The following is a 72,089-nucleotide window of genomic DNA, read 5'->3' on the forward strand; positions in this document are numbered from 1 at the left end:
TAATGTAAACACAAAGCTACTGTTAAAAATACATATGTAGCAAGTCTAACATGATAAGGATATGAATTAGAAACTATATTTACTAGGATAGGAATACCAAGTCAAGATTTCCATATCCTAGGTAATTACATCGATAACTATCCTTACCTTGAATCGGAGAAGAGAATGGTCCAAGATCACAAGCAGTGGCCCAAATAGTCTTAAAGTCCTAAACAAGCATATATGAAAAGTTAGAGAAGAAATCAGAACAATCGGAGATCAAACGAATCAGAACCGGCAAAAGTTGTTGGACAAGAACTCTATTGGTCGATACATTTGGTGGCGATCATATGGTCGTGTATCGACCAATAGTATCGACCAATTCAATTCCGGGACAGCAAGTCTGGCTTTTCGGATTCTTGCCCGATTTGGTCTTCCTGGTCTTGGATTGACATGAAACTTGGAGGATAGTCTAGGCACAACATGGGGACACTAATTATCAAGAAACTTTCATAATCCAATGGTCCATTCGGAAATCCCCAAATTGACATATTAAGGTTAAGAGTTGTAGATCATAGCATTGGCTACAACTCAATGCAAATTAGGGGAAAACATGGGGGATTAGGTAGGGAATCGTTTAGAAGCAACATGGAGCACATATGCAAGGTATAGATTAAGTAAAACACGAGCTCCATCTCAGTTTTGGTAAATAAAGCAAGTTGGTAAGCAATAAATCATGGAAATGTGTAGTCAATGATCATGAGGTGAATCAATCATAGTCACATCGGTGAAAACATCATTGTGTGGGGTTTAGAAGGTTCATGGCAAGGTGTATGCAAGGTTGCAGCACCTTGACCATGGTCCCAACAGTAAAATAGAGAAAAGATGAGTGAGAAAGTGATTAGGAGAGAGAGTCATACCTTTAAAGTGGAACAAGAAGGTAGGAATAAGTGGTTGGCAATGATTGATGAAGAAGATGCTTCATCACTACCAAGGAGGAGTTCTTGGGAGGCTCTCTCACGTTCCCAGATGTTAAAGACGCGAGGATAGGGCTCCAGTCTCGAGGAATAAATAAATAGAAAAGAATATTCTAAGAATCTTTAAATCTGGGCTCAGCAGACTTGTTGGTCGATACCTTTGGTCGATGGTATCGACCAATAGTATCGACCAAAACAAACTCTGCAGAATTTTACAGAATAGTACAGCAACTTTAGGTGCGGACTTGGAGGGCTATACAAGGTCAAATTGCATGGGGTTTTCTCCTACAGTTCACTCAAGAGGTCTAGTTTCAGGGAGTACCTTCGGATTATGCACCGGAGTCCGTTTGCTATTTCAACTGTCTCGCTCTTCATCAGTGCGCAGATTCTAACTTAACACTGGTAATGTGCTCAAGGAAGGAGCAGCATCATCAATGTCCATAAAATGGAATCCCGACATTACGTCATCAACCAGTAGGGCCCATAAGTCCCTCCTACCACCACTTCAGGTCTTTGGACCTACAAACATAACAATGACCGGGTCGGGTCAGGGTTAGGTAAAAGCTGGATTTTACATTCTTCCCCCCTTAAAAGAATTTCGTCCTCGAAATTGAAAGCGTACTTGTGCTACCAAAAAGATGAGGAAATTTCTCCTTCATTTCTTCTTCCTTTTCCCATGAAGCCTCTTCCGGGGTATGGTTCTTCCACCGAATCTTCACCAAAGGAATGGTGCGATTCCGCATTGCTTGTCCTTTTTATCTAGGATTTCAGCCGGTCCTTCATCGTAAGAAAGATCAGCACTAAGTCCTTCGGGTGCTTGCTGTAGTACGTGTTCCGGGTTCTCTATGTACTTCCGAAGCATCGAAACATGGAACACATTGTGAACTCCAGCAAGAGATGGAGGCAAGGCCAAGCGATAAGCAACAGGTCCAACCCTTTCTAAGATTTCAAAAGGTCCGATGAAGCGGGGGCTAAGCTTCCCTCTCACATTGAATCTCATCACACCTTTCATAGGTGATACCTTAAGGAAAACTTTCTCTCCAATAGGAAACTCCAGATCGGTCCTTCTCTTGTCGGCATAGGATTTCTGTCTTGACTGAGCAGACTTAATCCTCTCTCTAATCATGTCGACCATAGCACTTGTAGCTTCAATCATTTCCGGGCCTAAGACTTTTCTTTCACCTGTCTCAGTCCAATACAGAGGCGTTCTACAAGTGTTACCGTACAAAGCTTTAAAAGGAGCCATGCCTATTGTTGATTGATAACTGTTGTTATAGGCAAACTCCACTAAAGCTAAGTGATCATCCCAATTTCCACCCATGTCTACCACACAAGATCTAAGCATATCTTCTAAAATTTGAATCGTCCGCTCAGATTGTCCATCAGACTGGGGATGATGAGCTGTACTCAAGTTTAATTGGGTTCCCAGGGCTTTCTGCAATCCATTCCAAAACCTTGAGGTGAACCTAGGATCACGGTCAGACACAATACTCATCGGCACACCGTGTAGACGAACCACGTTGTCCACATAGAGTCTAGCTAGCTTGTCCAAAGTGTAGGTGATCTTCATAGGTATGAAATGGGCTGATTTAGTCAACCTATCTACAACCACCCATACAGTGTCATTTCCTTTACTTGTCCGCAGCAAGCTAGTCACGAAGTCCATGGATATATCTTCCCACTTCCAACTAGGAACGGGAAGGGGCTGAAGTAGTCCGGACGGAGGCTGGCGAACGGCTTTAACACGCTGACAAGTCTCGCACTTGGCAACAAAGTCTTCCACATCCGCCTTCAAGCTATTCCACCAAAAATGTTCCCTTAAGTCTTTATACATTTTGGTACCCCCAGGGTGTATTGTAAAGATCGACTGGTGTGCTTCTTTCAATATTTCCTTCTTGATTTCATCAACAGCAGGCACACAAAGTCTACCTCTAAACAATAAGGCACCATCTAAAGATGTACTACAAGCAGGGTCCATCTCTGAATTCGTGGCAACCTTCCCAACCTTCTCTCTCAGTTCAGGATCAGAACTTTGCAAAGCGACGATCCGGTCCCTAAGGGTGGATCTTGTTGTCATGGCAAAAAGAATACAATCCGAACCCTCAGGCACCACTTCTAAGCCAAATCTTTCCATTGACAGCAATAAAGGTCGACTCAAAGCACACAAATTCAAATCCTTCTTCTGACTCTTCCTACTAAGAGCATCTGCAACTACATTCGCTTTACCTGGGTGATATTGGATGTCACAATCATAGTCAGAAACCAACTCCAGCCATCTTCTTTGTCTCATATTCAGCTCTTTCTGGGTGAAGAAGTATTTCAAACTCTTATGATCTGTGAAGATAGCGATTTTCTCACCGTATAGGTAATGCCTCCAAATCTTTAAAGCAAAAACAACGGCGGCAAGCTCTAAGTCGTGAGTGGGATAATTCCGCTCATAGTCTTTCAATTGCCGAGAAGCATAAGCCACAACTTTTTCGTGTTGCATCAACACACAACCCAATCCGATCATGGAAGCATCGGTGTAGACTGTCAACCCACCGGAACTATTAGGTATAGTCAAAACCGGGGCACTTGTCAATCTAACCTTCAGCTCTTCAAAATTCCTCTCGCAAGACTCGGTCCAAACGAACTTCTCTTCCTTTCTAGTTAGCTTAGTCATAGGGGCAGCCAACCTAGAAAAATTCTCGATAAATCTCCGATAGTATCCTGCCAATCCAAGGAAACTTCTTATCTCAGTTACGGTCTTCGGTCTTTCCCAATCGGTAACGGTTTGCACTTTTTCCGGGTCGACACGAATACCTTCGGCTGAAACAACATGGCCAAGAAACACTACCCTTGAGAGCCAAAAGTCACACTTGCTAAACTTAGCATAAAGTTTCTTTTCTCTCAACCTTTGCAAAGTGAAGTTCAGATGTTCCGCATGCTCTTCTTCATTCTTCGAGTAAATCAAGATGTCATCAATGAATACGATCACAAACTTATCGAGCACATCCTGAAATACCCGGTTCATGAGGTCCATGAACACGGCAGGGGCATTTGTTAAGCCAAAAGGCATAACTTTGAATTCGTAGTGCCCATACCTTGTTCGGAACGCCGTCTTGAAGATATCACTTGACTTCACTTTCAACTGGTGATACCCTGATCTTAAGTCAATCTTCGAGAAAACAGACGCACCCTTCAACCTGGTCAAACAGTCGTCAATCCGAGGCAACGGGTATCTGTTCTTGATCGTTAACTTGTTCAACTCTCTCGTAGTCAATGCATAGGCGCATACTACCATCTTTCTTTTTAACGAACAAGACCGGAGCTCCCCAGGGTGACACACTTGGCTGCACAAAACCTCTATCCAGGAGTTCATTCAACTGAGCTTGCAACTCCTCTAGCTCGGTAGGCGCCATCCTGTAAGGAGCTTTAGACACCGGAGACGCTCCAGGAGTTAAGTCTATGGAAAACTCAACCTCTCTATCAGGGGGCAGTCCTGATAATTCGTCTGGAAACACATCCGCGAAGTTACAAACTACACTGATATCTTCAGGTCTCTTCTTTTCCTTAACCTTGCTTCCGGATGAAACATACTCCACTAGGGAGTGGACTTGCATTAAGGCGGTCAAGGTCTTCTTGCTCACTCTTCCCTTCCTTCCTTGGAACTCCAAAACTGAATTCCCTTCCAATCGGAATTGGATCTTCTTTGAAGAGCACAAGATCACAGCGTCGTAGGATGTCAACCAATCAATTCCCAAGATCACGTCGAAATCTCTCATATCGAACAACACTAACCTTGCCTTCAAGTTCAAACCACAAACACAAACAGGACATTCCTCTAACACTTTATCTAGTTTAACAACGAGACCCAACGGGGTACAAATTGATAAATAACTAGACAAACATTTGGGTGTTAGGTTAGTCTTCGCAGCAAAAGTAGATGAAATGAATGAATGAGATGCACCCGTATCAAATAATACAAATGCTGGTAAAGAAGCGACTAACAATGTACCTGTAACAACATCATGACAAGCTTCTTGGTCGGTGCCGATATATCGAAGACTCTGCGGCGGGAGGAGCGGGGACACTCTTACGAACAGGAGCACCGGGCTGAACAGACTTCTTGGGGCGAGGCGGGCAAAATGGCCGGGCTGCTTGCAAAAGAAGCAAACATTATCCTTCGGTCCAACAGAGGTAGCTGCCACTTGGAGGTCTCTCGAAATGCGGGCACAGGGGTGTACCATTCCGGGTAGAGAAGGCTGAACAATTCCTGCAGGTCGGGTCCCACTAGTCCGGCCATCTTGGCCTACATGAGCGGCACCTTGGGACTCGGGCCCAACACTCCGGGGCTGATAGGTGGGAGTGGGGGTACGGTGCGAGCTTCACAAAACGACGGTCGAGACGATCAACAAATCCGGAAGATCCGGATTGCCAAGGTTTCCGTGCTCGCACATTCTCCTTCTCGATTTCCTCAATTTTCTTCGCATTCTCCACGGCCCGAGCATAGTCTCCAAGAGGTAAGGCAGTGAGGTGGACTTTGATCGAAGGTCGCAGCCCTTTGAAAAATTTCTTCGCCTTGGCAACATCGGAACTCAAGGAATCAGGGGCGAAGAAAAAGAGTTCTTCAAACTTCTGCTGGTATTCCAGCACAGAAAGGGTACCTTGAACCAATGCCATAAATTCTGCCTCTTTGGCATCCTTCACCGACTCGGGAAATAGTTCCTACAAAACGCTTCCTTGAACAACTCCCAAGTAACCACACCAGCATGAAGGTTCTCGAGAATAGGCCTGGTGGAGGTCCACCATGCATCAGCTTCATGTTGGAGCTTCTGTTCTGCAAACAACACCTTCTGATTATCTGAACACTGCAGTGTCTAAATGCCTTTTCCAATTCTCTCAACCATCTATTAGGAAAGAGGGTGTCCTTGGTCATTCCGGTAAAAGATGGCACTTGGAGTTTAAGAAAACTTTCCATCAGCTTGGTATGCGGGATCTCGGTGGACCTCTCCACATACGGAGCTGCACGGCCGGGGTTTCTTGAACCACTTGCTCGGTTCTCTTCTCGCATAGCCAAAAATCCGGTCATCATTTGATTGAACTGCGCCGCTTGTTGCTGCATCATGTTGGTCATAATGCTAGCAATGTCTCTGAAGCTTCCGATTTCAGGAGCATCGGGAACTCCATTAGGGGCGGGGTGCTCTCCTTGTCTTTGCTGGTCCGGGGTCCCAGCAGGCACATCTTCAACTCCGGAATTATCGAAGCCAATTAAACGATTCCTCAGAAGCACCATTCTGCAAACATCGGAAATCCACAACATCGAAAATCAACTTGTCAAAATCACTTGATCAAAAGAAAGGAATGCCCAAATCATGCTTAAAATCATCCACATAGCAAGATTATAGTCCAACATTGACAAGAAACAAATCACAAATCAGATTTCCACAAAAGCCCAAAAGCAGAAATTTTTCCCTATTGGTCGATACATTTGGTCGATGGCATCGACCAATAGTATCGACCAAAAAGCATTCTGCGCGAAAAACAGAATAAATGGCCCACTCGTTTCATTTCCAAAACATTTCCATTTCAAACTTGCCTCTGGGGAAAACTTCTCCTTAAGGTCTCTAAGGGTTTTAGGGGTGATTTGAGACTTCCAACGCTCTTGCAAGCTTGCATTGATCAACAACACAAGTAAGTCTCAATCTCTTCTTCTCTCTTCTTGCGTTTTCATTTACCAAGATATGATTTTTCTTCAAAACTGCAAAATGGTTGCTGCTAATGGTTAGGATCATGTCTAGGGACGTTTAGAAACATGCTTCCACCATTTTACAAGCCAAACTAAGCATGAAACACCAGATTTCACATCTTAGGATTCAAAAATCACTATTCATCTCAATGTTTCCAACTTTACAAATACTTGCCTCATTTTTAAACCAAAATGAATTTTGACATGAAACCAAGTCCCACATGACTAAATTACCATGGGGAAGGTGTTCCCACATTCGGTTTGCCAAAATTTCAACTTTTGAAAAATCTCAAACATAGCCCAAAGAGGGATTTCTTCCTTTACCTTCTTGCTGAATTTTCACTTCTACACGGCCAAGATGTTAGATTTTCACCAAACGAAACATCCCAGCACGTTTATCCAAGTCTTATACATATGCTAGTACGTTCGAATCGCATTTTCGCAACAATTTCAAATTTTCGAAAAAATTTACTAAAATGCCCTTCATCCAATAAATGAACAAGGGAATTAATCAAAATCAAATTTCTTTCTTGTCTCCGCAGGTTCATCATGCCCAGAGGAGGACGGAGGGCTGACAGAGGTATAGGACATGCTCCACGGCGGGAGGTGACCGATGAGGACCTCTTCATATCACCTCGAGCAGAGTTCTGTTCGAGCACTACTTCTATGACATACCGATCGAGTACGGGCGGTTGGTAGTCTTAGATGAGCTAGAGACCTTTCGCATACGGGAGAGGTTAGAGGCGATGGGATGGTCATCTTTGTACACCACGCCATATTCAGTCTACCCGAGCTTGTCGGTACTTTTATAGTAACTCGACCTACCGATTCGAGGATGACCCGCGAGATGGTCCTCGGATTGTCATCCGCTCCGTGGTCGAGGCGTTGAGATCACATTCACTACCAGCGAGTTGGCTGGGATCTTGGGAGTGCCGTCTCTGTACAGGACTTTCGCTTGTGGATTCCTCCTCGCACCGACATTCTGGAGGGTCTCATTCCATACGAGACACACGAGATATGCAAGACTCTGTGGGACGACGAGAACTGCTTCATGCCCAGGAGTGGCACTTCTATGATACCATCTGCCCGAGTCATCGCTCGCTTTGTCGGGCGAAACATTATTCCGAAGGCAGGGCATCACAGTAGGGTGACGATTATGGAGGCACTAGTCATCTATTGCATTTACACCGGCGTGCGAGATAGACTTGGCTCACATCATGCAAGCATATCATGATAGACCGAGTTGAGTCTCCCGGGGTCGGGAACTTAGCTTTCGGCCGGGTCTTGACACGCATTTTCCAGTACTTCCAGGTGGATTTAGAGGACACACTGACGATTCCTGATATAGAGATAGGTGAGGACCTTTGTGCATGGTCGGTCAAGAAAATGGGGCTTGGTAACGTGGTTGGATTAGACAATGAGGCCGGCATCGATGGGGATGCCGAGGATGACGATGTAGATGAACATGGAGACAATGATGATCAGGGTGATGCTCCGGTTCGGGATGATGATCGGGGTGATGCTCCGGTTCAGGATGATGATCGTGGGTGATGCTCCGATTCAGGATGATGATCGGGGGGCATCGGGAGATTCCCGCTCCACGATTATCCGAGGATGGAGGTCCATCTCACCGGACTTCGAGGCTCCAGTGTGACTTCTCATCGCTCTCCGATTTATTCCATACTCGAGAGGATCGAGGCTCGACAGATGAGGATGGAAACATATATGCACGCTTTAGGTGAGAGGTTTACACGGTTCGAGGATGAGTTCAGATCGAGGAGGGATCAGACAGATCGTCGGAGTAGATCACCTAGATAGATAGCATTAGGGGTTTTCCTTTTTATGTTTCCCAGATGTACTTTCTTCCAGACTTGTAAAAATTTTCCTATGTGATTAATGAAATCAAGTTGTTTTGCTTATATTATTGTATCTTATTCCATAATCAGTTAAGTTTCATCTATTCAGTTACTAATCTCGGTTATCTATTATTCAGCTCTAAGAATAGTTGAGTTACCCTTTTTGATCGGTAACTCGGAATGTTCCATCATCGCTTCCGTGGCTAGGGTCTTACTGAACCTGGGGCTCTGATACCACTCTGTCACATCCACCCAGCCGGTACCCTATCTGGCATACCCGGGATGTGATCCACAGCCCCGCAGATCCATAGTTCAGGGACCACATAATCCACATCAACGATAATACAATCATGAACAGATAATAATCATAGACTAACAATGAATGATCATGGAATCCAAAAATAAGATGTCAGACATAATCAAAGTGCGGAAATAAATATCAAATCAGATAACTTAAGAAGGCAAGGCGGGAATCCACTCCTTCACCAAACGGAAGTGAGGTCAAAATTAAGTTAAGTACAAGTCTCAAGTTATGAAGATAAATTAAAGTTATTACATTTCTTCTAAGTTTAACTGTCACAAAAAGAAGTAGTAACTACTCATAAGTCTCCTCCACAATGGATATGTCCTCCTCAAAAGTGAGGACCATGGAGATCCAACATGACTGCTCCCATACAACTCCAGGGCTAACCCTGGTACGCCGGGTGATCTTCTTCGGTATGGTCACCGAAGTCTTCAGTGTAGCCAGCCTCCGGATAGTAGTATGAGGTATCCGGGTCCGTCTCAGGGAGGGCACTATCGGAGTAATCACCTGTAGAGTAGCCTAACAAAATATTGCAACAGAAAAGGAATGAGTTCAAAAGAACTCAACAAAGGAAGTTATCCCTCCACATATAAACCACAAGATAATCATAAAATGATGCAGATGATATGAGGCATATAATGCAATATGACTTTATTCTAAGTATGCTGGTCATCTATGGTAGACATGCTTTAAGTCATAGCACCATACTTCTTTAGGTAGTCTCAGTCACTCATCACCGGGGTGAATTGGGTCCTGCATCCCTCTCGGACAAAATCCATGGTTGGGGGTTTCGGTCACCGCTCCCTCACATCACCGTTTGGTCTAAGTATTGGCGCATGTCAGGGTATAGCCTAGCCCAATGCAAGTCATCTACTTAATCATATCATGCCAGTTCCAGATACTTCCATTCCTCCCCTCTCGGGATCCTTTCCGGTATCCTTCACACTAGAGTCACGGATATTACTCACCGGACTCATCAACCCTATTGGTCATCCACAAATGGTAAACGGGAAGCTCTCACGTCCCTCTCACGGATCATTTCACCGGTCTTGAGTGCCCGTGAGCCCAAGTCTAGCCATTTGTAACCCTACCAATAAATGGCCCCTTTCGGGTAACCGTAATGCAATTTATGTCCTCTCACGGAGTGGATACCGGTCTTGAGCGCCCACAAATCCACACTACTACCACGGGTTGTTCGGTCTCAATGCCCTTCCGAATCGGGTCTGATATGATAGGGACATCCTAGCCATACATCTAGACAAATCCTATGCATGTCATTCAATAACCCGGGAAAGCGTCAATGGACACCTTCGGAGAATATCCCATACTATTCCCTCCGATGTCCAAGGACAGAAGCACCAGTAGGGTACCCCTCAATCCCAAGTTATACTTAAGCAATCACATGCCCAAGTTCATCATATCAGTTCACAAGATACAACGTCATAATAAACATTCGATTCATGACATTGACATAAGCCATCATATATTGAAATTGATAAACATGATACAACATTGAAGTAATATAATGTAAACACAAAGCTACTGTTAAAATACATATGTAGCAAGTCTAACATGATAAGGATATGAATTAGAAACTATATTTACTAGGATAGGAATACCAAGTCAAGATTTCCATATCCTAGGTAATTACATCGATAACTATCCTTACCTTGAATCGGAGAAGAGAATGGTCCAAGATCACAAGCAGTGGCCCAAATAGTCTTAAAGTCCTAAACAAGCATATATGAAAAGTTAGAGAAGAAATCAGAACAATCGGAGATCAAACGAATCAGAACTGGCAAAAGTTGTTGACAACAACTCTATTGGTCGATACATTTGGTCGATAGTATCGACCAATAGTATCGACCAATTCAATTCCAGGACAGCAAGCTGGCTTTTCGGATTCTTGCCCAGATTTGGTCTTCCTGGTCTTGGATTGACATGAAACTTGGAGGATAGTCTAGGCACAACATGGGGACACTAATTATCAAGAAACTTTCATAATCCAATGGTCCATTCGGAAATCCCCAAATTGACATATTAAGGTTAAGAGTTGTAGATCATAGCATTGGCTACAACTCAATGCAAATTAGGGGAAAACATGGGGGATTAGGTAGGGAATTGTTTAGAAGCAACATGGAGCACATATGCAAGGTATAGATTAAGTAAAACACGAGCTCCATCTCAGTTTTGGTAAATAAAGCAAGTTGGTAAGCAATAAATCATGGAAATGTGTAGTCAATGATCATGAGGTGAATCAATCATAGTCACATCGGTGAAAACATCATTGTGTGGGGTTTAGAAGGTTCATGGCAAGGTGTATGCAAGGTTGCAGCACCTTGACCATGGTCCCAACAGTAAAATAGAGAAAAGATGAGTGAGAAAGTGATTAGGAGAGAGAGTCATACCTTTAAAGTGGAACAAGAAGGTAGGAATAAGTGGTTGGCAATGATTGATGAAGAAGATGCTTCATCACTACCAAGGAGGAGTTCTTGGGAGGCTCTCTCACGTTCCCAGATGTTAAAGACGCGAGGATAGGGCTCCAGTCTCGAGGAATAAATAAATAGAAAAGAATATTCTAAGAATCTTTAAATATGGGCTCAGCAGACTTGTTGGTCGATACCTTTGGTCGATGGTATCGACCAATAGTATCGACCAAAACAAACTCTGCAGAATTTTACAGAATAGTACAGCAACTTTAGGTGCGGACTTGGAGGGCTATACAAGGTCAAATTGCATGGGGTTTTCTCCTACAGTTCACTCAAGAGGTCTAGTTTCAGGGAGTACCTTCGGATTATGCACCGGAGTCCGTTTGCTATTTCAACTGTCTCGCTCTTCATCAGTGCGCAGATTCTAACTTAACACTGGTAATGTGCTCAAGGAAGGAGCAGCATCATCAATGTCCATAAAATGGAATCCCGACATTACGTCATCAACCAGTAGGGCCCATAAGTCCCTCCTACCACCACTTCGGGTCTTTGGACCTACAAACATAACAATGACCGGGTCGGGTCAGGGTTAGGTAAAAGCTGGATTTTACACGCATCTTCAGTTATTTCGGGATAGATTTGGATGGTGAGGATAGAGTTGTTGAAGGTGCGGGGTATTCCATTGGTATGAGGACTATTGGACTGATGTAGTTAGATCAGGTTGACAGGTCTCCCAATCTAGGGAACGAGTCGGAGTCTGAGGATGATGGTGAGGATGTTCCGGCAGAGGATCAGGCTGGGGATGATATCGGTGTACAAGAGGTCAGTCCTGGTGATCAGGGGGTTTCCGCATCACTGTTTGAGACTGGGGGCCCATCACAGGCTGCACCAGAGACACTGGATCTGTATGCTCAGATGCAGTCTATGATTTCCATGATGGAGAGGATGGGGGTTAGACAGGAGCAGTTGTTCGAGAGTTTAGGAGCCAGGCAGACTCAGATATACGAGAGGATGGAGGCGAGTCAGTCACATATGTATGAGAGGCTTGAGGTAAGGCTTGCACAGATAGAGTCCAGGCAGGATCAGATGCAGTCTCCTAGATAGATAGATTGTACTAGGATTTCAGTTATGCTTTCTATATGTAACCCGTTGTAAAACTTATTTAAGTTAATGAAGGTTATTTCATTTTCATATGTTATTGTGTATTATTCACTTTCTTTTTCGTTTCATTAACTGATGATTGTCAAAATTATAATTATTGTATGTTATTCAACAATTCACTTATGCTTCGTTAATTAGGTTTCTAGTCCGAGTTATCTATTATTCACTTCTAAGAGTAATTGAGTCACCTTGGATCTGTGACTCGGAATGTTCCGTTATCGTTTTTGTGGTTGGGGCCTTACTTGATCTTGGGCTCTGATACCACTCTGTCACATCCACCCAGCCGGTATCCTGTCTGGCATACTCGGGATGTGATCCACAGCCCGAAGATCCAGATCGAGCGGCCATGCCTCCCACATACACGATAACATAATCATGAACAATATAATCAATGTATAAAGCGAGTAATAAATAGATCAAATGAATAAGAAAAGATAATTAATCAAAGTGCGGAAATATTAAGTATCAACTTCTCAATGATGTAATCTCAAAGAGAAAGAGTGATCAGAAGTCACTCCTTCAACAAACGCGGAAAAGTGGTTACCATCTCAATTACAAACAGTATAAAAGAGTAAATCCATAAGAGTTGGGGGGGGGATCCAATGATCACAGTCATCCAAGGAAATGGGGCCTACACATAGGTTTCTTCTATCCTAATGATTTCTTCTTCATAAGTGTGGATGAAGCAAACCCAACGTGGCCGCTCCCTCACTAAGGTGGGGCTAACCCTGGTACGAACCATAATCCTCCTCAGCATAGCAATCCTGACCCTCAATGTAGCCATCACCCGAAGGGTAGTATGCGGAATCATAGCTCAGGTCGTAGGACGTGCCATCAAGGTCTTATGTACCTGCAGGATAATCTAACAAATTGCACAAAAGGAATGAGTTCAAAAGAACTCAGCAAGGGAAGTCGTTTCATAATACACAGTTCATTCGATACAAGTCACAATATGATGCAATATGATATGAGACAAAATGATGAAATATGGTTCTATCTTAAGTATGCTAGTATCTAAGGTAGACATGCTTTAAGCCATAGCACCATACTTCTTTGGGTCGTCAGTCACTCCCCCCAATCATAAGATATCTTGGGTCTGCCGTGGTAATTGGGTAAGGTCCTCATCAAGCCATGGTTGGGGATTTAGTCACCACTCTCTCACATCACCATTGGTATAAGTATTGGCGCATGTCACGGCGAAACCTAGCCCAATGCAAGTCATCTACTCAGTTGTATCATGTCAGATCCGGATACTTTCCCTATGGCACCGACCAACTCGGTTCCGTATCCTTCACACTAGAGTCAGCGTATCCTATGGCACCGACCAACTCGGACTACGGAATCATCAACCCTATTGGTCATCCACAAATGGTAAACGGGAAGCTCTCACGTCCTCTCACGGGTTGGTTACCGGTCTTGAGCGCCCGTGAGCCCAGGTCTATCCATTTGCAACCCTACCAACAATTGGCCCCTTTCGGGTATCCGCAGTATAGTTTAAGTCGTCTCATGGAGTAGATACCAGTCTTGAGCGCCCATCAACCATACTCTACCACAGGCCGTTCGGTCTCAATACCCTTCCGATTCGGGTCTGATACAACAAGGGTAATCCTAACCATACACCTAGACAATCCTATTCATGTCATCCAATAACCCGGGAAAGCGTCGATGGACACCTTCGGGGAATATCCCATACTACTCCCTCCGATGTCCAAGGACAGAAGTGTCGGAAGGACACTTCCCAATCCCAAGTCATACATAATCAATCACAAGCTCAATCTCATCATATCATACTAAATCAATGATTCATCATATAAACAATACATATCATAACATGATTTGATCATATATAAAATCATAAAGTACAATTGAACATGACATTCTAAATGATATATAACATTATATTACTGATAAGAAGACATATAACAGTCATGTATGGTAAAGGAATACACATAGGAACATAACCATTAAGTTCTCACAATGTAAGCATGTTGGTATAATTAACATACTTGAGTTAACGACCGTCCTAACCTTAATCAAGTTGTAATTAAATTCAATGATCACCAAGAATGGTCCCAAATTAGTGTTGATACCCTAGACAACATACAAGTAACATCAGAGAAGAAAACCAATCGAATCGGAGTTCAAACGGATCAGTTCGGCTGAGTACAGGGGTGTTAACAGCTCTTGGTTGACTGGCTTGGTCGACTGTCAGTCGACCAAGACTTGTTAACCACTGGGCATCAATGGAAACTTGATCCGAAACTTCCCTTCCGGTGCTCTGATCGACACGAAATTTTGAGGGCATGTTTATGACAGTAAGAGGATACTACACACTAATTTTTATGATGATCCAACGGTCCAATAAAAAATGCCCAAATCGAAATCTTAAGTTCTATATGTTAATTATCAAGAATCAAAGCCATGGTCTCAAGATCATCAATTGATAGAAAAATGAATAGATTAGAAGAAGAATAGAAGAAATCATACCTTGAGTTGATGATTAATGTATACACTAATGATTGGAGTCAAAGATCTTCCCAAACATCAAGGAATAGCCCAAGAGGGTGTCCAACCTCAAGCTCTGGAGTGCCAATGATTAGTTTAGGTCCTCATTCACGAGTTCCAAAAAGGTAGGGGCAAAATGGGAAGTGATTTAGTGAATATTCGAATTCCATTACTCTTGGTCGACCAAGCCATGACAGCAACTTTAGGAGTGGATTCGGGAGGCTATACAGGGTCAAATCGAGCGGGGTTTTCTCCTACAAGTCAATCAACAAGTCTAGTTTCAGAAAATACCTTCGGATTGATCATGGGGTTCCAAGAAGTGCTTCAACTAATTCAATCTTCATCGATGCGCAGGTTTTCTTTCAACACTGACAATGTGCTCAAGTAAGGGGCATCATTGTCAATGTCCATAGGCTCTGTATCAAGCATCGAATCATCAACTAAGAGGGCCCACAGGTCTCTTCTACCACCACTTCGGGTCTTCGGACCTGCAACAGTATAAAATCCGGGCTGGGTCAGGGTTAGGATAAGGCCGGATTTTACACATGTCAAGGTCAAAGCCTAGCCAAATGCAAGTCTCCTACTTAGTTACATCAAGTCAAATCCAGATACGTCCATTTCTCGCCCCTGGCGATCATTTCCGGTATCCTTCACACTAGAGTCCTCATAGTCCCTGACTACGGACTCATCAACCCTATTGGTTATCCACATATGGTAAACGGGAAGCTCTCACGTCCCCCCACGGATTGGTTACCACTCTTGAGCGCCCATGAGCCCAAGTCTATCCATATGCAACCCTACCAACAAATGGCCCCCACAATGTGATTCCTGTCCTCTCACAGGTTGGTTACCGGTCTTGAGCGCCCATGAATCCCCATTGCTACCACAGGTCATTTGGTCTCAATACCCCTCCAATTAGGGTCTGACATAACGGGACATCCTAGCCAAACACTACTAGACGGTCCTAAATATGTCATCCAATAGTTTAGGAAGGTATCCAAGGGCATCTCTGGAAACATCCCATACTATTCCCATAGTTGTCCAAGGACAGAAGTGTCAAAAGGACGCCTCCCTTTCCAAACCTTACTTAATCATTCACAAACATAAATCCATAATATCACATATATGGTAACTTCTTATATAGAAAGAAATCAATAACAACATACAACTTGCATATAATTGGTAAGATAATCATACATGAGTCAAGTTAACACAAACAAGTAATGCTACTGTAATCAAGACAGTACAACAGTAGTATATCATTGTAAGAATCTAATTAAGGAAACAAATCAATAATATTCAAATATAGAAACTAGATTCATGCATCTATGTAATTAAGGAAATAACCATCCTTACCTTATATAACTCGCAAAGGATCTTAGGGAATCAAGTAAGACCTTGACTAAACTTGGGAAGAAAGTCCTAAACAAGTATATATAACATATTAGGAAAGATACCTAGAAGGAAAGATATCAAAACATCCAAAACAGACCAAATATGAGGTTGCTGTACTCATTGGTCGATTGAATTGGTCTACTGCCTCAGTCGACCAATGAGTGACCAACAGAGACAGTGGCCTTAAAAAAATCAGAGATTTTAGAATATGAAACCGAATTCGGTGGTTCAAAAGGGTACTAAACAAGGGGGAAACTACAATGGCAGTATACTAGATATAGAGGGCTTCAAAACACTAATCATATCAAGTCTTCAAATTACAAATTAGGAAACAAAAAGTTACCATAATTAGATCAATCATGGTTCTTGAAGAATTCATAGTAAAAATCATGGACAAGAACAATAGGATGATGGATCACTGATTGTGATAAAGAAATCATGAAAAGCATGCATAGATCCTCAAGAAAAATAGATCTAAGACTGAAGAACATGAATCTAAATAAGGAAAGTGAATGAATACATGTTTTCCTTCAAAAGCGAGGGATGATCTTGATGAAGATCATCCTCCAAGCTTTAGATCCTTAGGAAAAGAGAGGGAATGAGTATAATGATCGTTGCAACATAGATACAACATCAGTTCTATTGTCCTCAATCAGAAAAGGAAGGAAAAGTAATGAAGAATCAAAGATGAAACATAGAAGAGGATGATCACATACCTTTTTGTGAAAAAGCACGAGATTTGACGAAGATCCGTCAAGAAAATCACCAAGGATGCGAGGGAGATGACTTGCAGAGGGCTCTGGTACGTCCCAAAGAGTTTGGAGGCAGAAAATACGAAGTAGACTCGAGATTGGACTTAAATAGAGAAAGCAAATACCTAATTAGCAAAATCAGATCTCATTGGTCGATTGGATTGGTCGACTGGCCCAGTCGACCAATGAGTTGACCAATCAGGACAGCAAATTCAAAATGTGGAATTGAAGGCTCAGATCAAGTCCAAACATAAAGGGGTTTTGCACACACATTAAGTGACTTACCTAGTAGGTTCACTTCGTCCACACTTATGAAGAAACAATCATAAAAATAGAAGAAACCTTTGTGTAGTGCCCCATTTCCCTGGATTACTGTTAAACATCTGGATATGCTGTCTTTAACTCTTATGGATTTATTCTTGATATTGGCTGTAACTAAGATTGATTAACCACTTTCCACTATATTTGAAGGAGTGACTCCTGATCACTCTTTCCCTTTTGAAAATACTTTGTGTAATTGATACTTGATAAACTCCGCACTCTAATTGATTATCTTTTCTTATTCACTTGATTTGTTTATTCCTTACTTAAACATTGATTATATTGTTCATGATTATGTTATCGTGCTCGATCTTGATCTTCGGGCTGTGGATCACATCCCGAGTATGCCAGATAGGATACCAGCTGGGTGGATGTGACACCCCCGGTGAACTTGTGCTTCGTTGAACGGCCGCTTCAGACCCAACCAATCAAGGGAAATTATCCCCAAATTGGGAGGGACCATACATAGTCATATGGCAAGTCGCCCCAGGAGCGAATCATTTACAAGACCCGGAATCGAGCGACAAGATCCCTCAATCATGTAATTCAAACAATCTCCGAAAGTACTATCAATGAGCATAGTCACCAAGAACGTCGTAGACACGGCAAATTTTGTTATTTACTACAACTTTGTTATTTATTTTAGTGTGTAGTCACTGGGGGAGACCTAACCCCAATACTTCAAATTTTTACTTCATCAAATAAATGAAGACGATCATATAATTTGCTACACGATCTCACGTCAGTTTGACTAACAATACAGAAAAGACCTAAGTTTTTTTGGCGGATAAGACCTAAGATACTTAGGCAAAAAGACCTAAGATTATTAGGCAGAAAGCCCTAAGTCTCTTAGGCGAATAAGACCTAAGATACTTAGGTAGAAAGACCTAAATCTCTTAGGCAGAAAGACCTAAATACTTAGGCAGAAAGACCTAAGATTTATTAGGCAGATTAGGCAGAAAAGACCTAATAAACTTAGGCAGAAAAGACCTAAGATACTTAGGCACAAAGACCTAAAATACTTAGGCAGAAAGACCTAAGATTTATTCTTAGGCAGAAAGACATAAGATACTTAGGCAAAAAAGACCTAAGATTCTTAGGCGGAAAAGACCTAGGCAGAAAAGACCCAAGATTCTTAGGAAGGACCTAAGAATTTTAGGCGGAAAAGACCTAAGATTCTTAGGCAAAAAAGACCTAAAATTCCTTAGGCACAAAAACTTCAAAGATTTTTCATCATACAAGTTATCATGCCCGGGGGGTAGTGGGTTATGACCGAGCAATTGTTGACGAACAACTACTTGGCCTTATGACCGAACAAACCTTACCGAACAGCATGGCTTGAACGATGAACAAGGTATTCATGCAATACCGAACAAGTATACCTCATCACTTGAGAATAGTACTAAATATGATCCCGATTAAGGGGACTTAACTTTGTATGGGAGAATGCTATGAATGACCAAGATTCGTTATTTCAACATACCAAACAAAGGTACTTGTAAAAAAGATGGGACGATGCGTAAAGGAAACACTACCAAGCAAAACTATTTCTTACCGAATAGTTTCGCGTGAATGATGAACAAGATACTTATTATAGCTGAAAATCTACTCACCAAGTAATATACTTTACAAAGGTGCATGTCATGAATGAGCAGTATATGTTACGGCAAAGTACCGAACAAATATACTTGGACAAAAAACAAGACAAAAACAGTGTATCAAAGCAAGAGAAAAGCTATTACATCAAGAAATTACTACATACATAAACAACATAATTGTTCTTAAGACTATCACAGGCAGTAAAACAAGATTCTGAGTAAATTGGGATGGAAGCTACTTGGGAGCCACGTTCTCCAAAGATCCTTGGTCGCCATCAACAGGCTTTGTCAAAGGACCGGCTTCATCTTCCTCCTCAGGGCCCGGCTCCCAGTCGGAGTCAAGAAAATCCCGAACATCCACTTCCTTCGGTAAAGCAAAGGCCTTCTTGCCAACCACCCAAGCAGGCCTAGGAATCTTGAGGTCATCATATATGCTCGGATCTATGTATTTTTCCAGCTTCTGTAGATCCAATCCTCGGAACTCCCCAATAATGCTGGAGAAGGCAGCATGCCGACCATATTTGAAGCTTGGAGCAGCAACCTTAGCCATGAACGCGCGACATCCACGTGTTCAAACCCATCTCCGAACAACCTCATGACTCAAATCATTAGTGAGAGATTCAAAGGAAGCCAGACACGCCTAAGCAAGCTGATTGATTAAGTCCTTGATAAATTGATCCTTCTCAATCTTCTCCTGCTCGGTGGTAGAAAGTGCTACATCTTTTTCATCTAAGGACTTCCTAAGATCGGTCACCTTTGATTTAAGGGAATAGGCCAGTTCTTCAGCAGCTTTTGCCCGAGCAACAGAGACGGCCTTCTCCTCTAAAATTGTTGTGTTCTCATCGATCAAACTTTCCATCCGAGCACTCATACTCCTCATTTTTTCTTCAAGATGATGGATGGCGGATTGATCTTGCCGAGCAACTTCCACGTTCCCTCCCGAGGCTTGAGTTAAGGCACAAAGGAGTCTGAGAAAAAGATTATTCAAAATCGAACAACTAAGAATAGCTTAAGGAAAATTGCACGAGAAGAATGCTCAACTAACACTTTTTACCTAGTCATTACGTCCTATGTCCGGGAAGAGCCGATCTCATGCAAAAACTTCTGATCAGCAGGAAGGACTCCCGGCAACCATTCCTTGGCCACACCAGTACCATCAATATTGTTATTCAAAACATGTGCATCAAGACCAAGTGACCACATTGGTTGAAGCACCAAAGAATGTGTGCTCGGTGGTACGCTCGTCGAAACATCTTTGGGAGGGGAAGAAGGAGAAGCATCAACTCCCGAGCCAGAAAGGGAAGACTCGGTGAACTTTCTTTTGGGTGCACGGGGAGGTAAGATCGGGGCATCTTTGGATCTCTTCGAACCCGAAGCAGTAGCGGTGGTCTTACTGCGGTTAGAGCGATCACGTCCCACCTTAGTCGGGACCTCGCCTTAGCATCTTGGCCTCTTCTTCGGCCGCCTGCTCATACTCCGCAAGTCTAAGTTTCACTACATAAGATGCATACACAATTAGTACCGACCAAACAAACATGGCACAAAACTAACGAGGAAATAAAGACAACTGTTAACTCACCAGGAAGGAATCCCCAATAACGGAGCACATTGGGGTATTCTGGTCAATGCCCATGTACGGCAAACATATTTCTTGTCCTTGGTAGGGAGTCGGAGAATCTGCTCCTTGGCACGCTCCTCGACCTCAGTCAAAGTGGGAAAATCATTTGATCCTTCAGCTGGACCACGAACCCAATACACGGGAAAAGATGGTTCGGTAGGTGGTCGAACAAAGAAAAACTTAGGTCTCCATCCTTTTGTGTTGGACGGGAGGGTACCAGTACCGACGAAGTTTCCATCCCAACCACACTGAGAGGACGTCGGCTTAGACAAATAAAACCACCTATCCTGCTCTTGCTTCTTCGCCATAAAAAAATGAAGAAATAAAGCAAGGGATGGTCGGGCCTAACATTCTTTCCCTGATAGAACCCTTAGAAACATATGACGTTTCTCCAACTGTTCGATACAAACATTCCCGAACACATTCCAAAATGGAGCATTATCTCCCTAAAGAGAGGTTGCACGAGGAGACGGAAGCCACTCTTGAGAGCATCTTCATACAGAGCAAACTCCCCAGGCCGAGGAGAGTTGGCCCTTTCATGCGAGGTCGGGACTCTAATAATAAAGTCAAAAGGTATCTCATATTTTTGCCAAAGGTACTCAAGTCGGTCTTTAGTCATTTGGGAAGGCAAAAAGTTTGGGCCGGTGGAATATGGATCATAGTCGATGTGATCGGGAGTTAGATCCTTAGCCTGTTTGAGCTTATACTCCTCAAGTGTAAGGCTATCTTTCCACTTCTTACCCTCATCTTTAAACCGAGCTCGAGCACTAAGGCCAACTAAATGTGATCGGGAGTCGACGTCTATTTCTACTTCTTCAGCATTATTAATGGTCGGGTCACGACCAGAGATAGTCTCACAGGTCTCATCGGACCTACCACTAGAGCTTCCAGGAATCATGGCGTGCTCAGTTCCTTTACCAGTCGAAATAGAAGGTTTTTCTTCCGATTCGTTCCTAGGTTTTATGACCACAGAACCCTTCCTTACTACTACCATGATTTTCTAAAGATCATTACACAGAGTTTATAACAAAAAAGAGAAGGGAGGCACACAAGAACAAGGAAGGAAACATAAAAACGTATACGGTTTCCTATTGAAAAAATACGCATAATATTAAAAAAGAACAAGGAAAGAGACAGAGAACTTACTAGTTCCAGTCTTCGCGAGCAAGCAGGCGTAAAAAGAAGGCCTTGATAAGAGAAATGCTTCACAGTACTAATGACAGTAACTCTCGCTTTTTCAAAACCACAATAATAGTGAAGAAGAAAAAATGAAAATGAACAAGAAGAGAAGAAAGTGAAGGAAGATATTTATAAAAATAAAATATTCCAATCCTAAGGCTACGAAGGCGAGCAAATGGACGATAGAGTGAAAGGTCTTTTTGCCATGATGAAGAGCATTTAATGAGACATGACGTAGGTGACATGTGTCAACTCGCAAACAAATCTTGAAGAACGTGCTTCGATATTCGCGCAAGAATGACAGCTACTCATAAGTGGGAAGTTACAGTTTTCAAAAAAAGGACCTTGATCGGAACGACCAAAGTCCCCATATATGAGAACAATGTAATCCTTTGAGCTGAACACATAAGTTCTCGACCTCAATGGACTGGGGGGGGGGGCTTATGTTAATGATGTAAATGGTCATTCTGTACATTCCGGTCTAAACCCATGTTTGTACGGTCCGACCAGACTTTATATTTAGTATGGTTCGACCATATAGTCCATGGTAGGACCAACCACAACGACAAGAGCACCCGGTCAGGATAAACTTCTATCATCTGCCAACTTCCTAGAAAGGATAAGTCAGGTAAAAGACTCTTTCTAGAGTCATGTTCCTAATACAACTCTTCTCAGAATTATATTCCAAGTCAATCTTCATTACCTGACACTATATAAACGCCTTAGGCAAGTATAACAAAGTAGGTATTCATATTCTTGTGATCAATTACTTGAATTCTCTATTGAGTAGTTGTGATCATATCTCATTGGTACTGACTTACTCGTCGGAGACGTACCTCGACCACACAAGGTCGAGCACGTGTTTTGCCGGAACGTGACAGGGAAGAACGAGCAGGATTTCGTATCAACGATTGTATATGGGTAAAACCTTGTACAACTGCTATAAATTATGAAAATTAATCATTATTGGTAGATTAAAAATATCAACTGTTTTCTTTTTCTTCTTTCTTCTTTTGGGTGCAGATTGTCTCGCCAGGTTCTCTACTTATTATGGTTGCCTAAATGAGAAAAACGAAGCAGCAAAAAATCTAACAATATAAAGGAAAGGAATCAAGTGACTGGGCCTCTAGCGCAGAGAAAGACAAATTTTTCTCTAGTTTGCAGAGAGAAAAAGAAAGAACATTTTTTTGACCACCCAAAAAAAAAAAAAAAAGAGAATAATCTCGATAATCAACCATTTCTGATCCAACCAAACGTAGGAAAAGTGACTACAGTACCGTTGGATAACGTTCCAGCTCTTCCTCTGAAGTTGAAATGGATATCATATAGCGTATCAAGACTGAAATGGGGACTAACATAACAAATACAAAGCTATACTGCTAAATAGCTCTGAAGATTTGTGTATATCTATCAAGTAACACAACATTTGATATCAGAATCCAGCATCAAGTCACACAGAGTGTATCGAATCACATAAAGGCCCGTGAAAGGACCACCTAATGTAATATGAGACTCATCAAGAAAGAACAGTTCCGCGAGGCAAGAAGTCGGCAAGCCTACTATGATGTTGGTTGATGAGAATTTTATGTATGACATTGCACTTTATATATATTTCCTGTTTTCCATGACATTCATTTTATCAAATTCATCAATGCATTTCTAAATATATTTACATTTTCTCACCAAAGTATTTATTTACACAAAAATTTAGATAATTTTGCGGTATTTGACGCTTGATTGTGTTGGATGACATTGTATAGGTGACCATCAGACAAACATTTCCTGTTCTCCATCATTGATTACTATCAAATTTATCAATGCTTGTATCAATTTATATACATGTATATACTGATTCACAAAGAAAAAATCGTTTTATTATATGTACATGGGTTAATCAGGGAGGAGAGGTAATCTTTCTACACTGTAAAAAGAACCATTCAGTTCACCCACTCTGTTGCTATCATCACCATCTTCATTCTCTGCCTCAATCTTATCATGGACATGCCTACTCACGTCCATCTTAATCTGAAATGGAAGGATTCTCAGTCGAATATCAGGATCCTCGCCGACCTTCTCCGCTTGTAACTGGTACTTTTGAATAAGGTCCATCTGAAGGGACATAATGTTGGATGACCTTGGCAATAGCTCCACAGGTTCCCCTTTTGGAATTACAACTTGCTCAATAGCTAACCGAGCCTCCTGGCAAAGAAAAATATACTTTATCAGACTAAATGCCTGAAAATGATAAGATTGCAAGTGCCTCATAGATGTGTACAGAAAACAGTGCAAGACGCAGGAGCAATGGTTAAAATATGTTTTGGCAAATCTGAGAGATTTTAGCACCACTAATGCAATAATATAACATTTTTAGGGTAAAAAAGGGAACCTAATCTGACCATGTACTAATCATGCTGTTGATGCACCATACTAAAATATTAAGGATGCTTGAGATATGGTGTAAAGGCAGTAGCAGTGAAAACTAATCTTGAGAACATACCAAAGGTACTTCAAGCAGAAAACTCTATTAGTCCAGGTTTGAATCACAAACAACAGAAGAGGTTTTCTAGACAGCTTCCTATCAGCAGGGTAAACAAAAGGAGCAACTGTTCCCCTCCCTTACCATTGGCATGTCTTTCCATTTTCAGTCAGAATCTTGACATCATGGGCTGTCTCTGTCAGATGATAAGATTTCTAAGGAAGATCTCTCTGCAACCACTGCTTATGATAACAAATGATTGGGTGCAGAAAGCCTTGTTCTTGTTCCCATTCCTTGATTTCATTCATAAGCCATTGTGTAGATCACATGGCTATCAAAAGGAAAGGAAGGAGCTGTAGCTTTGATACCCGTAGATAGGGAAAGAAAAAAGAAAAACACAAATATGGCTGATCTGGTCCTAGTCTGTACTGCATGTCATGGTTTGACACCAGAAGATTGAAATGTTCATTCTCTCATGCAATGCCACACCATGACTTTATATGCTACCAAATGCAAGTGAAAACATGAACACTCTTGTCCCAACTTAATGGAGTTGAGCTACATGGGTCCTTGAAAAGACTGAAAAATAAATTAAAGAATTTAAGGGGTGCACATAAAACATCAACACAAACTCTTAAGGGACTGACCATAATGGCAGATCACTTCCTAAAAAGCTAGATGATCTGCACTAGGACTCACAAAGGAGTGTAAAAAACAGGGCCACTCTGATATCAAAAGCTATTTAATCCAAACATAGTAAACCAGTTATTCAATTTTACCTCTAGCGCATCGATCTTATCAGATGAAACCATCTTTTCATCAGCTTTGAAACTCTTTACACCAACCGCATGCTCATTCACAAATGTTTGCATTGCCTTAATTATCTGCACCATTGAGGTTGTCTACCAAAGAAGAAAAGAACTTGGTATTCAGATCATGATATATAACTCATATTTACAGTAAGAAACCAAGTGAGGACAATTACCTTTGTCACATAAATGGGAATGCCATGAGACTTAGCAGCAGCTTGAATTCGTGAGTTTTTCTTTAACTTGGACTGCAAAGCAAGCAGTGCATCTGCTGTGCTGAAATTATTGGTTATTCCAATCATATGATCCACTTTCATTTGTTTGATCCCTTGCATAGCGCTTGTCTCTGGGATCTGAATAACTGCTCAGCCTATAAGTTCCAAACTGACAGTTTTGCTTTTACATTATGCATTAACTACAGCAAGAATTAAGTAGGAAAATTACTTTTTACTGGAATTATGGTAAAGAAAATATATTTACTTCTCAATCGGTACAGCACACAATTGGCTACATATCCTACAGGATGGGGGATCTGTGAATAAAATCAGTAGGCTCCAAAGCCCAGACAGCAACTACAGGACTTTTTCTCACGTGCACCAGCACAGAGTCAATCAAACACCATAGAAGCTTATCTGGACATTTAGAGCATATACTCTCCCTCCATGCAACTCAGTCCATTGTTGGCATCTGCAATGCAACAACATGAACCTGATGCAACAATTCAGATCTCCTCTCTACATGGAGTAGGCACTGTAGCAGACAATTTTGTAGAGTACCTATAAAACATAATTTATACAAATTTTTTTTTGGGTGGGGGGTTGGGGGGACACCTTTCCTTCACAGTCCACCATTTGATCCATGTGGATATCTAAGTTGGCCAAATTAACCATTGAATGTGTTGCATATCCAATGCATTCACCCGAATATCAAGTTTCTGGTCCATCTCAACCATCTGGTTCAGATGCATTGAACTTCTACCATTGTATATTAAGCCACTGAACCAAAATTTCAAATATTAAATTTTCAACCATTTCTGAGCTTTTAGTTCCATTTGGAAAAACATATTTGAGAATAAATAAACAGATGGTTGAATGACAACACAGACAAGTTCACAAAATTTAGATACAAAGTGAAGCTGTGATGAGGCAGATATTATGGCGACCCATGAAGGAAAAATTAGCAAATATCCTATTAAGCATTTCTAGGTCATGCATTTCAAAATTAGTTAGTTTAAAGATGCAGTTAACAGGGGTAGAATTGTAAATGCAGGAAGGAACAAAGAGACTAGGATTGCCCAAATAGCAGGAATTTTAGATATCTCTTGCTATGAAGAGCTTCACTTTATGCCAACAACAACAATAAGCCTTGTCCCAACTAAATGGGGTCGGCTACATGGATTCTTGCCCTCCAATCAGTTCTGTTCGAGGCCATGCTAGATACAAGGCCTAAGCTATACATATCCTTTCTCACCACTTCTCCTAAGGTTATCTTAGGTCTACCCCTAGCTCTTCTAGTTCCTTCAATATGGATTATATCACTTCTCCGAACAGGAGCATTTATAGGTCTCCGTTGAACGTGGCCGTGCCACCTCAAACGACTTTCTCTAAGCTTATCACTTATGGGAGCAACTCCCAGCCCAACTCTAATATGATCGTTTCTTATCTTAGCCATCCTAGTTTTGCCACTCATCCATCTTAGCATCCTCATTTCTGCTACACTGAGTTTATCTATATGATTCTTTTTAACAGCTCAACACTCTGCACCGTACATCATAGCTGGTCGAACAACGGTCCTATAAAATTTTCCTTTAAGCTTTAATGGAATACGCCGATCACATAAGACCCCGGACGCACCTCTCCACTTCATCCACCCTATTTTAATTCTTTGGGAAACCTCATCTTCCAAATCACCTCTTTTACTTATGATTGAACCTAGGTACCTAAAACAATCACTCTGAGAAATCTCTTTATCGTCAAGTATCACCACCTCATCATCTGGCCGATCATGACTAAAGTTACAAACTAAATATTCTGTCTTCGATCTACTAAGTTTAAAACCTTTTGATTCCAAAGCTAATCTCCATGATTCTAATTTGGTATTAATCCCCACTTGGGTCTCATCAATCAACACAATATCATCCGCAAAAAGCATACACCAGGGGATCTCATCTTGAATGTCTTTGGTTAATTCATGCATTACCAGTGCAAATAGATATGGGCTTAAAGTTGACCCTTGATGTAGCCCAACTGTTATCGGGAATTCATTACTTTGTCCCCCCACTGTTCTAACACTAGTCACCGAACCATCATACATATCCTTAACTATATTTATATATTTACATGCAACACTTCTTTTCTCTAGTACTTGCCAAATTAACGCTCTAGGGACTCTATCATAAGCTTTTTCTAGGTCAATAAATACCATATGAAGATCTTTCCTACATTCTCTATACCTTTCCATCAGTCTCCTAATTAAGTAAATAGCCTCCGTTGTAGATCTTCCTGGCATAAACCCAAATTGGTTCTCCGTAACTGTAGTTAAGTGTCTCAAACAGGTTTCAATTATTCTCTCCCATAATTTCATCGTATGGCTCATCAATTTAATGCCCCTATAGTTATTACAACTTAGAATATCTCCTTTATTTTTGTAAATTGGAACCACAACACTTCTCCTCCAATCATTTGGCATTTTCCCTGTGCTCATAATCTTATTAAACAACTTAGTCAACCAAACTAGTCCATGGGTTCCTAAGCTCTTCCAAACTTCAATTGGGATTTCATCAGGACCTTGTGTCTTGCCGAGTTTCATCCTCCTTAAAGCTTCTTTTACTTCGGACATCGAAATTCTACGTATACAAGTTCGGACCTTGGTGCCTTGGTGAAAAGTGTAATCGTCCGAAACATAATAGAGTACTTGTAAAAGAATTATAGAGTACTTATAAGAAACTAGAAAGTCTTTCAAATAGAGATTAGCTACAGAATTTAAGGCATGGTTCTCAATTTAAGAGGAAAACACAAGCTTAATTTAATAATATACAATTTATCAAAGATATTTCTCAGTCATATATCTTACCCCATAAACATATAAATGTAGGGGCAAATCATCGCTGCAAGAACTCTCATCTGTGCTCACAGGAAACTCAAAAGTGAGCTCATTGTAGCTACTTTTTTCTTCATCCATCTCCGGAATGTCATTGATCACAACTTCATTTTGCTCCAGGGAGGAAACATCAAAATGTAGCTCCTTTTGTACAGTTAGTGCTTCATCTCCCACTTGCAATTCCTTGGAATTTATTTTTCGAACTTCAAAATTAGGACACCAACCTTCATCAAACCACGAAATAGAACAATAATATATCTCAGAATATAGAAACAGCCAATTTATTAAAGCTATTTTATAGTAGAAAAGCAAGAAACTAAAGTAAAAATGCCTGAAAGGATCGCATCCACGGTTGCTTCAAGATTACGGTGAACTCGCAACTCAGACTTGGATATAATCTCTACACCACAAGTGAAAGTTGACGGTCCTTTCCGCTCCAGCACAGTCTTCTGGACACCTCTTCTGCTAGCCTCTTCATCGCCTAGTGTTACACTCTTGAATACATGCACAAAATCAACTGAACCAGATGAAAGACATGTATAGTTTTACCTAAATCCACTTTGTACAATTAAAGAAATTGTATCACTTTATTCACCAAGTAAAGAATAAATACATCTCAAAAAAAATTTCAACTGATAAAATAATGGACAATGAACTTCAGTTGGATGGTATAGAAGATTCCCTTTTAACAACACACTCCAGAGTTATTATGAAGCGATGTGGAAGTTAGATCTCTTAAAAATTAAATATATAATACCCTATTTCAATTTAATTGGGGAGGGGGGGGAATTAGGGAAATACAAAATGTTGCTGGAAAATAACTAATAAGCTTAGCTGGTTTTTGTAGGGGGATCTACTATTCACACCAAGAATATACAATGTTCATGCTCAAATCAGGAACAAAATGATTTTTTGCTGGAAAGCTTGTGAAAGAGATGGGCTGATGACTAATATCAGATCACAATCCGCAAGTCCAGTAACAGTGCATACTAAACGTGACTGACCAGCATGGTAAGTGCAACAATTTTCGACAATACATCTCTGTCACAGTTTCCAACTTTTCAGATTCCACATTCCAACTATTCTGGCAACAGAAACATGAGATCTCCGGTCAAGCTTAGCACATGAAAGCACTCTCACTTGAAGGATTCAAAAAGGTCTCATGTCTTCATACGTGTTCCCCAAGGCTTTAAGTATCAGTATCAGGTATCAAACAGGTCATGTGATTTTAAAAGAAATATCATATTGTATCAGAGATGTGTATTGACCAGTTTGAAATTGCATGCAAATGGTCAAAATTAAACAAAGAAAATAACAGAAACAATCAATATGTAGTCACTATATCATACATAAACACTAAAATGAAGAATAGCATGACAATGAATATCATAGATCTGATGCATAAAGCATACATTTTCCCCACAAGGACTGGAGTTGATTCTGGGAAGAAACAAAAAGAAGAAAACATAGAAAACTTAACCAATGAAAACTTCCTCTCTTTTCTTTTTCTTTTTTGGGTAGAGCTTAGTTCAATGTATTGAAAACTTAGTTTTTCTTTGGGAAATCCCTTTTCCATTTGTGGATGATACGAATGCTGCAGTATTTCAACCATTTGAACTGTATTTAAAATCTTGGATGTTACTTCTAACAAGATCAGTGGAAAAAACATGCTGGAAGATGAGATTTGGTGTTTTTACTAGGCGTACAGTCTGTTTTTTCACCAACTGGTTCATGTTCTGAGTAAAATAAGGTATTTAAATGTTTTGAGTGTACCAAGATGTATCAGCATGTATCCCCCATCATATTGAGCCATACAAACAGATCCATCTTGAAACTAGTCAACCATACTGTATTGTATCGAAATGTATCAGCTGTATGTATTAAAAAAAAAACCATATAACCGTCTATATCAATCTATATCAATGCTACTTTATCTTAACTTATAGTTTCCTATAGAACCATATTGACCAACACATACCGTTTCACTTGATAAAATAATGATTTTAAAATGTAATTCGACATATCGGTTGATGACGTATCAAGACCAACCGTTACCAATCTGTATAACCCAACATGATATGATACTGACCAATAGTTTAAACCCTAAGTGTTCCTTAATGCACCTGAAGGGTTAAATAAAAGCGTCAAAATAGTAAATGTTTTACCTGTACTCCTCCTACGAGCATCTCCAAAGAAGGATTAACGATTAGGTTCTCTATTGTTATTCCATGAGCAGTGGCAACTAACTGTATCCCACGCTGTGCTATCGTGCTTGCAGCTATCGCTTCAAGTTTTGTACCAATTTCATCAATGACAATAACTTGGGGCATATGATTTTCTACTGCCTCAATCAACACCTGGATAGCAATAACATACAAATTGTTATAGAACTGGCTCAAATTCAAAATAAATAAATAAATGAAATAAAAAGAGATAGAACTAATGAACATCTCATAAATTCCTGCAAGTTTGGGCAAAATAATAAAATAAATTCCTGCTAGACAATGTTTGTGAGAAAGGATCCCAAATAAAGAAAGTATATATAGATTAGGGACCATCGATGCCGTATTTATATATTCACAATTATCATTTAACTTTAACATCCATGCTAAAGCCAACACAATTTGTTACCAAATTAATGAGAAAACTAAATAAATGAAGTATCCTAACATACAGAAGGGGAAAAAATCCCAGTACAAGAGTCTTCATCTGCTGCAGGATCTAAGTGGGACACATGTATGCAGCCCTAACCCCTAGTTTGTGGAAAGTATGTTTCTGTATTTCAAATCATCATCCAACTTAGCTGTTGTCCTGAGTCCTGAAGCAGTAGGGAAATAAAAATTTAAAACTCAGGCAGTTATTTCTTAGGTAAAGAGGTAAAATTTTCTACCCAAAATTGAATCCAATTGTGCATTAAAAGTGTCATAATATGGTCCCTGTTTTGCAGTTAATCTTCCTCATAAACTGTTAAAAGAACAACATTTGCACACTCAAATAATCTAGGAATACAAATTGGAAATTCAGAGTTTTTTTTTTTTTGGTGGGAGGGGGGGGGGTTAGGTAACACGTGATATTTTAACGGACTGAAGATAGCATTACAATCTAAAGTAAGGTAGAGTTTTTTTTTATTTTATTATTATTATTATTATTATTATTATTATTATTATTATTATTATTATTATTATTATTATATTAACCAGAAAGAATTGCCAAAAGAAAAAAGCACATTGACAAAAACATTTACATGGTTGATACAGGGTATTAGGTCGCCCTAACCCTTCCTAGGTCACATTCATAATTGCATTCATAGTGTGGCTTCATGAGTGAATTTAGTGACACATCTGGATGACATTCATGGCTACACGTATAGTATGCATTGTTTACTTGGCTATTTGTGCACTGCCCAAGAAGACCCCCCCCAGGGCCCGCCCAAAAAAAAAAAAAGGAAAAAGAAAAGAAAAGAAAAGAAAAAGGAGACATGGAGGCAACAAGAAAAAAGAAAAAGGACACTATATATGGTGCAGAACAGAAATTAATTCATGTTAAACAGATAAGGTGGTATGGCACAACCAAGGAGAGGTATAAAACTATGAGATACTAAGAGTCAACTTTGATGCCAAGTGAATATCTCCAGCACATCTCATATATAGAAAGAGGACAGTTATAGAGAGAGAGAGAGAGAGAGAGAGAGAGAAGGAAAAAAAAACTCCAGCCCTTTGGTTTAGCTATTTCCATGAGCAGAAATTAGAGATACATTGTGTAAGCTATTGCGAGGCGAACTGTGAGGGGTATTCATTCGAGTTTAACCGTCTGGATTTGGGTATTTAGAGAGCGAATTGCTCATTCTCTTTCATTTTGTAACTTCAATAATCAATACCGTCATAACAAACTAGCATCAGAGCTTTGGTTGAAGTTTTAAAGATGTTGAGCAAATACGAAATTGAGAAATCTGATGGTAATATAAGTTTCAATTGACAGCACATTAAGATCTGTGCTCTATAGGTTTGACTGGACTTACAGAAGGCACTTTAGGGAAAGGATAAGATGTCTGAGACAATTTGAACAAAGACTAAGAAAAACATTAATGGAAGGTAAGCAACAGCCAACGGTGTTGTAGGAAGTCAGAGAGGGAAGATATTTGCAAAGGCTGAAGCCCAAAAGCCTGTACATGATGAAGTCTCCACCAAATTTAATGCAAGCGGAGAAACCAGCAGGAGATTGATTGCAGTCAGAACCAATACAACAATGAATCCAAATAAAATAACTAGAACTTCTTTTGCTATCCCCTTTTTTGTAATCTCCCCCCTTAATTTTATTAGGAATATATATATAGGGGTAGGGGGATGGCCAAGGTGCCATCTCAGCTGTTTGAACATGGATTACTCCATAAGCAATGGCAACATGGCCTGCACATTCTTATTTGTATAAAGAACAAACATCCAAAATATAACTTAAACATGCCATCACACCTTGTGCTGCATATCAGAGTTGGGGACTTGCATCCTGCGAGCATTACCAATTCCAGCATGAGGAATATCACCATCACCACCAATCTCATTTGAGGTGTCAACAATCATCACACGTTTCTTGTAGTCATCAGCAAGCATCCGAGCTATTTCCCTGAAAAAGTTAAAGAAGTACAGATTCTTGGATGGTCAAAACAAAATTTATATACCTCAGAACCACATACTGCATTCTTCAGAAAGCTACATGTTAACTCCAACATGCAAGGATGTACTACCACCATTATTGTTTTTCTAGGTTTGCAAAGATAATGTAACGTACTCAAAGATACCGGCCCTAGATTGAAAACTATAATTAGTAGATAAAATAAATAAATAAAAAGAATAAAACCTCACTTAAGAGATACAGTGCAAGAAGCTTATAAAACAAAAGCATCAGACTAGTGACGAAAGCTAAAAAATGAATATTTATCCCTAGTGGTTTTGAAGTAGAAAAGCTGGGAGGTCTCCAGTATGCACACAGGTAGAAAAGGATGGGTTATTCTCCAGCAAACCATCTAGTTCTTGTGTTAGTTTGTTTTTAATTCCAGTATGAATGGTTTATTTAATTCCTGTGCTACTTCAGCTAAGTTGTGATAGCTACTTGGTGCTCCCAAGTCCTTAATTAACATAGGAGGTTATTTTCGGTTGCCATGGTCAGAGCTAGAAGTTCATTTTATTTGCTATAAATACATTGTAAAGCTTATTAGCCAACATGATTTGAACATTGATTGAAGATAGGATGCTTTTAGCCAAATAACTGTGAGAAATAGTGTGGCTGAGATCCAAGACTATCCATGGTCTCAAACAGTTGCCTCAAGCATCGTCTGAAAAGTTCAGTACTACAGTTGTAACTCGTGGCTTCTCACATGGTTAGTCCAATCATCCTGTTTGTGCCGAAGTGACAAGGTGGTTGTATAAGCTGTCTATGTATGATGAAGATTTTACTGGAATTGCTGAAGTGAAGGCATACTTTACAGTAACATTTTCAGACCAAGGATCTAAGTAGCCTTCTCCATTTTCTAGGCATTCAAATTGTACGAAGCAATAAAGGTGTAACCTTATCTCAGAGGAAGTATATTCCAGATTTTTATTGGACACTAGAATCCTTGCTTCTAAGTGAGTTGATGGACCTACTATTCTCCATGGTGGGAGATCTCGCGAGATATCTCGTTTTTTCACCTTGGCGAGACGAGATGGAGGTCGAGATCTGCGAGTTGGGATATCTCGCTCGAGATCTCGCCATATCTCGCCCGGATCTCGCTTGGAACTCTCAATTTTTGCCCTTTTTTTTGTAGATTTTGGCTGAATTTTCACTTGCAACTACTCTAAGCACATCTACAACAAAAAAGGTCAATCATTTTCTACTTGTCTTATGAATTTATGATTTAATGACTTATATAGAACTTCTAATGGTTGTATAATTATTTTATTCTTGAAAATTGAGATTGTGATACTCATATGGATGGAATTTTGATAACATTTAAGTTAGTTGATGCATTTGACATACTTGCTTTTCATTTATATGCTTTAAAGGTTCTATATTACATGTCGTATAACATTGCATTCCCTAATCCTACTACATTTCGGTTTCACACTATGGGTAGACTTAGAAATCATACATAGGGTTGTTTCTGACAAATCCAAGGCCACCAACGTGTTCAAAATGCCTTAAATAAGCTAAATACCAAGTTTCCACCCAATTGGGACCCTAAAACCCACCGAGATGGGCTACCGAGTTGACGCCAAAAAATTGTATATCTCTACCGAGATCTCACCGAGATGGTCGAGATCTCTCTTTTTCAAGGTGGCGAGATCTCTCTCGAGAGCGAGATCTTCTACCATGCTATTCTCATCAAAATCTTGGATTAGATGACAGTGAGCTTCTCAGAGATTTATGAAGTACAGAATTTTGGTCTACAAATCAAAGCATGTTACAATGACTAGGCCAGATATTTCCTTTGTTGGAGGTGTGCTTAGTTAATGAAATCTCTTTAAAGGCTCATTAGAATGGAGCAGTTCTTGTTCTTCGCTACTTGAAGGGGTGCCCTTGATAAAGGGTTGATTTATCATCCACTCAGACATATGGATCTTTTTGCTTATTCTGATGCTAACTAGGCTTGATCAACTAATGATGGTCACTCAGCCATAGGTTATTGTTGGAGGAAGTCTTGTTAGGTGGCAAAGTAAGAAACAAACTATCACAGCCAAGTCGAGTGATGCTACCCAGAGTTAATGAGGCTTAAGTCTCTTCTTCTTGAAATAGGGTTTGTCTAGGCCAGTGCATATGATGATGTACAGTGATAACTAGGTTACCATGAACATTGCTAGTGATTTGTTCAGGGTTTGAGATCTTGGTCTTGACCCTGATCTCGGCTGAGAACGGGTAAAAACTCCTGCTCAACTCGAGTGAACTCAAGGGCCATCTCATTGGGTTTTAGAGCCCAGGTTGGGCTCAAATTTGGAATTTTGCTTATTTAAGGTCTTCTAAACACAATGCTGGTCTTAGATTTGTGAGAAAGAAAGTATACATATAAGTTCCAACTCGACCATAACTTTGAAACCGAAATGTCGAAATGATGAACATGCTGACTTATAAAATATGAAATACACAACCATTGTTTGATATAAATGAAAAATTATACATCAAATATGTTCAATTGTTCACAATTTAGCATTATGACACTACAACATCTATATACTTATAGAAATACACCACAAGAGTACAAGAGTGAAATGATATCAATGACCCCCCCCCCTTCTTTTTGTTGTGGGCACACACATAACAATTCAGGTTTGATGTTTGTTAAATTCCTATACATCCAGCCATCTGAGTTACCCAAATTTGGGGGTTAGATTGTTCATGCTGACCAAGTTTATGCTGAGTCATCTCTTGGATTTAAGTTAATTTCATATTCGTTATCTGATGGTTTTTCAATTTCAGAATTGAAGTTCTTTAATTAGTTCCATTATGTCCATCATTTATCTCCTGTCTTCTGAACTCTGAAGAGCAGCTATTTTTCATACAATCTGGTTGTTTATTGAAGTTTGCCCTTCATCTGAGAAAGTTGACTTCTGTTGACTTTGAGTGATTTGACTGTGTTCTTGAGATCCTGTTGTGATATTCAATCACATTAACTCCTATCAAACTGACCTTGCATTAGGTTCTACATGGTAGAGCAATCTCAGCATTGGTATATATACAGTCCCAGAAAATGAGAATGGATCATATTATAAGAATGACATTCTGAAATGGGTAGATCTGGATGAAACTATGATTTGGGGAGGTGAGGGGGAGAGAGATAATAAATTTAAAAAATCATAAGGTAAAGGATCTAAGGATTGGAACTGGTCAAGTTTCCCCATTGTCAACCATTGAAGAAAATTTTCAGTTATGGTGAACAAAATTTCTAATTAGTACATACTTAAATGCTCAAGATACTTCAAATTAGAAACTGTTGTATTTCAAAGTAAGCAAACTCTCTGATACACAGAAATCAAATACCTAATTATCGTAGTCTTTCCAACTCCTGGAGGCCCAATAAGCAACAAAGAAGCACCATCCTTTACTAAGTCCCGCAATGAATTAGCGCTTCCTGAAATTGCTCGACCAACACGGCAGGTTAAGCCAATAATTGTGCCTTTGCGATTCCTGATGGCACTGATACGGTGCAAGGTTCTACTGATGCCTGCACGGTTGTCAACAGCAAAGTCACCAACCTGCAACAAGTAGCTAGAGTAAGTTAACTGGGTTTTCTACCCCCCCCCCCTCTTTTTAATCAATCTTTCTCGTCAGAATGCGCCTAAACTAAATTCTCCCTAGAATCCAGAGAAAAATATACTGTACACATGGTTATGATGTCAACTTGAACAAAAGTTCATTCCCAAGCACAATCCACTACATTCACAACTATACACCACTATCCACTATAACTAATTTAAGTAAGAAAAAATTATTTTCAAAAAACTAAAAGCTTATGACATAGATTCATGGTATCCAAAACTAATGTGATTCAAGTGTTTTATCTCAGAATCAATAAAGTCTAGGTACAACTGGTGATTGGACAGCATCGGGAATAGGAAATACAAATAGAATTTAATTTCCAATGTCATAGAATAAGATTAGTTAGCATGTTTTAAATAGAAGGGAAAAAAAAAGATTAGAAATAGGACCCTCATATATGCTATTATTATTTAGGCAGAAAGAAGGTTGCTTGGTCTTGTAAGGGGTGTATATTCCATATCAATAAAGTATTAATTTAACAACTAAAACCCATTTAGTAGGTAATCCATCTCATCTTCTTTCTTCTCCCAACAATTCTTCTCCACAAAAACAGCACCGCCCCACCCCCATCGCCTGCAGTCCAAAAACAACCTCATTGCAGGCCTCAAAGCTCAACTTGAAATCATTACCTCAGTGGGTCTTCTTCTCATAGCATACTTCTCTTCTTGTTGGTTTTATAATGAGCAACTCATACTGAAGTTAACAACCTCTTCAAGCAATCAATTGGAGTTTCGTTGAAAAATTTTAATTGCTCAATTCATTACCATACGAATCAAACAAAGAAAAACCCAGATGGAGAGGTATTGAGATGAAGGTAACAGTAGTCAGCTATAATTATCCCATCAAGTTAAAATCTCTCCATTCTAAACACAAAAGAATGTTTCACATTCAGACTCTCAAGAAACCAAATAGCCTCAAGAATCCTTCAAGTAAGAATCTAGGCACCAAAACTGAATGGATGAAAGAGGAAGAGAAAGTAGGGAATTAGAACTATCGAACCAAGGAATAAGAAACCTTCAGGAAGAGAGTAATTCTCCACCAACAAAACCTAATCCACAAATTTGAAGAGAAGATTGGAAGGTTTAGAAATTTCGAACCGGTAAGATTCAGCAAGCAAGGTTAGATAATGATCTGAGATCCAAGTCAAGATTAATTCAGACATAACGTGAACGGTGGATCAGAGAGTTGCAGTCTTGCAGAGGATGGAGAGGGGCCATGGTGGGTGTTCTATAAAGAAGAAAGGATGTGGAATGAAGAAGAAGAAATGGGTTATACCTACTAAATCAGTTTTAACTGTTAAATTAATATTTATAACTAACTTATTACTTTTTTTTTTATCATAAACTAACTTATTACTTATAGTACAAAATTTTGCCAAAATCTCGCCATCTTGGTTAGTACCGAAAAGAAATGGGCACCAATATGTACTTCTACAATATCTCGCAAGATCACGAGATATTATTTTGACCGAGATGCACTATAAGAGGCAAATTTTGTCAAAATTTCACCTCATTTTTAGCAAAATCCCAATTGAGCCTCTATTTGGTGATTTTGTGCTCCAAAGTCCAATTTTTGTGATCTTGGAGTCGATCTTCGTCATTTTCGGGGTGTTCTTGCATGAATCTTGCCGGCAAACACATGCATCGGGGTGTTCGAACCCCTGTGTGTGTCGGGGGAAAGGTTGTCGGCAATAGAATGTGAAGCATGAGTCATACCCAACGAATGGAAATAATATATTTTAAACACCACATTCGATCTACGAACTCATGTTGTCGAAAAAAATTCACAAAATGGATTATTTTTTTTATTTTTCAGCATGGATGGTCATAGAAAAACTATATTTACATTTTTTAAAATTCATGCACCAGACTTTCAGTTTCGCCCTTGTATAGCTGGGCATGTGCCAACTGTCAATCAAGAACACCATTTTGGGTTAGGTTTTAGGCAAAAATAACAATCCCGTTTTGTTCAAGAGCCTCAAATAAGGATGGACACCAAAACCATGTCAAAATAATCCCCAAAACCCATTGAAATATGGTGTTGAAATAAAAGGATATTCCAAAATTTTGATATTTCACCCATCTTGCCCGAACTATGCTTATTCTAGACCCAAATGGCCCATAATATATTATTCTGATCCAAAGGTTATAAACTAAGCCCTGTGGAATATACACCTCCTATAAGATCAAGCAGCATTCTTTTCCCCTAACTTTTATAATGGAAACCTTCACGCAACTATGCCTTTCCTAGCCCTACCATCTATCTCCTAGTTCACAACAATCTCCATTTCTGGAATTCTTCAAAGAAGCGGTGAATTTGTTGAACTGCCTTGAATCAAGATCATTCTTTTTTATTTCTGTCAGAGGGCAATATGAACGTTCTCCAATGTTTAATGTAACCATAGCCAGAAGAACAGAGGAACTTTACATTCCGCATTGTTGTGCAAACAAAAGACAGAGATACAGTCCTACCCAAGTTTGTCAGAATCAGAAATTTAAGTATTAGATTCGCAGAATATCAATGGTTCAAAGACATCCAGTAAGCCTCCATCATCTGGCTCCATCAAGCAAGACAACTATTATGAAACGGATGACAAAAAAAAATGCTAGGAAAGGAAAAGATCAAGACTATGTCTTGGCTTTGATCTAATCAGTGTCAAGAGAGAGTACACCAACTAGTTAGGTACAGAGAAAAAGACGGTGCGCTAAAAAAGGCGTGAACCACCTTTGACAAACTCAAAATATACAACTTAGACCAACTTCCCATAACAATTGAGAAAATTCACACTTCTGTGCCCGCTGAATTTGTTACAAGCTCCCAACCTTGTACTGATGAACAAAAAGAAAGAAAAGAACAAGAAGTGATTAACACTTTAAGGTTGTTTCTGACCTACTAAGACTGTTAGGGTTAACGTTAGACTAGATTAGTGTTCACCCATCGCCAAATAAAACCAAAACTCAGAGTAACAACAAAATTAGAATTTAGAAGTTAAAGAATTCAAACCAATCCAGCCCATAGAACAGTGCCAAACTTGGCTTGAAGTATACTGTAAGATGGAGGTGAAGAGAATCTACTCACTAATTTTAGCCAAATCTCCCTGCTAAAAGCCAAGATATGGAGATAACTCGAAACTAAAAAGTAATGGAATATATTGCATACCAATACTGGAATTGGATTCCAAAGGTGATTGAGTTTCAGCCTGCATGAGATGAAGCTTCGCTGCAGTCTAATTCAAGATGATCAGCATAGGAGATCTCAGAGTGAAAGGAATTTAGACGGTTAATCCAACCAGCTACAAAGCTCAAACTGGGAACAAGTGAATTTCTTTTTGGTCTAGGTCAACCCTCAAAAGCCATGATGAAACAGGCTCCAGGCTTCAAAGCAAGGTAGTTTAATGTTGCTGGAGAAACAGGACAGCAAATGATTCACAGTGAGTGCAACTCAATCCTCCTCTGCTGGTAATGAGCAACAATAGTTTCATTGGAACATACATCTGGTTGACTGCAAACAGCTGCGCTGCTGCAGTCACAAAAAACACATTCCTAGGGAGGCTTTCACCACTTGGAAAGCTCTCTCCAGCATCGCCATATCCTTGTCATCCCCCAGTGCATCCTCTGTGCCTCAAACGTAGAACACCCCAATCCCCCGATGCAACCAGCCCCCCCCCCCCACAACACCCCAAAAAAAAAAAAAAAGATCACCAAAGATCAACCCGAGAACCAAGCCCAGTTGGCATATCAAGGGCAGGCTGAATTCTTTCCTAGGATGTTTTAGTCATTTTACCCACTCTTTTGGAGCACTAGTAGGGCTGGTCAGATGCAGACTATTGTCAGGATTCTACATCTACTTTTATTTTTTTAACTTGATTATGTCATGCTCAAGATATTAAAGAGTCTTAGTTCATGTGGGAGTCCTAGTTGGAATCCATTTTCAAGAAGATTCCTTCTAGATAATTGTTAATTTTGTTATTTTTTTCGTGGTCCTTAGTTAATTGAATTGTTAGTTAGTTGTTGAGTTGCAAAAGGATTCCCAATCCAAACTGGATTCCCTAATTAGAGCCCATGTTTCTAAACTAGTTAGAGTCCAAGTTAGTTAATTAGTTTCAGTCCAAATGTCTTTCCTTCTTTGTGATTGGATATTTAGAGGCCCACACATCTCACGTTAATTCAGATTGGTTAAAAAATTGAAGAGCATTGAAAGAATTGGAGTCGTGGGTTCCAAAAAGGATCCCCATGGATGAGTGTGAATTCAGTTCAGCCATTGGCATCTTCTTCAAGCTCTAACAACCTTTTACAGAAACCCAGGATTGTGCCAATCCTCTCCAACAGCAAATAAGTGAACCCCAGCCCCTTTTCCCTACTCTCGTTCCCCCCCTAACCCACTGCGCAACCACCCCTAGCCTTCCCCTTTCTTGCAGCAACAGCCCCTCACCCCCGCCCCCCCCCCCAGGGGGGAAAAAAAGAGACACTCTTCAATGCTTGCCCCTTCACTGAACCTCTTTGGCGCCAAGCTCTTCCCTCCATCTAACACAGTAGCAGACAACCCAAGCCCTTGGACATTGAAATCGCTGGCTATCTTCCACCTTTCCAGGCTCCTCAGCTGAGAATATTGCTGGGAAACTATTCTTTAGTTCTTCTATCTCCCATATCTGGCTTGACCAAAATCTCCATAGATGGACTTCCAAATTCAGATCTTTGGAAGGCCATCTGCAAAGATCTTATGCACCGAGCAATTTTTTCTCCCTCACAAACTCCTCTTAGATTCTCCAAGGAGCAAGCACATTGTAGTTTCCTGGGGCCTATATTTATCTATGCTCAGTCAGAACTGATGTAATCCCCTTAAGAAACGTTTGGTTGCTTAATTCTGTAGCATCAGTTTCGATGGAATATAATCAAATGGTTCATTCAAATCCACAATTTACCCTAGAGGCTGATTTGCGGCTGACATGACTCGAAAGATAATTCCAGGATCAAATCCACTTTCTAGAATCATGGTATAGAAAACATGGATTTCATAGAATCCATTTTATTAGGAAACTATCACTCAGTTCGTCTTCTCCAGGTCACATGGAAGACAAGTAGACAGCAGAGATTGTTCGTCTTCTCCAACTAACGTAGAAGGATCCTCTCACTATCTCTCTGTCTCTCTCCATCTTTAAACTGCTCCCTCATCTAACCAAGCATTTCTCATTTTAACTTTTCTTAGGTTAATGTTGAAGCATCATACTTGCTGCAAAGCTTGGGAAATCTGATTTGATCAAAAGTCCATCAGCTATCTACTAAACACGTATTAGATCTTTTGTACATAAGTGAAGAAAACCCTAGTTCCTCCCCCATCATTTCTTTTTTCTTTCTTTCTTTTCTCTCTCTCTCTCTCTCTCTCTCTCTCTCTCTCTCTCTCTCTCTCTCTCTCTCTCTCTCTCTCTCTCTCTCTCTCTCTCTCTCTTCTTCTTCTTCTTCTTCTTCTTCTTCTTCTTTCTTTCTTTCCTTTTTTTTTTTTTTTTTTTTTTTTTTCCCTTCTCTCTTGACCTAGCTAGTGAAGCACATTGGTTAAATGTAGAGCACCTCACAAACTAAAATCATGTCTAACAAAGCTCCATGAAGAAAGATTCTAAGTACAAGAGCCCTTGAAGATCACAAGCTTTATTCAATGCCCTCTCTCTCTCTCTGTCTACGATTCCTCCTTCTTTGGATGAACATCCACTCTATGATTCCTCTTTGTTCCCTATGAAACCATTTCTGTAACTTTAACAGTTTTATTGCAACACCCTCTTGGCCCTGCTTTCTCCCATATTATCTCTTTCCTCTCTAGTTCCTTAACCTACTGAATGGTGCATCGAAATATCCTTCATTTGATATTCAAGCTTCTCATTATTAGCTCTCAAGGTTATGGTCTAAATATGTTTCCACCATGACTTATGTGGTATCTTATTAATTGTGATCTGTTGTGGGTAACAAACTGAAAGAGGTTGCAGCCATATCTGAATCTGATAATTCCACATCCATGCCTCAGAACCTATTGAGAGTCTGACCAAATTAAAAAACCAATGTTCCCACTTGATCCATGTTTGTAGGCCATTCTATTGGCAGGATCATTCCATAACATCAAACCTTTAAATTTCATTTCCATGATCCCATCTCATAGCTACACCTCTGTCCATAAAAAAAGTACACTGTTTATATTTTAGTTCCACGGTAGTAAATTTTTTCCCCTCCTGTAATATATACAAATCATAAACACAGCATGATATATCATGGAAAGCTGGGAAGACTTGGTTATATAGTCTTTATTGATAGAAAGCTTCAAATTAGTACTCTTAATGTAGCTTGATGCTTGGTATCTGTACATGATCTTTTGCATTTTTTGCAGTTGGTTAATAGCATCAAAGTGCTTCTTCTACATTTCAGGTGAAATTCTGCAATAAATACTTTATCTGTGTCACTTGTAAGAAATGGACTATTTTCAATTTCTCATCTTTCAGATCATTTTCACTCTCCAAATCCCAGAAAATCCACGGATAGAACAGATTCTGTAAATGCTAAAAGCATAGTCAAATTCTCAAGGGAAGTTAGCCAGGGAGAGAAAAAGAAGACTTCAGAAAGTTGGGGAAAAAAAAAAGATCATGGTGCATCTTAAGGAAAGAAGTGACTCAGTTTTAATGAAAAGCAATAATATGTGCTTCTTGGGATAAAAACAAAGAATGAGACCAGTCAGACCACAAAGAAAGGAAGACAGAAAAAATGCTTATTATTGTTATTATTATTATTATTATTTTCCCCTTTTTTAGGATTATTTTCTGTATTCTGTTTTGCATAAGGGATACAAAGCTTCCTCGAGTGCTTTTAACTGTGATTCTCATAGTCTTTCTCGGCATCTTCTATTCCAAAACCCATCATGGATGATTTACACTTCGGAGCCTAATACATCGTTAGAAATTAATGTCTTGCTAATGCTGCTCAATAAATGCACCTTTGTGGTATTAGTTTATTGTCTTAAGATCCTTAATTAGGACTTGTTCCTTTATTTCATGATTGGGCTCGGATCTCACAAAAAATTGAGAAGGTATGGGGGGCTTTGTGGGGTTAAGGAATCTAATATGGCTAGTATCAAAGCTTGTCTGCAATATTGCTTCTAGAAAGATGAGTATAATGGTTGGTCGGGTTTATTCCAGACTAAACCCACCTCCATCTGAACTGTCTCATCTCCTATTTATGCTTCACGGGCTTCAAGAAAGATTCATAAATATAGGCATATTGTGGATTTTATCCAGATTGATATTGATGATGGTTTCACAATTGATGGTGTTATTTTTATTTCAAATATGATGATAAAATCTAGTATTATAGTCGGATCAAATAGATTGACTACATTTTCTTCATTCCTCAAAAGCCCTGCTGAAATCAGGCTCCAGGCTTCAAAGAAAGGTCAGTTAAAGTTGCTGGAGGGACAGGACAGAAAATTGCTTTGCAATGGTGCAACTCGATCCTCCTCTGCTGGTAATGAGCAACAATCGGTCATGAGTTTGGTTGGAAGTTACTTCCGGTTGAGTGCACATAGCTGTGCTGTTGTGGTCACAAAACACATCCCAAGGCAGGCTTTCAACACTTAGAAAGCTCTCTCCAACCACCTTCCCAACCAATCCCTTCTCCAGCACTGTCATATCCCTGTACAGCTGTAACCCCCCAAAGCATCCCACATGCCTCAGACGTAGAAGACCCCCCCAACCTCTTGTTTGCTTGCCCCTTCATTGAACCCCTTTGGTGCCAATCTCTTGCCTCCATCAGGCACCGTTGCTGTTGACCCAAGCCCTTGGATATTTAAATCCACTGGCGATCTTCCACCTTCCCAAGCTCCTCGATTGGGCACATTGTAGGGAAACTAATCTTCAGTTCTTGTATCTTCCATATCTGTCTTAAATGGAATCTCCATACAATCATACATGGATTCCAAATTTGGATTTCTGGATCAAACTTGGAAGGCTATCTGCAAAGATGTATGCTCCAAGCAATTTTTACTCCCTCACATATGCCTCTTAGACTCCCCAAGGAACAGGTACATTGTTGTTATCTGGTGCTCAGATTTATCCATGCTCATTCAGAGCTAATGTAGCCCCCACACCCCCCCCCCCTTTTTCTCTCTCCATTTGGATAATATACTACTAATTCATCCAAGAAAGAAATACATCGCAGGAATATGGTTCCGTTGGATATAGAAGACAGTAAAATGAACAGGACAGGAAACTAGAAGGTAAGGGCAGTGGGATTTGGTCTCTTTGCCAGGTTTTTGAGTGCCATTAATTGTGCCACACCTTGAAAAGGAAATTTTTGCTCTAAGCAATATTCAATTATCTTATTAAATCGTGGGATGCCTTCATCTACAGCTCACAATATAAAAGCCAAAGTATTGATTTCCAAGATAGAAAAATAAAACAAAATTGCAAGTCCCTTACCACGGACATAGCCAATCTTGGCAAACCACGTAAGTCCTTACATATCCAAACTCAGTAAACCACAAAAACCCTTGTATGCTTTGTTTGACTGTTGTTTGTGATTTCCTCATTTCCATTGCATTCTGCATTGTTTTAGAATTAATGTCTCACTTTCTTTTGAATATATAATTTATGGTCAATTGATGCTGATCACAAGTTTACGGCAACCTAATTTCCCAGTTCTTCAGCAGAACATCCAGTATTGCTAATTAACAAATTGTTACTTGTAAAAATAAAGTTGTGTGTTTTAAAACCAGCCAATACATCAAATAGTCTCCAAAGTCCAAACCTCTTTATAAAGAAACATCTGCATATAAAGGGATCTAACACTAGGCACTATAAACTGCAAATGTTCATCTTACATGCTGTAGATATGCACAACTCACATCAAAATCATTGCATCTATAGAGAATCCTGGATCTTACACTGTCAACCTTGTAGTAACTCAAGATTAGGGAATAAATTGATCAGACTTTCAAGCAATCTGAATCAAACATATCATCATACAACTCAAGCAAGATTAAATCAGTCACATAGGCTAACGCAACCACGACTGAACTAGCAAATTGATAGACTACAATCACTAAACTGAGAAAAAGCACAGTTGAATTCATCCTTGAGAACCATGATAATATAAGTTTTTGGTTCCACTCCAGGCAATTGTAAAGGAAAGGGTTCAAGAGGATAAATGACAGTACAATGTGTAACTTCGCGAACATTGAAACCAATTGAGGACATGAAATCCCATAAATGTCGGCCCTGGCCATTTCTCCAAAGAAAGGAAGTGTTTGACATTTTAGCCAATAAAAGTCAATTAGTCATGCAAATATATTCCGTAAACCAAAAAATAGCAGCTCGATTAAAACCCACATACGTTAAGCATCTGTGATGATAAAGGTAATCAAGAAAATGACGGATATCAAATTCTAAACGGGTTTTACTTTAACGTACCTGGGATGTGGCGTGTTGGAGATCCTGTAAGCTGATAGGGTGATCAGAAAGGAAGAAGTCCCCAGAAGGAAAGCGAGCCAATGGCCTACGACCCAAATCCATAACAACCTCGATAAGGTGGTGAAAATCCGAGTGCTCGTGCACTCTCCGCCGCATCTCCTCCGGCAAGAGTACCAACAACCGCTCCAATTCCATCTCCAACTCATCGTCTTCCTCCGTCGAAGAATCTGTACCAGAACAGAAGCAAACTCGCACTCCCAGGGATTTGGAGATGTGGCGGGAGAAGAATAAACCACCAAAACGACCAATCAAAGGAGGGCAAGGAAGAGAAAGAGTAGATGAGTAACAACGAGCGAAAGGGAGAAGAAGCTGTGGTGACGGAGTTGGAGGCCAAGGAGGGAAATGACTTAGGGGAGGAGAGAGCATCTGTTTTAGCGATAAAGCTAACATGGGCAAACGCAATTACCGATTAGGCAAGTTGGGCAAGTCGAGTCTCAGGCTTTAAGCTTCAGGGGAAACTCTAAAACTTCTCGGACCACCTGATATCCATTGTGACAGTCTGTGACTTCCGTTTTGTTTCTGTACCACAAAATCGTATCTACCTCAGGCTCCAAGCCCAAGAGGTGTCGGCTTCTCAGCATATGCGTCTGGGTCTTCTTTGTATATGCTTATGTAATTCCAAGTATCTTCTCTTTTTCCTCAATTGTCACTATAGGTCATTCTCCCTCTGAAGCCTCCGAGTCTCCGACTGGTGCTTCACAGAAGCTGGTGGCGAATCAAATTTCCCTTTTTATCTGTGGACCCCAAAGAATCATTTTCTCAAAAGCAACCATGGCAACCAACATCCAACGAATAGCCCTTCCTTCTAACTTAATCTTCAATAATTATCTATATTATCAACGTTAACAACTCCAATTGGTTTATGGCACGAGTCAGGGTAGCTCTTACGCTAATGGGTTGTTAATTGTCCACAGCCGCTCCATCTACCGGAACACTAAGAGTGGAGGTGTAAAAGGATCTTATTCTGATCAGATAGTGGTAATGCCATATCTGCATTTTATTATATTCAAACGGATCAGGATAACGGTTTTCAGGCAAATTCAGTGGGACTAGGATGATAGTCAGAATAATTATTTTCCTAAGCGTACAAGTTTTTGATTGACTGTTCACATCTTTACTATTTTATTTGAGAATACTAGGACCTTTTTTAAAAAAAAAATTTAAGAATTTAACAACTCTAGTAGTTATTTGAGTAGAAAATCTAGAAAATAGTCACATATCTCAAGTGAATATTTTATAAAAAAAATAAACAAAACAAATCCAAATAAGTAACTTAATCGGATAATTTTATCATACGGATAATAATCGATTAGATTCTGAATATGTCATATCTACATCCTATTAATAATCAAACAGATTCGAATACCCCTATACATATGCAAATGTGAATTCAAGAGTTGACTTCAATTATCCATTTACTTCCCTAACTAAGAGGTGCCTTGTCCACATAAAGGGTTAACGCTTAGGAGCAAATTATGATGGGTAGTAATTCTGGAGAGAAGAGATTTTGATGTGATAATTTGTATACATTGGTTGGCTAGCTACTGTGTACATCTACAAGGAATGCTAGGATTTTGCATTTTGGCCAATAGAGTATATGTGAGGGGACCAGCACCAATAAAAATTGAGGTTGCAAGGGATTCTTCAGATGTATTACATGATGGCCTAGTGATGTTATCACTTGACAAAGAAACAAAGTTCTCAATAAAGCTTCTTCATGTAACAATGCCTATGTCCAAACTACCTTATACAATGACACTAATTAAACTTCCGAGTGTCGGAGCAATTAAGGGTTTCTAAAAAGTTAGTCATCTTTTTAACACCCATCACATATGTAGGAGAGGAGCCACCTCTAATTCATTTTGTTAGTGATCAACGTAGATCTTTTTCCTAGAGCACAGTTGATCTAAATTCTAGACTCATTCCTAAATGAAAGGGAGGCTGAAAAAGTTCAAACCAGTCCCATAGAGAGACTCATGTCTTATCTGTATAGAAGAAAATGATTCAATGAGAGTATGCATTCAATATAAAAACACAAGTATTGATTAACAGGTGATGCGTCCAAAATCTGCTCAGCCCTTAGATCTTCTCGTGATGACCTGCAAAACGAAAGCGTCAGATGTGGCCCGACCGCGGGGGTCGGGAGTCCACCTCCGAAGGCTAAGTCAGTTGATGAACTTAATCACAAACGGCTCTGCTAGAAGCACAGAGCTAAGGAATGAAGAACTGGGAAAGGTGATCTAGATCGTGAGCCCCTGATAGTTTATGTCTACCAGTGTGTATATGAATCTTTGTCCCTCACCTCGAATGGCAGTGAGGTTTATATAGAGTGTACCTTCGAATCTCCTTCGTCGGATGCACTTGAGCCTTCTTCGGGTAGTTGTTGGATCTTAACAGTTAGATCCGTTGAGCGATAGACTTTTACTAGTTTGGACTAGTAGAGGACTCCTGAGATAATCTCTAGGTTATGCGATGATTATCCCTTCGATAATGATTAGCCGCAGCCGTCAATTTGAGTCTGCCATCATTAGGGTAATTAACCTAATCCATAAATTGGATTAGGGCGTGCTTGTGGCTGAATAAGTTTTCTTCCTCAGCAAGCTATCTTCTGGATCTGGTTCACTCGGGAGCAAGTCGATTCCCTCTGTCTCGACCGGGGTCGAGGGTCGAACCAAGTATGAACCCAATTCGATCATATTTTCTCCATATCACGAGCCCCCCAGACCAAGCATTCGGTCGATCCCGAGGGCTTGGTTTTTAACTGGGTTCTTCGTCAGACGATAGTCTCTGCGTGCTCCATTAAATGTCATATCACATTTAATGCGGTGGTCACTTTCCTCGAGCGTTGTGAGGGTAATGCCACGTGTCTCATTGTAGTCGATCTGTCGTGGCTCACGTAACCCAAGCGACGGTTTTCGAACGCCTGTTTCGGATTCGCGAGTTCAAACTTTCAAAACGTCTTCTAATCTCGATCGTTGATTTTGAATCAATCTCGATCGTTCAGATTCTCGAACACTCGTGCGGGTGCTTTAAAAGCGGTTCGTTGTCTTCGTAGGTTTCATTCTTCTTGTCTGGAATTTGAAACTTTGTCGTCTGTTTCGCGCCTTCCTATTCTCAAGCTTTTGCCTCACTGAATCAGTAAGTTTACTGGTCTTTTTCTTTTTGTACCTTACTGAAACAAGTAATGGAATAGGGTTTCATCGGTACCAAGTGTTAGTAATAGTAGTGGTAAGGAAGCTTTTGCTTCTCCTCCTTTCGAACAGTCGGATAGTGATAACAAAACCCTAACTGTCCTCTGGCGGGAGTTTGCTGAAGTTTCTCAAAAAGGTTTAGAGAGAAAAACCGAAACTCCTTCTGTCCTTCCTGAGTCTGGATCTTCCAAGACTTCTAGGGTAACTGCCGAGTCTTCTAGGCAGCCTCAAACTCCCAGGTCCGATGGCAGACCTGGCTCTGTTCCCTCCATTTTCAAGGAGGAAACCCTTCTTTCAGCCATCCAAGATTTTGATTTTCCTTCCTCTTATCAGGTTAGGGCTCCCCATCCTGATGAGAGGGTTGATTCAACCCTTTCGGGTGAATTTTCTCTGTACATAAATGCACTGGAAAGCGGGGTTCGCCTTCCCTTTTTTAATCCTTTGTTCTCAGCCGTTCTGAATCATTGGGACATTTGCCCTGGAATGCTCCTTCCCAATAGCTGGCGTCTCATCGTCGGCTTCTTGGGTTTGTGTTTTGAACTTGGCATTACGTCATCTCTTTCTCTCTTTGTGCATTTTCATGTTCTTTCTATCTCCCATCCTCCCGGTTGGGTTTTTCTATCCAAATGCAATAAAGCTAAACTTGATTGGAGGGGTAGCATCCTTGTCAAAGGAACTTGCCCTTCTAACCACAAAAGATGGCGCGAACGATATTTTTTCTGTTGAGCACCTCCCTCAGATCTTAACTTCCCAACTGTCTGGAGGCGGTGTACTTCTTCCGAGAATAACCAAGGCCTTCCCTTATCCAAAGAAGACAAGGCGGCCATCAGGAAGATCAAATCCATTCCATGGTATCAAGAGATACATGGACTTGAGGTGGAGTATAACTCCATTCTTCAGTACTGGGGCTTGGCTCATTGTGAGCTTCTAACCATCATCCTTTAATTTTACTGAAGTGATACATCTTAAATTCTGACTTTTGCTCTTCTTTGCAGTGCCTCCAGGAATGAACCCCGAGAACCTGTGAGTGAAGGCCGCTAGGGCCGTTGTGACAGCCAAGCAACGATCACCTAGAGCCTTGACCGTTGATCAAGAGGCTTCTGTTCCCTCTCCCGACCCCTCTTATAGGGGTATCAGGAATATCAGGCCCGTGGCTGATGCTTCAGGTAAAGGGAAGAAGCCGATGGTGGAAAGGACTAATGTCTCCTCCTCCGCCCGAACCAAAAGGAGGCATGATACAATTGATGCTTCCTCCCATAAAAAATCCAAAAATTCTGCGGATTGTGAGGAGGTCTTCACCCCCCAGTGGACCCTGAAGTTGACCGACAAGGTGACACAGGATCCTGAGAAAGTTGCAGAGTGGAGCTCCCTCAGTCTTGTTCCTTCTGATCGCCAGGAATTTGAAACCCTGGACGACTTTGCCCTTGTTAGTCAATCCACAAGGTATCGGTCTTCTTGCTTACTTATTTTTTCATAATTTCTCATGACTTCTTCTGATAATTTCCGCCTTCCCAGGAATGTTGTGTTGAGCTTCTATCAACACATGGAAGCATTGAGCTGGGTTGGCCGCAACAGCTCCTTGCTGTAGACCTGTGAAAAGAATTTGGCCAAAGCCAACTCTGAGATAGACCGGCTGACTGCAGCTGCTGAGGAGCTGCAAAGAAAGCACGAGGAAGAAGTGATCTCCCTCAAGGAGGCCCTTGATGCTTCAAAGGCTCGTGTTGTTGCTGCCGAGCGAGAGGCCAAAAAGCAAAAAGAAGCTGCCACGTTGTTCGGTGACAGACTTGAATTTAAATGTATAGAGAACGAAGAATACTTGAAGTTGGCTATTCCCAGCAAGCCCGAGCACATCAAGCCAGAGCTTCGGAAGGATTGTGTTCGGAAGTACCTGAACAGCGAACCTTTCTCCCAGCTATTGGGTGCCTACAACGTCCAAGCTTATCGCTTAGGGCAGAATGATGTTTGGGAGCGAATTCTCGCATCAATCCCTTCCTTTGATACTACTCCCTTTCGTGAGGTTTGCCATAAAGAGGTCTTCGGGAAATTAGGCATGGATCTCCCAGACTGGGCTCGGGAAGAAGATGATCCTTTTCCCGCGACCCACAATATGAAGCATATCTTGCTGATGAGCCGGCACTTCCAGAGGAAAAATCACAAGCTGCTGCTAAAGAGGGCTCTGAAAACGTCAATATTGAGGAAGGCTCTTCTCAGGATCCTGAGAAAAGTCCTCCTGCTCAGGGTTCCTCGGGCATCAATGAAGAAGAGGCTTAGGGAGTTATTATTTTTTTTTTTTTAAGATTGACCTCCTTGCTAATGAATAGACACTTCTTTTTCATGTTGGCCTTTCCATTTCCCTCTCTCCTATCGAAATCTTGTCTTGAATATCAAAATATAAATGATAAAACTTATCACTTAACTTCACATTCTTTGAAGAATAATAATCTTGTAAAGATATTATGAAGATACGTTTTGGAAAGATGCATTAATCTTCCCCACTCCTTCATTTACTACAAAGTCCACACGTTTCCCTTCTGGTATCTGCGAAGTCCAAACGTTTCCTTGCCTTAGTATACCATTCACTGTTTCCAATGAATCGGTAATACATCCATTATCACAATGCCGGTGCGACGGTTGGAGGTATTCTTGCATCGAGTGCTCGCCTCCACATGTTTCCGTGTGGCCTCCCTCCGACCGTTAATCTTGCTTGTTGTGGATTTCGAAGCGTCATTTCGATCTGGGCCATTGGTTGTCTTTAGCTCTCAACCGTCGTCTTAATACCTGAGGCTATTTAAAGCCTTCGTGGGTACTCTCCATCTATCCTGCTATCTGCAAGTTAGATTTGCTAAAGCGACATTCCGTCCTCCTGCTTGCTTCCGTATTCCTCGTACTCCAACAATAACTCTATCAACTTCTGAACAAGTGAGTTTTTTGATCACTCATCTCTTTCCCCTTTCCCCCTGAGTAAACTACACAGTAGTAGTACTTGGGGTTTAGTTAATCGGGTTTGCATATTTGACAGAGAACTAGGGTTTTCCCTTGTTGCTGTTGTTGTTGGATATCTTTACTAATACGGCTTTTTCTGTGTATACAATGGCTCCCAGAATCGACCCGAACTTTATTAGAGCGAAATCTTGTAAGAAAATCGTTCCGTCGGCGGTGGTTGAGGCCAGTGAGGTGGTTTCAGCTAGTGAATCCTCCAAGCATAAGGCGACTGTTGTTGGTGAATCTTCAAGTCAGATTCCCACAGTTTCTATTGATGCCGCCCCTACGCCTCTTCTACCTGAAGTGATCGCTCGTTCTTCCCAGGAAGATCTTGATCACTCCGTTGTTGATGGTGCTGCTGACGCCCCTGCCGTAGAGACCGTTCATGCACCCTCGAAGGAGATTCTTCGGGCATCTGAGGCAACTATGTTGGCGTTTGATGAAGGTGTGGTCCCAGCAGGTGCTGCTCCTATTTCCAATTCCAGTGCTTGTTTGGCATCCTCCTCCTCTCCTTTGGAGTTGGAGGATTTTGCCACCAGGAAGCGCCGTCGGGTGACAAGTGATGTAGCTCATCCTTCTCTTGGTGTAGCTCATCCTTCTCATCCTTCGCTCGAATTAGGGTCAAACGAGTTTGACAAAGCGTTGGAATGGTGCACTGCTGCTCGAATGACTTCTGAGAGCGCAGTTCTTTCCAAACTTCCAGATGAAGTCTTTATGAAGTCACTGGTGATGTAAGTCTTTCTTCATTATCTTTTGATTCTGAATATTACTCTTCTGCTCCTTTTTAACTCGGAAGTTGTTTGCAAGAGTCTTACTGGTAACTTCCACAACCAAGTGGAAGCAGCCTCTAGGCTCAATAGGTTGAGCAATGAAGTTTCCAGGCTTCGGGAACTCTCTGAAGCTAAAGATGCTGAGATTGCTCGCCTTAGGAAACTAGCTTGGGAGGTTGTAGGAGAAAAGAATTCGGTGAACGATCGTCTTCGGTCAGACTTGGATGATGCCAGGGAGAAGATTCGGCACCCTGGGTGAAGAGTTGGAAAGTCAGGAGCCAAAGGATCTGAAACGTTACCCCAAAGGCAAGCTGTCGTTCCTTTGCTCAAATCCCTTCCAACTGATGTTCGCAGAGCCTACGTCTTCAAGTATTTACACAGTAAGCCCTTTGTTGATATGCTAAATGCTTATAACTTGCGGTGTACCGGAATGGTGAAAACGAAGTATGGGAATCAATATTAAGGAAGGATCCTCATTTTGATACGACTCCCTATAGTGCTGTTTGCCATCCTGAAGTATTTACCAACCTGGGCCTTCCTCCTCCTGACTGGACCAAAAATAAGATTGATCCTCCGCCTTCTGATCCAGATATTATGCATTATCTGGAAGATTCTCCTGTTTATTCTCCCTTGGAAGGATTCAATTATGACGAGCTCGCCTTGAATGCAAGTTTGGTCAAGGACCATACTTCTCTTGGACAAGCTGGACAAAGAGTATGAAATTGCGGAGGATTTTATACATACTGAAATGTTTTTTGTAATCCTCATTTCTCCTCTTATTTTCCTTGAATCCATACCAATGATTGACTCATGTGTTTGTTCTAGCAAAGTTGTGCCGATCTTGTATGACTTCTTAATGATCATCGATGATGACTTTCTTTTTTGACCGAAGATTGTATCCAGCTCTTGTAATCTTATGTTTGATGTTGAGACCGGCCTCTTTTGATCTTTTGAAGAAATAAGAAATTAACTTCATCTTGAACTTTGCTAGTCACTTGAATCGCTGTTGTACTAGGTCTTAGTTGTTTAGAACAATGCCTTTACTTAAAGATTTCTGGAGAAATACAATAACTCTGAGAAGGAACTCACTCGGGTTTTAAACCGATGCCTTTACTTAAGGATTTCCGGAGAAATACAATAAGCCTGAGAAGGAACTCACTCGGGTTTTAAACCGATGCCTTTACTTAAGGATTTCCGGAGAAATACAATAAGCCTGAGAAGGAACTCACTCGGGTTTTAAACCGATGCCTTTACTTAAGGATTTCCGGAGAAATACAATAAGTCTGAGAAGGAACTCACTCGGGTTTTAAACCGATGCCTTGTAGAAGGAACTCACTCGGGTTTTAAAACGATGCCTTACGGAAGGAACTCACTCGGATTTTCATCCAATGCCTTATAGTTGGATCTTGTTCTTGAATATGGTGTATGATGCCTCCCAATCAAAAGATAATTTGTTGAAAGCCAAAAATTGCATTGATTGAGTTGAAAATGTTTACATCACGAACAAAATTGAAATCATCATCAAGGATAAAAAATTTTGAGATGCCTGGCATTCCACGAACGATCCAACTCTTTTTGGGTGTTGATGTTCTTCAGCTTGTGAGCTCCTAAACCAACTGGTTTTACAACCATATAAGGTCCTTCCCAAGAAGGGTCCAATTTTCTTTGGTGACGTGGGTCGGAAGCTAAGGTGTTTCTCAACACCAAATCTCCGGCTAAGTACCGACGATTCTTCACTCGAGTATTATAATGAGACGCTATCCTTCTTTGATAATGTTGAGTTCGTGCTATTGCCTTTGCCCGAACTTCGTCCAACGGATCAAGACTATCAAGCAGTCCTTGCTCGTTTGCTTTTTCCTCTAACTCTCGATCCCGTAATGTCCCCGCCATTATCTCCACCGGTGCCAATGCTTCGGACCCATATGCTAACCCGAATGGAGTTTCTCCTGTGGGTGTTCGAACTGTAGTTCTATAGGCCCACAGTACGTTATGAAGTTCTTCGACCCAAGAAGCCTTGTCAGCTTCGAGTCTTCTCTTTATTCCTTCAAGTAGCATTCGGTTAGTAACCTCTACTTGTCCATTGCTCTGGGGGTATGCCACTGAGGACATACGATGCTCGATCATATATGTTCCGCAAAATTGCTCAAATTGCGGACAGTCGAACTGAGTACCATGGTCAGTGACGATAATCTTTGGAATCCCAAAGCGATATATGATTGACTCAAGCACAAATTTCTCCACTTTTTTCTCAGTAATTGTTGCCAGTGCACTGGCTTCAACCCATTTCGTGAAGTAATCAATTGCTACTATCAGATATTCCCGTCCGCCTATCGCTTTGGTGAATTTGCCCATGATATCAATTCCCCACATCGCAAAGGGAATGGGATCTAGAATTGAAGTCATGGTTTCCGCCGGGCGCTTCGATACTGTAGCATGAATTTGACAGTTGCCACATTGACGAACATACTCCATAGAAGCCTCTTGGATCTTAGGCCAATATAACCCAAGTCTTAGAATTTTGTGGGCTAGGGCTCGTCCACCCATGTGAGCCCCACAAATTCCTTCATGAACCTTAGCCAAAGCTGACTTTGCTCCTTCGGGGCCTATACATCTCATAAGGGGTCCAGAATAAGATCTTTTGTATAGTCTCCCATTATGAATGACAAATCTCGCCGATCGTATCTTGATCAACCTTGCCTCTTTCGGATCCTCAGGTAATTTGTAATCTCTCAGATACTCAATTATCGGATCCATCCAACAACGCTCTGCTTCAATATAAGAAATTTTTTTCTCATGATAACTTGGAAATGTTATCTCTTCAATGTAGACTGAAGGGTCTAGATTCTTTTCTTTGGCATTGGCTAGTCAGGATAGCTCGTCTGCCACTTAATTTTCAGTCCTCGGAATCTGAGATATCTTCAAATTCCGAAATTGGTTTTGAAATGCCTGCACTATCTCTTGATATTTCTGCAAGCGTGGTTCTTTAATACCATACTCCCCCTAGACTTGGTTGACTATAAGTTGAGAGTCACTATAAATAGTAACATCTGCAATAGACAATGCTTTTGACAACCGAAGTCCAGCTATCAGAGCCTCATATTCTGCTTCGTTATTACTTGCTTCAAATGCAAATATCAAAGCATATCGAATAATAAAGACTGCTGGACTTTTCAATAGAATTCCAGCTCCTACAACATCTTTATTACTCTAACCATCCACATATACCTCCCAAGTGGTTGGTATAATGGGATCCTCAATGGTGGACTCCACTGGTGCAGTAGTTTCTACTACAAAATCGGCTAGCGCCTGAGCCTTGATTGCCGTTCTGGGCTTAAAGCTCACTTGGAACTCGTTGAGTTCAACCAACCAGGACACCATCCTTCCGGATAAATCAGGTTTTATTAAGAACTTTCTTGAGAGGAAAAGTTGTAAATACCTCAATTGGATGAGCACGAAAGTATGGCCTTAGCTTCCTGGCGGCCATCATGAGAGCCAAAGCCTGCTTTTCAATCTGCGAATATCGTGTCTCCGCATCTAGCAATACGTGGCTCACATAGTAAATCGGCCACTGTTTTTTTTATCTTTCTCACGAACAAGTACTGCACTGACCGCTGAAAGGGACGTCGCTAGATATAGCTGTAATATTTCCCCCTTCTCTGGTCGGGACAAGATCGGCGGTTGTCCGAGTGCTTCTTTTAACTCCTCAAAAGCTTTTTGGCATTCTTCGGTCCATTTTGCTTCCTTGCTGCTCCTCAAATCTTTGAATGCCTTGAAGAATGGCAAACACTTTTCTCCAGACTTGGAGATGAATCGATTCAAAGCGGCAACTCTCCCTGTTAAACACTACACATCATGAACAGTTTTGGGAGCCTCCATATCAACCAGAGCCTGTATTTTGGCAGGATTAGCCTCAATACCTCTCTGTGACACCATGAAGCCCAAAAATTTGCCTGAGGAAACTCCAAAGGCGCACTTTTCTGGATTCAGCTTCATTTGATATTTTCGCAGTACTGAGAATACCTTAGTCAAATCTGCAATATGATTTGCTTTTGTAAAGCTCTTCACAAGCATGTCATCAACATAAGCTTCAACATTCTTTCCTATCAAATCTTTAAAAATCTTGTTGACGGCTCTCTGATATGTAGCTCCTGCATTCTTCAGGCCAAATGGGATGACTTTATAATAGTAGCTTTCACGATCAGTCATGAAAGCCGTAAACTTCTCATCTTCGTTATTCATAAGGATCTGATTATACCCTGAGTAGGCGTCCATGAAACTTAGAGTTTCATATCCTGCAGTCGCATCTATCAAGAGGTCAATCCAAGGCAATGGATTGCAATCTTTAGGGCAAGCCTTGTTGAGATCTGTGTAGTCTGTACACATCCTCCACTTCCCATTTGCCTTTTTTACCATTACCACGTTAGCTAACCAAGTTGGGCATTCAATTGGTTCTATGAAACCATAATTCTTCAGTTTTTCAACTTCGCCCCGAACGACTTCATACTTTTCAATGGAGAAATTTCTCCTTTTTTGTATCACTGGTTTCACCTTCGGATCTATCCAGAGTTTATGCTCTGCGACAGCCCGATCAATTCCTGGCATGTCTTTAGCAGACCATGCAAATATGTCATTATTCTGTTGAAGAAATAACTTCAACTCATCTTTGAATTCCTCTAGCTGTTCAGACCTGATATAAGTAATCTTCTTCTTATCTTCGGTACACAGTTGGATTTGCTCCAGCTTCTCCACTGGTTCGGGCCTTTGCATTTCTGCTTCTTCCCGATCGTCTCGAACTTCTATAGGTAGGGCAGTCACCTTCCTCGGGCCCTCCTTGTCTTTTAAATAGGCAACGTAACATTGCCGAGAGATCCTCTGGTCAAAGGAAACTTGACCAATTCCCATATCAGTCGGGAATTTTATCTTCAGGTGTTTTGTCGAAACAATAGCACCTATCTTGGATAAAGATGGTCGCCCGAGGATAACATTATAAGTTGGCAGTTCTCGAACCACCAAAAAATTGATTCGGATGGTTGTTTCCTCAGGAAAACTTCCAATAGATAAGTCCAACTAGACAGATCCTTCCGCCACCGCAGACGACCCTGCAAAACCATATAGATGCGTGGATGAAGGCTCCATCAAGTCCTCATCCACCTTCAGTTTTTGATACACTTCATAAGAAATTAGGTCAGCTGCAGACCCTGTATCAACCAAAACTCTATGCACTTCCCGACGTGCAATCTCTACCTTAATGACTATGGCATCATCATGAGGTAAACAAACGCCTCTTTCATCCTCCTCGCCAAAGGTGATAGAATCTTCACCATTCAGCTTCTTTTGCTTCTGCGTCTCTCCGGTTCCGACAAATTTGGATTTTGTCTTCAAACTGCGGAGTGATTCGGGCTCTGGTCCTCCAAAAATGGTAAGGATAGGTGACCGAGTAGCTTCAGTCACCTCCTTGCCCTTCTTAGACTTCGGAGCCTCCTTTGATCGTTCTGAACTAACCGAACGATCCCTTTTAGGAGCAGCCGCACGTGGCTTATGTGGCTCCTCCCTCCTTCTGCTAACAAAATTGGACAAGTGTCCCTGAGATATTAATCTCTCAATATCTGCTTTCAGATGACGACATTCATTTCTATAATGACCATAGTCCTTGTGGAATCGACAATACTTTTCTCGATCCTGCTGCTCCCCAAGTTTCAAAAGAATTTTAGGTGGCCACTACAAAATATTTTTTCTTTTGATGATATTCAGATTATCAGCCCGAGGAACATTCAATGGAGTATATTCACTTTTACCGGGAGACCTTTGGCGCCAAGCCTGAGATTTTCCAACCTGATCACAGACATTTTTCTTTGGCTTACGCTTCGCTCGGGAGCCTTACATTCCCTTATTGGAGACTTTGTTATCTCCTTGGCGCGCATCTAGAATCTCCATGACTTCGGCACCTCTCGGCATCTCTGTACCAACTCAGCATAAGTTGCAGGCATATCCTGTAGTAATAACTCCAGGAGTTTCCGGTTAGTGAGTCCAGTGAAGAGAGCAGTTTTGGCTACTTGCTCATCCAAATTTTCTATCTCCATCGTTACTTTGTTGAATCTTTTCAGAAACTCTCTGATTGATTCGCTTTTTCCTTGTCTGACAGTAAACAAGGTTTCTTCCCTTTTCTTGACCTGTATCCCACTCTGGAATCGCCCTATGAATTTGAGCGCCAATTCATCAAAGTTTACGATTCTTCCAAATGGGAGGTTCGAAAACCACTTTTGTGTTGCTCCGGTTAAAGATGAACCAAAAACCCTGCATAAAATTTTGTCAGAATTACCTGAAACTGCCATGGTCTGCTGATAATAGTCAATGTGGGCCGTTGGATCTCCGGAGCCATCGAATGTAGAAAAGGTAGGCAAGCGGAAGTTATCGGGAAACTGATATACCGCAATTGGCTCGGCAAAGGGGGTCTTCCGAATGATTGAGTAAATATCCTCAGTCATCCTTCCTTTAGCCAACTGGCCTAACTTCTGATTGATGTTGGCCAATTCCTGACCAATCTAGGTCGGGTGATCTTCAGCGATATGATCACGACCTCGATTAACGATCATCACGTTCTATTCGATCATCACGAACAGCCCGTCCTTCCCGAACATTCCGCTCGTCGTGAACTGCTCGATTATCGCAACTGGTTCTTCTGACAGTTGGTGAGTGAGTTCTTGCCCTTGTGTCCAACCTTGTATTTGAATCGGTTGTACTTTCCTGCAGTCTGTCGAACTGATCGTCCCGCCTAGGTTGATCGTCAACTCGTCTAGGTCCTCGGTTTCCTTCATAAAAGTTCTGACCGATATTCCGGTCTTCAGCCAATCTTTGATCACGTGGTAATGCGTGCCTCCCTGGATCGCGATGGTCAGGCTCTTGTGGTAACACCACTCGTCTAGTGAGCATGCAGAGTGCTTGGCTCACCTCCAAGAGTTGAATCTTTATTTGATTCAATTGATCTTGGAATGTATCAGGAGGATTACGTCCTCCCTGATCACCATTTACTTCGATAGGATTTTGGCTTCCCTGGGGAACATCTGGATTATTCACTCCAGGGATCTGAATATCAGAATCGCGCTGTGCAGCGGCTGCTGCCGATCTAGTCACCATGGCTTTACAAGTCTTTCCCACAAACGGCGCCAAATGATGCGTCCAAAATCTGCTCAGCCCTTAGATCTTCTCGTGATGACCTGCAAAACGAAAGCGTCAGATGTGGCCCGACCGCGGGGGTCGGGAGTCCACCTCCGAAGGTTAAGTCAGTTGATGAACTTAATCACAAACGGCTCTGCTAGAAGCACAGAGCTAAGGAATGAAGAACTGGGAAAGGTGATCTAGATCGTGAGCCCCTGATAGTTTATGTCTACCAGTGTGTATATGAATCTCTGTCCCTCACCTCGTATGGCAGTGAGGTTTATATAGAGTGTACCTTCAAATCTCCTTCGTCGGATGCACTTGAGCCTTCTTCGGGTAGTCGTTGAATCTTAACAGTTAGATCCATTAAGCGATAGACTTCTACTAGTTTGGACTAGTAGAGGACTCCTGAGATAACCTCTAGGTTATCCGATGATTATCCCTTCGATAATGAATAGCCGCAGCCGTCAATTTGAGTCTGCCATCATTAGGGTAATTAACCTAATCCATAAATTGGATTAGGGCGTTCTTGTGGCTGAATAAGTTTTCTTCCTCAGCAAGCTATCTTCTGGATCCGGTTCGCTCGGGAGCGAGTCAATTCCCTCTGTCTCGACCGGGGTCGAGGGTCGAACCAAGTATGAACCCGGTTCGATCATATTTTCTCCATATCAACAGGGATAGATAATTTGTTTGACAAATTGTAGGGAGATAAAGCTCTTTTCTTAAACTGACCTTAGGTATCATTAACTGATACATTAGGAAAGAGGATACCCACATTGGGAACTCATTATGAACGTTGTATATTTTTTGTGGCATGCAAGAAACAACAATATTTTTAATAAAACCCCAAGCCCCAATCAAATTATCTTTAATGAAAACAATTGGGTATGGAACCTCAATCTACATGACTTGGAAAACCACTCCAAATAATACTTTGTCACTAAACCAAATGGCCAGGTAAAACACACATGCATGTTTTTGCAATACCCTTGTGGATTTGAGTGACATTAACCATCCTGTTTTAATGGTCAGAGGGTGATACGAACAAAATAACCCTGAACCGGGTTCTACCATGGTCAGGGATTGGCTCAATGATTGAACCATCAAGTAACGTGATGAAGAAGGAACCTAAATGGTTATAGGAGACGTAATCCCTACAAATCTAGTACAGACGATCATCCTTAATGTGGAAACAATGTCTGACTCTGAATAATGGGTGAAACCCTACAATCAGGTGGCTAAAAAGGAAGGTCACGGATTGATCCAACGGTCAAAGAAGGAAGGTAAATCCTATATAAACTAAAGGTTGGCTCAAAGCAGAGGTATCTGAATCGTTTCCCTCTATTATCATTTTTTATTAAAACTCTACAATTAGCCAGAGCTCTGTGCTAATCCATTGCTAACCTAACCTTCGGAGGTGGCTTTCCGAGTGCACGGTCGCCCACGTCTAACCTTGTTTTGTAGGAAAGCTTCAAGGAATCTGAGGGCAGAATAATTTTTAGGTGCATCATTTGGAACCGTCTGTGGGAAACGCTTCAAAAAGCCATGGAGGACACTAGATCTATGAGGCATCAAAGTTAGAACTTCAAGTCTCCTCCGTTAGATGGAGACCTCTCTCCACCAGAGGGAAATCGTGTTCATCAACGAGAGCAGCATGATTTAGAAGAAATCGTCGTAGGAGCCCATTTGAATGAAGGAGAGATCCAGATGATTCTAGTTCTTCAAGGACAAATGAACCAAATGCAAGTTCAGATTCTAGAGATGCAAGCGATGCTCCAGACAATGGCCTGACACTTGGGAGCCCTAAGTGTCACATCCACCCAACCAGTACCCTATATGACATACCCAAGTGTGTGATCCACAGCCTCAAAGATCAGTTCGAGGAAATCAACCTCCCACATTTACAATAATACAATCAAGAACAAGACTAAATCAATGTTTAACTATTATAACTGAATAATCAAGATAAGATTCAAAGAGTGTCACATCCTCCCAGCCGGTACCCTATCTGGCATACCCGAGAGTGTGATCCACAGCCCGAAGATCATGTATCGAGTAATCAACCTCCCACATAAACAATAACATAATCATGAACAATAAATAATAAAAGTGCGGAAGATAAACCATAGATCCAAATAAGAAAAGGATGAATCATATATAAATCAGAGTACTAGATATAATCAGAGTGTCTAAATCAGATAAGTAAAGTGAGGTGAAATCCCACTCTACAACCAGCGGAAAAGTAGTTCTAAAAGAGAATAAGCAAGATAGAATCTAATCCCAATAGCAGGTACAATAGGTAACTAAATTGTTCTCAATCTTATAGACAACATCCCTATAAGTATAAATCTCATAAACGGCACAAGGACGCTTCCACTCTATGGTCGGACTAAGCATCGTACGGAGCATAACCACTCGCGGAATCTTCAGTGTAATTGTTGTAATCGCAATCACCTTCCTGGAGATATGCCTCTTCTCCTTGCACTTCTTCGTACGAGCCGTCATGATATTCGAACACAGTAGAATAGTCTAACAAACATTGTACAATAAAGGAATGAGTTTCAAAGAAACTCGGTAAAGCGATTAAATCCATAATAACATAAATGGCGGGATTTCGGAACAAACATAAATGCAATATGGTATGAAACAAACAATGAATGTATGAATCTAACTCTACATATGCTGGTCTCTATTGGCAGACATGCTTTAAGTCATAGCACCGTACTTCTTTAGGAAGGTCTCAATCACTCATCATCAGTTGGTAATGGGTCCGGCATCCCTCGGGACATTCCATGGCTGGGGTTTAAGTCATCGCTCTCTCACATCACCATTGGTCTAAGTACCGGCGCATGTCAGGGTAAAGCCTAGCCAAATGCAAGTCTTCTACTTAGTTACATCAAGTCAGATCCAGATACGTCCATTCCTCGTCCCTGACGATCCTTTCCGGTATCCTTCACACTAGAGTCCTCATAGTCCCTGACTACGGACTCATCAACCCTACTGGTTATCCACATATGGTAAACGGGAAGCTCTCACGTCCTCTCACGGGTTGGTTACCGGTCTTAAGCGCCCGTGAGCCCAAGTCTATCCATATGCAACCCTACCAATAAATGGCCCCCACAATGTGATTCCTATCCTCTCACGGGTTGGTTACCGGTCTTGAGCGCCCATGAATCCCCATTGCTACCACGGGTCGTTCGGTCTCAATACCCCTCCGATTAGGGTCTGACATAGCGAGACATCCTAGCCAAACACTACTAGACAGTCCTAGATATGTCATCCAACAGTTTAGGAAGGTGTCCAGAGGGCATCTCCGGAAACATCCCATAATATTCCGGTAGTAGTCCAAGGACAGAAGTGTCAAAAGGACACCTCTCCTTTCCAAACCATACTTAAGCATACACAAGCATCAATTCATAACATCACATATATGGTAACTTCATATATGGAAAGAAATCAATAATTACAATCAACTTGTATATAACTGGTAAGTAAATCATACATGAGTCAATTCAATATAAATAAGTAATGCTACTGATATCAAGACAGTACCACAGTAGTATAACATTATAAGAATCTAATTAAAGAAATAACTTAACAAGATTCAAATATAGAAACTAAGATATGCAATTTATGTTGTTAAAGAAGTAACCATCCTTACCTTTTATAACTTGCAAAGGAATCCTAAGAAATCAAGTAAGATCTTGACAAACTTGAGAAGAAGGTCCTAAAAAAGTGTATACAACATATTATGAAGGATCCCTAACAGAAAAGATACCAAAACATCCAAAACAGACCAATTCTGGAGTTGCTGTACTCATTGGTCGAGTGGATTGGTCGACTGGTCCAGTCGACCAATCAGTCGACCAATGCAGACAATAGCCTATAAAATCAGAGTTTTAAGATATAAAATCCGAATTTGGTGGCTCAAAAGGGTACTAATCAAGGGGTAAACTACATTAGTAGTATCCTAACATATAGGGGATCTCAAAACACTAATCAAATCAAGTCATCAAGATACAAATTAGGAAACAAAAAGTTACCATAATTAGATCAATCATGGTTCTTGAAGAATTCAAGATAGAAATCAAAGACAAGAACAATAGGAGAATGAATCATTGATTCAGGTAAAGGTATCATGAGAAGCACACATAGATCTTCAAGAAAATAGACCTAAGAGCATAAATCTAAATAAGGAAACAAAACCTACCATATATGTAACTATCATGATTCATGAAGAAAACATGGTATGGTAGAAGAGAAACAACTAGAGATTGATAGATCATGGATCATGAAAAGAAAACACAGCAATTGACTACTAACATGATCAATATAGTAGATCTAAGGAGATCAGAATTCAAACCAAAAGATAAACAAAGATTAGATCATGGTTTGATCATGATTCCTTCAAAAGCTTGCAATGATCATGGTTAAGATCATTGCATTAGCCATTAATCCTTAGGAAAATCATGAGAGACAAGTCCAGAGATGTTTGCAACAGAGAATGCAGCATCCCCTCTACTGTCTCAACTCAAAAAGGAAAGAAAAACAGAGATGGAGAAGAAGAAGGGAGTGTAGACATACCTTTGATGCAAAAGGAAGAGTTTTGCCGAAGATCCGTCAAGAAAAACACCAAGGATGCAAGGGAGATGACTTGCAGAGGTCTTTGGTTCGTTCCAAAGAGTTTGGAGGCAGAAAATACGAAGTAGACTCGAGATTGGACTTAAATAGAGCAAGCAAGACCTAATTGCCAAAGACAGCACTCATTGGTCGAGTGGATTGGTCGACTGGTCCAGTCGACCAATCAGTCGACCAATCAGTTCAGCAACTCCTAAACAGGGAATTGAAGACCCAGATCAAATCCAATCCTAAAGGGGTTTTGCACACATATCAAGTGACTTACCTAATAGGTAGAAATGCCTTCAAACCATGATAGAGAGCACTCCAAGTCCATCAACCAATCCGATCTTCAAGAAGATTCAGTTTCCATAAATAGAACCTCATCATCAACTCTCATGGATTCAAAGCCAGACACCAAGTCCTCCACTGGGATGGCCCAAAGCTGACTTCTTACTTTACTTCGGGTCACTGGACCTACAAATAACAAGGTTTCCGGGTCAAGGTTAGGGCTGGGTTTTACAAAGAGAGTTTACAATATAATCAGAGTGCGGAAAATGATACCAATAGAATAAATCAATGTAGAGTGTAGCAGAAAATCACTCTACAATAGCAGTTGAAAAGTAGCTCAAACTAAAAAGAAGATTACAACTGATTCCCAAAAATGGAAAGAAAGAAGTAAAAGAATTCTAAACTAATATCTCTTTAAACTTAAATCAAATCCTTCTATGAGTATAAGTCTCAACATCCCAGTGTCACTGCACTAGCATTAGAGTAGAACTAATCTTGATACGCTCCAATAGTCACCTTGGTAGTCTTCACCGTCGTAGTCACAACAGCTAGCACCTTAGGAGTAGTATGAGTCATCTGGGGCAATCTCATAAAATTGTCCTTCATAGTCTTTAGAATATGTAGATAGATCTAACAAATATGTTGCAAAAAGGAGTGAATTCAAAAGAACTCAGCAAGACAGTTTATTCCACAATAACACATGTAACATGATAGCAAAACATAAAGGATGCAATATGATATGAAACAGTCGTGCAAGTATGTTTCTAACTCTATGTATGCTGGTCTCTAGTGGCAAACATGCTTTAAGTCATAGCACCATACTCCTCTAGGTAGGTCTCAAATCACTCTCTGTGAAACCCAGCCCTAACCTTGACCCGGAAACCTTGTTATTTGTAGGTCCGATGACCCGAAGTAAAGTAAGAAGTCAGCTTTGGGCCATCCCAGTAGAGGACTTGGTGTCTGGCTTTGAATCCATGAAGGTTGATGATGAGGTTCTATTTATGGAAACAGAATCCTGATGAAGATCTAATTAGTTGATGGACTTGGAGTGCTCTCTATCTTGGTTTGAAGGCATTTCTACCTACTAGGTAAGTCACTTGACTTGTGTACAAAACCCCTTTAGGTTTGGATTTGATCTGGGCCTTCAATTCCCTGTTTTGGCCTTGCTGTCTGCATTGGTCGACTGATTGGTCGATCGGGCCGATCGACCAATCCACTCGACCAATGGGTGCTGTCTTTGGCAATTAGGTTGATTCTTGCTCTATTTAAGTCTAACCTCGAGTCCACTTCGTATTTGCTGCCTCCAAACCCTCTGGAACGAACCAAAGACCTCTCGCAAGTCATCTCTCTTGCATCCTTGGAGTTTTCTTGGCGGATCTTCGTCGGAACTCTTCTTTTTGCATCAAAAGGTATGTCTACTCTCTCTTCTTCTCCTACATCTTTGTTTTTCTTTCCTTTTTGAGTTGAGACAGTAGAAGAGATGCTGCATCCTCTGTTGCAAACATCTCCGAACATGTTCTCATGATCATCCTAAGGATTTAAGGCTAGAACAATGATCTTAACCATGATCATTGCAAGCTTTTGAAGGATTCATGATCAAACCATGATTTAATCTCTGTTAATTTCCTAATCTGAATTCCGATCTCTTTGGATCTTCTTTCATTGATCATGTTAGTGGTTAATGGTTGTGTTTTCTTTCTATGATCCATAATCCATAGAATTCTAGTTGTTCTCTTCTACCTTGCTATGTGTTCTTCATGATGCATGATAGTACATATATGGTAGGTTTTATTTCCTTATTTAGATTTATGCTTCTAAGCCTTATTCCATGAAGACCTATGCATGTTTTCATGTTTTCATTACCAAAAGCAATGATCCATCCTCCTATAGTTCTTGTCTTTGTTTTCTATTTCAAAATTCATCAAGATCCATGTTTGATTTATTTATGGTAACTTTTTGTTTCCTAATTTGGATCTTGATACCTTGATTTGATTAGTGTTTTGAGGTCCCCTTTATGTTAGAATACTACTGATGTAGTCTACCCCTTGATTAGTACCCTTTTGAACCACCAAATTCGGATTTCATATCTCAAAACTCTGATTTTCTAAGCTACTATCTGCATTGGTCGACTGATTGGTCGACTGGACCACTCGACCAATCCACTCGACCAATGAGTACAGCAACTCCAGAATTGGTCGGTTTCGGATGTTTTGGTATCTTTTCTGTTAGGGATCTTTCCTAATATGTTGTATATACTTGTTTAGGACCTTCTTCTCAAGTTTGCCAAGATCTTACTTGATTTCTTTGGATTCTTTGCGAGTTATAAAAGGTAAGGATGGTTATTTCCTTAATTACATAGATAGCATGAATCTAGTTTCTATATTTGAATATCATTAATATGTTTCCTAAATTAGATTCTTACAATGATATACTACTGTTGCATAACTTTGATTACAGTAGCATTACTTATTCATATTGAATTGATTCATGAATGATTTACTTACCAATGTTATACAAGTGATTGTAAATATTGATTTCTTTCCATATATGGAGTTACCATATATGTGATGATATGAATTGATGCATGTGTATGCTTACGTATGGTTTGGAAAGGAGAGGTGTCCTTTTGACACTTCTGTCCTTGGACTACTACGGGAATATTATGGGATATTTCCGGAGATGCCCTCTGGACACCTTCCTAAACTGTTGGATGACATATATAGGATTGTCTAGTAGTGTTTGGCTAGGATGTCCTGTTATGTCAGACCCTAATCGGAGGGGTATTGAGACCGAACGACCCGTGGTAGCAATGGGGATTCATGGGCGCTCAAGACCGGTAACCAACCCGTGAGAGGACAGGAATCACATTGTGGGGGCCATTTGTTGGTAGGGTTGCATATGGTTAGACTTGGGCTCACGGGCGCTTAAGACCAGTAACCAACCCGTGAGAGGACGTGAGAGCTTCCCGTTTACCATATGTGGATAACCAATAGGGTTGATGAGTCCGTAGTCCGAGTTGGTCGGTGCCATAGGATACGCCGACTCTAGTGTGAAGGATACCGGAAAGGATCGTCGGGGACGAGGAATGGAAGTATCTGGATCCGACTTGATGTAACCAAGTAGAAGACTTGCATTTGGCTAGGTATTACCCTGACATGCGCCAGTACTTATACCAAATGGTTGTGAGAGAGTGTGTTGACTTAACCCCCTGCCAAGGTTTGTCCTGAGGGATGAAGGACCCATTACCAATCGGCTGCTCAAGACCGGTGAAATGATCCGTGAGAGAATCCAAGATATCTTAAATGGTTGAGGATGTGAGTGGACTTTCCTAAAGAAGTACGGTGCTATGACTTAAAGCATGTCTACCAATAGAGACCAGCATCCATAGAGTTAGATTCATTCATTCATTGTTTGTCTCATATCATATTGCATTTATGTTTGTTCTGGAATTCTGCCATTTGTGTTATTATGGATTTTAATCGCCTTTCTTGAGTTTCTTTGAAACTCATTCCTTTATTGTACAATGTTGTTAGACTATCCTGCAGTGCGAGTACTATGACGGTCCCTATGAAGAAGCGCAAGGCGAAGAGGCATATCTCCAGGAAGGTGATTGCGGTTACCACAATTACTCTGAAGATCCCGCGGGTGGTTATGCTCCGTACGATGCTTAGTCCGACCATTGAGTGGAAGCGTCCTTGTGCTATCTATGAGATCTACACCTACAAGGATGTCGTCTACAAAGTGGAGAATAATTTAGTTACCCAATGTACTTGCTACTGGGATTAGATTTTATCTAGTTTATTCTTTAGAGCTACTTTTCCGCTGGATGTAAAGTGGGATTTTTGCTTCACTTTACTTATCTGTTTGACACTCTGATTATATCTATTATTCCGTTTCGTTTATGATTCATTCTTTCATTATTGGATCTATGATTTATCTTCCGCACTCTTGTTATGGTTGTTCATGATTATGTTATTGTTTATGTGGGAGGTTGATCACTCGATACCTGATCTTCGGGCTGTGGATCACACTCTCGGGTATGCCAGATAGGGTACCGGCTGGGAGGGCGTGACACTCTCCCTCAACCATCTCGGTATCTTGTGTTCTTCGGTGTTACTTGGGTCTTGCATCCCTCTCGGACATTCCATGGCTAGGGTTTAGGTCACCTTTCTCTCACATCACTATTGGTCTGAGCATTGGCGCATGGCAAGGTTCATCTTAGCCCAATGCAAGTCATCTACTTAGTTATATCAAGTTAGGGTTAGAAGTTCCATTCCTCGTCTCTCATGATCCTTTTCAGTATCCTTCCTACTAGAGTCAGCGTATCCTATGGCTACTACCAACTCGGACTACGGACTCATCAACCCTATTGGTCATCCACAAATAGTAAATGGGGAGCTCTCATGTCCTCTCACGAGTTGGTTACTGGTCTTGAGCGCCCATGGGCCCAAGTCTACTATTGCAACCCTACTAATGAATGGCCCCCACAATGTGATTTATGTCCTCTCACGGGTTGGTTACCTGTCTTGAGCGCTCACAAATCCCCACTACTGCCATGGGTTACTCGGTCTCAATTCCCTTATGAATCGGGTCGATATAACAGGGGTATCCTAGCCAAACACTACTAGACAAGCCCTAGGTATGTCAACCAATAATCAAGGAAAGAGTCAAGGGACACCATAGGAAAGTGTCCCATACCACTCCACTGGTGTCTAAAGACAGAAATGTCAAAAGGACATTCCTTGTTCCCCAATTACACTTAAGCAATCACATTCCCAATCAGTCATTCATAAGCACAATTGACAAATCAATACCTAGGGAAATAACCAATCATACATGATCAAAATAAAAATTGAATTACACGAGCAAGTCCTACTGAAGTTAAAGTAATTACAGCAACAATATAACTATAAGAAAATTATAAGAACAGTAGTATGATCATGCATCCGAATCAAATACAAGTAAACATGCATTTTAGGTTATTAGGGAACAAACGTCCTTACCTTATTTAACTTCGAAGAATTCCGGAGAAAAGAATGAGGACAGGTCCAAAGTTAGCAATTAAACCCTAAAAAAACATAGGTTAAGCATTAGGAACAAACCCTCAAAGATTTGAAGTGAAACGGACCAAAATAGACCAAACCTTCTGTCATTGACAGTGTGGGTTGCTCAGGTAGATCTGTTAGTCTGATCGACCCAGATGATCAACCCCCAATGTTCTTTAAGGACAGAAACCCTAAATTTTTATCCAAAACTCAACTTCCAAGATTCAAAACACTCTGAAATTTTAAGGGAAACTCTAAAATAGTGGTTTAAGACTATCTAGCATAGATTAGGCATCAACAATGATCATTAGAGTGGAATTCTAAATGAATCAAAAGCTAGGTTTTACTGAAATCAATCCGTGAATTCTACGGAGAGGCTAGAGAGAATGAGAATTCACTCTAGAAAGAAAAGAACAATAGATCATAGATAGAAATATCATGGGAATGATTCTAACATGCTTTAGAAATAAAAAACATAGAAGGGATAGTCAATCATGAAGATCACACTTGATTTCCCTTCGAAATCATCATGTGGAGATTCACAAGGTTATAGAGTGTATGGAGATCCACTCAAGAACAATAGGGATTGGAGGATTAATCATAGGAATGACATATGATCATCTTCCTAATCAAAGAGAATAGAAGAAACCAAAAGAAATAGAAGATGAAGTGGGGTAGTAGCGAATACCAACCTTAAAGAAGAAGAATCGCTGAAAAGCTTTGAGGATTCGATGAGGATCTTCCAAAACTCCAATGTGAATGCTTGAGAGAGGCTTCCCACGTTCTCTGGAGGCTTTAGAACAATGTGGGGCTGATTACCACAAAGTTCTATTAAATAGAGCTTCAAAAACCTAAAAATCCAGCAATTTACACATAAGCCCATGTCACTGTGGGTCGCTTAGTCTGATCGACCCAGGATAACAGCAAGCCCAAAAACAGGGAATTCAAGCTCCAAACCTCAAAATTTTCAATGGGGCTTCTCCTAACTCAACAAGTGACTTACCTAGCATTGAAGGAGCTTCCAAAACATGTCCAACTAGGCCTCAAGTCCATCAACCAAGCTCTTCAACATCAAGATGTAGTTTCTTCCCCAAATCAATCAAGGTTTCCAAGTAGGGAACACCATCATCAATCTCCATGGGTTTTGGGTCAAACACCATGTCTTCCACCGAGATGGCCCACAATTGCCTTCTACCTTCACTTCAGGTCTTTGGACCTACAAACAAGTGGGTTTCCTGGTTAGGGTTTGGGCTGGATTTCACACTAAAGAACCCAAATCTTCACGATCGTGAAGAGGCCATGAAGCAATCCCAAAGGAATGAAAGATGAAATTCTCCCACGAGGGGACGTTCCCCTCCAAGAGAAAGAGACCAGACTGAGGGTCAAACTTTTCATCAAGAAAGGACCCAAGTCTCGCCAGAGACACACAGTGAGCATTTGGGAATAAGGAGAACAAGAGAGTTACCAAGGAGAGACGGATAGGAGATTCGAGATCGAGTGCTAGGAAGTCGAACGGGGACCCTTACCTGGATCGAGCGAGGTGTATGAATGCACACAAAGACGTCCCAACATTGGGATAGATACTGCGTCCAAAAGACAAGCACTTGGGCTGTGCATATTGATCAGGAATTGGCGGACATAAATAAAAAATTGGGACAACTCACAAGGGGCAAAAGAACAGATTATATACACTCGATCATCAGAAAGACCCCGTTCATGGAGGCAATAACTAGGTACGAATTCCCCCACAACTTCAGGCTTCCAACCTTCTCTCTGTTCGACAGATCTAGAGATCCAATAGCTTGTATGAGTTACTACCAACAGATGATGGCAGTTGCTAGCAACTCAAATGAGATCTTATGTAGAGTGTTCGAGTCTTCATTCACGGGGGCTACTCAAAAGTGATTCTCAAACCTGCCATCAAGAAGGATTATTGACTTTGATGAACTTGCTTGAAAGTTCATCGGTCGGTTCCATAGTGGAATTTAGACCAAGAAGATCAAAGAGACCCACCCTTGTCACTTGTAAGCAGGTGAAGAACGAGTCTATTCAGGATTACCTATAGAG

At 40.8% G+C, this 72,089-nt stretch overlaps 1 protein-coding gene across 1 annotated transcript; it reads right to left on the minus strand.

The window, feature by feature from the left end:
• Positions 1-23,357: 23,357 nt before the first annotated feature.
• On the minus strand, positions 23,358-46,652 carry LOC149005043 (P-loop containing nucleoside triphosphate hydrolases superfamily protein). The gene is made up of 9 exons (XM_089167865.1): positions 45,912-46,652; positions 36,194-36,408; positions 32,656-32,806; positions 30,352-30,543; positions 28,518-28,680; positions 28,160-28,410; positions 25,264-25,440; positions 25,058-25,180; positions 23,358-24,001 (listed from the first exon to the last, which is right to left on the minus strand). Exons 1-9 carry the CDS (start codon positions 46,359-46,361, stop codon positions 23,693-23,695), a joined length of 2,031 nt encoding a protein of 676 aa, XP_089023991.1. The 5' UTR covers positions 46,362-46,652; the 3' UTR covers positions 23,358-23,692.
• Between the last annotated feature and the right edge of the window lie 25,437 nt (positions 46,653-72,089).

This window comes from Hakea prostrata, chromosome 9 (genome assembly GCF_041222555.1).
Source record: "Hakea prostrata isolate BN-2017 chromosome 9, UWA_Hpros_2, whole genome shotgun sequence".
In the NCBI taxonomy this organism is placed as follows: Eukaryota; Viridiplantae; Streptophyta; class Magnoliopsida; order Proteales; family Proteaceae; genus Hakea; species Hakea prostrata.

What these genes read in the sequence shown, in the direction of transcription:
- LOC149005043 (XM_089167865.1), bottom strand. Translation starts at nt 46,361, where the DNA reads ATGTTAGCTTTATCGCTAAAACAGATGCTCTCTCCTCCCCTAAGTCAT. An exon ending in TTCCCATTTATGTGACAAAG is followed by an intron (nt 25,181 to 25,263) that starts GTAATTGTCCTC and finishes CTTCTTTGGTAG; the next exon opens with ACAACCTCAATGGTGCAGAT. An exon ending in ATAAGATCGATGCGCTAGAG is followed by an intron (nt 24,002 to 25,057) that starts GTAAAATTGAAT and finishes TTTCTTTGCCAG; the next exon opens with GAGGCTCGGTTAGCTATTGA.